General features: G+C 41.8%; 3 protein-coding genes across 6 annotated transcripts; 1 reads left to right on the top strand and 2 right to left on the bottom strand.

Annotated features, from left to right (window-relative positions):
- Positions 1–37,049: 37,049 nt before the first annotated feature.
- Positions 37,050–53,330, bottom strand: dhx38 (DEAH (Asp-Glu-Ala-His) box polypeptide 38). Of its 3 annotated transcripts, none has more exons than XM_053422537.1 (27): positions 53,049–53,330; positions 52,110–52,435; positions 51,686–51,879; positions 51,275–51,418; positions 51,001–51,163; positions 50,719–50,837; positions 50,547–50,623; positions 50,281–50,436; positions 49,966–50,127; positions 49,743–49,850; positions 48,722–48,840; positions 48,444–48,581; positions 48,169–48,355; positions 47,332–47,517; positions 47,057–47,197; positions 46,820–46,930; positions 46,393–46,509; positions 46,114–46,221; positions 45,864–45,976; positions 45,040–45,248; positions 43,619–43,773; positions 42,591–42,746; positions 42,168–42,302; positions 41,571–41,696; positions 41,383–41,478; positions 40,376–40,497; positions 37,050–38,084 (listed from the first exon to the last, which is right to left on the bottom strand). In XM_053422537.1, the coding sequence occupies exons 2-27, from the start codon at positions 52,430–52,432 to the stop codon at positions 38,003–38,005; spliced, it is 3,747 nt and encodes a 1,248-aa protein (XP_053278512.1). In that variant the 5' UTR covers positions 52,433–52,435; positions 53,049–53,330; the 3' UTR covers positions 37,050–38,002. The 3 variants fall into 3 exon arrangements, with proteins under 3 accessions (XP_053278512.1, XP_053278503.1, XP_053278521.1); XM_053422528.1 differs by having other exon boundaries at positions 51,686–51,882; positions 53,049–53,329; XM_053422546.1 differs by lacking the exons at positions 51,686–51,879; positions 52,110–52,435; positions 53,049–53,330 and having other exon boundaries at positions 50,547–50,621; positions 50,716–50,837; positions 51,275–51,416.
- A 2,635-nt stretch (positions 53,331–55,965) lies between these two features.
- LOC128438883 (cytochrome b5) lies at positions 55,966–61,606 on the top strand. 2 transcript variants are annotated; one of them, XM_053421636.1, is made up of 5 exons: positions 55,966–56,469; positions 57,735–57,863; positions 59,240–59,266; positions 59,409–59,440; positions 59,837–61,606. In XM_053421636.1, exons 1-5 carry the CDS (start codon positions 56,269–56,271, stop codon positions 59,928–59,930), a joined length of 483 nt encoding a protein of 160 aa, XP_053277611.1. In that variant the 5' UTR covers positions 55,966–56,268; the 3' UTR covers positions 59,931–61,606. The 2 variants fall into 2 exon arrangements, with proteins under 2 accessions (XP_053277611.1, XP_053277621.1); XM_053421646.1 differs by having other exon boundaries at positions 55,967–56,469; positions 59,840–61,606.
- A 5,742-nt stretch (positions 61,607–67,348) lies between these two features.
- Positions 67,349–71,490, bottom strand: zgc:162592 (uncharacterized protein LOC561993 homolog). Its single transcript, XM_053428505.1, has 2 exons — positions 70,689–71,490; positions 67,349–67,644 (listed from the first exon to the last, which is right to left on the bottom strand). Exons 1-2 carry the CDS (start codon positions 71,488–71,490, stop codon positions 67,349–67,351), a joined length of 1,098 nt encoding a protein of 365 aa, XP_053284480.1.
- Between the last annotated feature and the right edge of the window lie 394 nt (positions 71,491–71,884).

Genomic DNA, 71,884 nt, shown 5'->3' with positions numbered 1-71,884 from the left:
TGAGCACCTTTCAATGTCTTAGGAAACCAAACCTCCTCTTAACACAGCTGCTGTTGTGTCATTAACATCTGGATCAACACACTGCTTTCAGAGGCTTCTTTAAACAAAAGTGCTTTGTCCACACTTGTTGGATTTAATATGGAAAGAGAAGATTTCTAAGCTTCGTTCAGGAGGGCCACAGTGTCCCCTGCAGGGTAAACCAGCCAGTGATGACTTGTGCTCCACCTGGCAATCCCGCGTATCCAACTCTTACCATTACAACAAGATAGAGTGTTACATAAAAAGGGAGGTTCTGTTTTAATTAACATCAATATTCATGTAATGGCCATAAAACCAGCCCACATTCCATTTCAAGCTCTTAATGTTAATGCATATTTTAATACATTATCATTGCCGCCATCATAATTCTCATTATGATAACTGTAATTATTTGATTTATGACAGAATTATGGTTTAGTTCCCTGAAGGCACATATTTTGCTGTGAACCTAATTTTTCCCGGGTGTATAACGCTTCCAGTCTTTCCCTTCCAAAATACTGAGCAGACACTGATAAAGATAAACACACAAACACCCCAGTGTGTCTGCTGCTGTGCCTGTAAAACACTCAATCTGAATTGCATATCCGCCTTGCCACCGAGCTTGTCATAAGCTGTATTAAGAAAAATGGTCACACAGTTTGACATAAATTGGAAAATGACATTTGGAAAATGGGCGCTGCTGTGGAAATTAAAGATATTAAAATTATAAATCAGTGTCTGGAAGTGCAGGGGGTGTGGTGGCTTGCCTTTTCTCTTCTTCCGTCTCCCCCCCCTCTCTCTCTCTCTCTCTCTCTCTCTCTCTCTCTCTCTCTCTCTCTCTACGCTCATCTCTCGCTCTATTTCTCTCTTTTTCTTTCTCTCGCACACTTTGTCTTTTGCAGTCCCTCTGGAGGCGCCGTACAGTCGAAGCACAGAAGTCAGTGCAGTAAAAGTGGTTTTCAATGCATCCCTATGCGAGTCTGCCCCACAGGGACAATCCCACTCTCTCATCTGGCAGTAAAGGTGCAGGATATTGTGTGCATTTTGTATTCGTGCACGACATGTTGGTCTCTGTGTGCCCGCTGCAGCGAGATCTCCTCAGCTTACCGAGCGTTTCAGTTGCCGTAACCTGCTAATGGATCATCTCTGAGGTGTGATATGTATTATGCAAAAGTGAGGTGTGCTCACACCTTTAAAAACAGACAGTTTCCATCCCCTGTACGCCTCACCTCTGCGCCCTCTCTCCTGTGTGTGTGTTGAGCAGGGTAAGGCAGAACGAAGAACAGACTTCTGAGCTACAGGTGGAGATAGACAGGCCATTGACGCTGCTGAAGGATAAGAAGCGTGAGCTGCAAAGAAAGGTCAGTGGCCTCTCTATTGACCGAAGGCACACATACTCACTTACATACACATACTGTATATCGATGTGAATCTATTCCACTGTACAGAGTGAAGGGTTTTCCGCCACATATAAGTGCTTATGTGTACCTTTGGCTACAGTTGATCCTTTCTTTTCACTGATCTGAAAGAAGAAAGCCACTGAAGGTTGAGAATGATGTCGATTTGCAGGCCTACACCCGCTGACCACCTCCTTTTGAGAGGAAGAAAAAAACATCTCCTGCCTCAAGAAGCGGTTATGCCACATATGCCACGTCAAAGATGGAGGTCAGAGGATATTTCCATTGGTGTTGCAAGGAGAAAACATTCAATCTCCGTGTCCTTGAGTGATGGTTGTCATTTTCACATACACTTTCTTAGTGTTTAGACAGAGGTCCAAAGTGGGTTGTGAAAGAGAGGAGGTCACCACTGCAAGAGCAATCAATTCCTCACACCTGGCTTCCTCTGCCGTCACATGTATGTTCACTCTCAATGGCAGGTCAATGTCATATATTTGATTTGAAAGCTTGTTTATGCAGCTTCATTTCCTTAACACAGCCGCTCCTTAAATGTCAGGAGAGACCTGCTGTAGCTAATGCTCATTAGGCTCTTGGATGCTATCGATAATGAAATGAGACTAATCTGCATGAGCCTAATCTCAGCAGACAGTCCCGCTCAGAGCAACTCTGCCACTGCGCCGCCGCCCAAACAACAGCTATCCTGCACTTAAATATTTCAGCACTTTATTTACTTCCATTTAAAAATTTCACTTGCACTCTCTGTCCTCATATTGAAATATTAAAGGAGGTATTTTTGAGGAGGTCAGGTAACAAGAGGAGGCACTTTGTTCTGTTAAAGTTTGAGATGCCTCTCGCTGTAGTCAAGAGGAGGAAGAACGTGGAAGGGGTCAGTGTCCCTGGCCCTGCCACTCAAGAAGACAAGAGAAAACCTTGTCAAACCTTGTAAGACGGTTACAAATGAATTGCTGAAAAGCCACTTCATTTGTGTCGCAGTAATGAACCACGTTTTTCCCAATGATGTGCCTCTGCTCAGTGGTAATAAAACTTTCAATCTGTCTCTTTGTGTGTTTCGCTCAGCTTTGCAATGTACAAATAGTAATGAGGAGATTTTAGGGAGCGGCAGCTGAAGGACAAGATGCAGCCCTCAGGATTTGTCTACAAGGACAGCCGACACAGTGACACGTTCAGAAGCGTGCATGTACCGCTGTTGCTCTGATTCTCTCTGAGAGGTTGAGTCAAAAAGAAATCAGTTCAATGAAGGCCTCACCTTCTTGGAGTGGGATGGGCGATAAGACCAGACTGACCTTTCAGTAGCACGGCCTCTCTGAGCAACCGTCTTAAATCCACCTTGGTCGCTGATCTTTAAACCTCCATTCAGGGAGTTTTCAGGAATTTCTAACTTGTGATGTTGACCTACTACGCTGCAGTTTGTAACTTTTCGTTTGTGTGAGGAAGGAATGAGGTAAATAAGCATGTTACCTTATTTGTGCCTATTCATGAAACGTGAACTTATTCCCTTGTTGTGACCAGTCGTGACCGAGCATTGCCTGAGAAGAAGGACTTGCACATATGAATAGACGAAGCCAAGGAGAGGACTCGAACAGTGGGTTTAACTGTGACGGCTAAGCTTTGACCAGGAGTGGGTGAAGAGGTCTCGATAGCCGTGTGTGAGGTGTGTTACTGGAGGCAAGTGTTGAGCACTGAGATGATGTGTTTTTACAGCGCAGTCTTGCTGTGCTTTGGGATGGCAATAAACCACGGCCTTCAAAGCACAGCCAAGCGCCACTTACTGCTGAGTGCTTCTCTGGTGGTTTGACGAGAATACTCTCAAAACAAAGTGCGGACAGGTTGATTAATAGGAGGGTCTGCAGAGGTGCGTGCCGCAGTATATTTTCACACCCAGCGAAGACTTGTTCATTTCATTCGCATGGACTTTTATGGGCTGATCCTGTCACTGAGCGGGTTTGTCACTTCATAAAAATGGTCGCCCCATTTGAGTGTCATTTAGTAAAAACTTATCAGAGCTGTTGCAGGCGTGTTGTTTTAAGGTCGAGGGGGCACGCTGTGACTCGGGAGGCCAAGTTCACGCACCATATGTCCTTATACCTGGATATGGGGCGAGGAGACCTGGTTGTGACTCTATAAATCTGAAACCACATACTCCAAACATGTTTGTACAAACTGATATGAATGCAAGTGAGCTTCATAAATATTATCCTCTGACTGAACAAAGGCTACACTCTTACTCATTGCAATTGATGATTACTGCGCTATAAGGACTCCCACACTGACTCTGCTCTTCTGTGTACTGTTTTTTTTGCCCAACTTCAGAGATTGGCTGACAAAGATGAACACAACCTGAGGATGGATCTGAGATGTCTTCGGGAGCTGCAGGAGTAAAAAGCACTCTTCCACACTACCTCTGAGGCAAAGAGGCTTAGGTTGGTTGAATTAGAGAGCAGTCTGGCCTTCTGTGTCTTGTGTGTGCAGGAAGAGACAACCCTTAGCAAAGGACATGGTAAGAGCCAGGGGAAGACCTTCGCAGTTGGTGAGAGGTGGGGGGGGGGGGGGGATCGGTCAGCCCCTCATCATCCTGCGGTCACCCCCTCGTCGCCCTCTGATCACAGGGTTCTAATTAACTTCGGTAGCACATCAGACTGCAATCAGCGGAACCACAGAGGAAATGAGATTTTTTTTTTCTGGTGGCATTCAAAAGTGTGGTGTTAAAATGCATATTAGCCTTGTGTTTTTAATTAACATTTTGTGCTTGGGAAGCATGTTAACAGTATCCCTTAATGAGCTTTGTGGAAAAAGAGCCACACATGAGGACAAAGGGCAACTTCCCCCTGTGTTTGCTGATGTGCTGTTCTTTATTCTAATACATTGAGATTTGTAATCATTGTTTAATTTCTCACTCAGTATCACCGCCACACAGACGCGGCTTCTACTATTTCGGTTTGTATAGAACGGGACATCAGCAGTGATAGAATGAGACTTTTATTTGTTAGGATGTCGGGCCGTGGAATGGAGATCTGTCTGGATTCGGGTTAATGTACCTGTTTGTTGTAATTAAACTCCTCGTCCATTTGAATAACAATATTATTCTCATCCTTTCTTTTACCTTTGTTTTACAAAACATTGAATATTTCTAACTTTATTAAAGCTAATACAGATTTATAAGAAGCTGTTGACATGCTCTTATAGAAGCCCTCATCACCTCACTTGTTTTTTCTTGTGCTTTAAGTCCGAGGGATAAGAGTTCTTCTGTCAAACTGATGTTTCCAAGGTTACTAATGAACCTACAAGCTTGAGGTCCAACAACTCAGCATCAGCTCACTATAATAAGAGCTCCCATCATGGCATTCAAACAAGTGACTTCAAATGACCGTGACCTGGGTCACACTGCTGCCCCTGAGTGTCTCAATTAAATTACTATTTCTGTGTCGTGTCCAATTGTTGCACTGCAGTTAGAATTCTACTTTTCATCAGATCACCTTTTCTGCAGAACTTAGACAATTGTGTTTCTTTTCAAGCTCTTGAAAGTTTATTTTCCCTCCTAACGACTTTCCGAAATTTTTGAGCTCCTCTCAATGGCTGCCGGCGCCTTGCTGGTTTATTTATTCCCTCCTGCAGCCGACTGGTCAGTTATTTGTTTTCCACAGTGTCCTTGTGTGTTATAAATGGGACAGGCCTGTCACTTCAATGCTGAGAGGATGTTTTGAGTTCCTTGAGAGATTTTTATTTATTTAATTTTGGTTAGACTAGAGTGGTGAATAATGCATCTCAACCCCGCTACATGTACTGTTTTTATCATTAGCATGCAACCCAAGTTATCTGCAGAATACTTATGAGTACGGGCGAAATGTTTGTGATGTTATTTATTTATGTTGCTCCTTTCAATTATTCATTTGTTTATTTATTCATGGAAGAACTAACTGAAATTGGAAAATTCATTTTTGCTGAAGGGCACTTGGCCCCACTCTATCCCCTCCCTACACAAAATGGAAAGGAGGGGGTGGCACATCAGGCTTGTTAGTGATTGCTGTATGTGGTGTTTCCTTAGATTTACCAGCGACGGGTCAGCAGACAGAAGAAGAGCGACAGGAAGAGAGACAAGTGAGTGGAAGCTGAGAGGTGTAACAAGCATCATAAACACAAGGAGGTGACACTAATTCTGTATTTTTCTTCCCTAAGTTCCGATTGAGTTGTTCTGAGGGCTGAGTTAAGGTAACTTGCAGCGATATGTGGGGAAATCAAATTTCCTGAACACCCAGAAAAGAACTCCACAAGTTGGACAGGAAGCAGAGCCTCAGACAGAAAAAGAACATAATAGGCTGTGGTTGCCTTCGGTTGTATCCATGCCTTCACGCTCTCCTGGCCACTTCCCCTTATTGTGTGCTCACTGTGTTTTCTTTAATTATATGGAGTGGGATTTTGTTCAATTTCACACTTGCACAAACCTGCAGCAATTATTCCTGATAAGTGATAACGATTCACTGAACATTAAATAAGTGTGTTTGTGTGTGTGTGGACGAGCGTACACGCGTGTTTGTCTCTCTGTGGCACGGACTTGAGACCTGTGTCACAACCTACTCATAGTCATAGAATTCCAATTAGAATTCAATCTAAAAAGAAGAACGGATTTGCTTGTCTGTCTGCATCTGTAATCATTTCACTGATAACTCATCCATCCTTTTGCTTACTTCTGTTTGTGTGTCTCTCTTTTTCTTGGTTGATCTAACAGTGGGTGACAGTGCAGTAACCTCCCCTGAAGCGGGACGTGGGGACGGGGGGGGGATAATTTCCAGACTGGTCAAAAACTAGTGAAGCTGAGAACAGCTCGTGCAGGGAAGGTGTGTTGATCTCCTACAGGTCTCACTGACACACACGACCATCTTAGCACAGATGTACGTGTACCTGCTCTGTGTTCACCCAATGACGACTGAGTGAGCAAAACACAGCATTAGAGAACTTTTATTTTATCATGAGAAGTGTAAAAAGTGTGTCTATGTAAACAATAATAAAAAAACCCTAGGAGGCCACAACATAATGCCAAAGATCTGTCTTCTCAGTCACTGGGTTCCCAGCACGACGTTTCCCTGAAATAAATTCTCGGCCTTATTAGAGTGTGTAGGTTTTTGCTATTTGCACTGCTTTTATTTTATGCCCCAGACATGAGTAAGATATTTCCTACACCAGGATCTTAAATGTTGGTCAAATTTTTTCAATTCTTTACTGTAATCCAAAGTTGTTTCCTCTTTTACTGTGGATACTAAAGAAAATGAAGCCAATCTGTGTCACAGAAAGTCCAATTACCGACATCCAAGTGTGACATCCAGTATTCTGGAAGAAAAATAGAGCGGTTTGAGATAAACTGGACAAAAGATTTTGAGATTAAATGTAGTATTTAAGATAATGTTTCCTCTTTTTGATCTGTATTACTTTGTGGTCCTGTGCTGTAAATTCAGAGAACACTGAAACATCACACTGTGTAACATTCAGTGACAGCTGGAAGAATAGAGGTGTTCACATGACGTAGTTATTGTCAAGCTCGACTCTGGAGTTCTCTTGTTTACAAACTAAAGTTTACATTCAGAGTTTTCCATCATAACACATTGTGTGTATTCTTGAGTCGTGACAGACATGTTGAAGGTGAACAACACTAACACATTATCATTTGTTATGTCGATATTGTGACTCCGATAGCAAACAATTCAGTTTTCACTCATCCGGCAGACATAGAGCAACATTATTATTCAAGTTTTTTCTGGCCCCCGGTTGAATATGGGTCTGATATTCACCCTTATACATCTGTTTGTGGTCCTCACTTACTGCTGCAGGAAATGTTTGGCTCTGTAGCTGCTCAATGCCACACTGTGTTCACCAGCTAATGATTATAAGTCTGCAGTCCGGCCAGGACGAAACCTACCATCTGCCCTCTCAGTCTAATGAATCCTGTTAAAGATGCAGTAGGAGTGGGCCTCATGAGGGTGGTCAGGCGTGTCACGCTCTCTTCTTCAAGGTGTCAACAAACAGTGCACAGCCATGGAATGACAATTTGTATCATTTAATTAGAGCATGCCTCTCTTGGCACAGTTCATTTATTTTAATCTTGTTTATGCACCTTGATTGTTTCACAATATAGCTTTTTTTTAATTAGCTTGGATTGATTAAATTGCATTGATTCTCTATCCTTATTAAAATAAACCCCCCAGTGCTCTCCATCCTTATTTTTCACAATTAATGGTACAGTGTAGCGCTTGGGGGGAGGCACCAGTGACAGTGTTGCATGTTTTGTAATTAAAGCAGTGGTCAGAATTATTTATTGTGGTGGCTGCCAAAGAGTCGGTCATTGTGAGTCTGACAGTTTGTGGAGTTGTTTTGCTTTGTCCAGTGTTGAATGCAAATACATGACAGCGGTGCTACTGACTCCAAGCACCAGAGGATGAGAGATTAACCAGAGCCCGTGTGTTGTGTTTAGATCAGACCTACTGATGCACACCCACCATTCATCCAGCACTGACCTTGGCCACTGGGCCCACTGCTGCATGTGAACATGTATGCAGACATCCACGCATGCGTGCCTACGAGTGCCTGCTATCACAGAATCTCATTCCAAACCCGGTGCTTTTTTAATTTTGATTGATGACTCCATTTATCCTCAGAATAACAATCCCGCAATATCCCCCCCACCCATGGTTGACAGCCATATTGTAGCCCCTGATTCCTCTCCCCATCACACCCCCACTATGAAAATGATATTACAAACAAAATAAGATTTGAAATTTTGTGTTTGACAAGTAACTTGATGAAAGGGTTTCGTAGCTGGACTTGATCCATGGAAATTTTATGCTAATAGTGTTGCTGGCCAAGCAATCTAGTTGGAAATTAATCAGTGGGCTGGATGGATAGAAGGAGAGGAGAGGAAGGCAGGTTGTACCATAAGCACCCTTCCCCCTCCTCACCTTCATTCCCTCTCTCCAGCTCTGAATCTCATCAGAAATAGCCATGGGGTGTTGTCTGTGTGATGGGGTAGGGAGAGAAATAGGGAGTTAGAAAATTACACTGCAGCTTAGCGCTGATTGATGCAGTAATGTATGCAGCCATGCAGCGAGCTGCCATATTATGGATTAGACTTCTCCCCTTCTCAAGCAGTCCCCTTCTGCATTAGAGAGGACATACACATATTTAGTAACCGACACACACACTCACCTCTTTAGCCCTGTCTGTTCTCCTGTTATTATTATATTTATCCTGCTCAGCCTTTGGTGGTGTTTTATCTGCATGTATAGTTTTCTTCCATTTTTGTGTGCGTTTCGGTGTCTTTCTAGACAGAGATTCACTCTCTGCCGTTTGTTCTTTTCCTTTGTCTCGTCACACCTTGTCTCCTACACAAATACACTCTGCCTCTCTGTATTTATTCCTCTTACCCTCTAAACCCTGGGTGTCATCATTGCACCAAGTCACTAATGAAGTCATTATCAGATCACAGTCGTTTAAAACAACACAATTAGAAACAAGGCCTTAATGATGTTTGCAAGTTAAATGCACACTAATCGCCTTTTCCCCGTTTCTCGGTCTCATTTCCTCTGCTTGCTTGCCGCTCAGTTGGTGTAAGGAGACAAAATGAATCACTGAATGTTTTGTGGACGTGGGTGTGTTTGTGGGCGCGTATTTTTCAACCATGTTACAAGTCTGTGTGATTTATTATTTCTACCCCGAGAGACATCTGTTACACTATTCCTTATTTATGTAATGTATCATCAGCCAGAGGGAAAAAAAAAACAATATTATCCAGTCTGGGATATTTTACTCTGGAGTCTAGTAATCTAATGTACACTAGAGCTGGTGCCATTAAGGTGCCAGTGGAGCTGTAAGGAGATAGTAGTTACACATCTGTCTCTTAATCCTCACCGGTACTCACACACCATCCCACCACTTGCCCCAATTCAAACCAGAACACAACACAACACAAACACTCCCATAGTGTAATTGCCGTGGCAGTGGTCTGACCAGCAGGAGGCGCAAAGGAGGATTTGACAACACATTGAGCTCCCGGCGATCTAGGACAGTTTGCAGGACTTTCTCCAAAGTTGCCTTTTACATATGAGCAACGAGGCAGGTGATTCTCCAGCACTCCGCTGCAGAGATCACGTGTTTTTGTTTACAGCTCATCAATACAGGCGTCTGCCCTTTTTACCAATAGCTCACTTGACATCTTTGGCCGACGTGTATGGCACCCCTCTTTCATCAAAAGATATATTCGGTTTGTTTTTTGTTTTCAATGTTGTGTCTGTCGTGAGATAGAAACATAATCACCACACACCCCTCGTCTCCTGTGTTCTCACATGAGTTTATTCAGATATTCTCCGGAGTTCTCACTAGGGAAATGGCAGGAGAGACTCAGAGAGAAAGTCAGGAGCCTCTCACCCGGACATTTGCACTCTTATATACAGCCCCAGAGTATAGTGCTTCTTTGAAAGCACCTTAAGAGGCAAACATCCATCGCTCAGCTGTTTCTATCATAGACTACACAGCGCTATGTTGCCAAAGTATGCGTCCTGTAAGGATATAGCCTTGCAGCACATTAGAAGCTTGGCTGCCGAATGAACAGGTGGCTTTGAGGATGTAGGATTTGAATATAGCTAAATAAAATAAGATAGGCAGGGAGTGTCCGATGTCGTAAGCTTCAATGTAGGGGAATTCACAAAGAGCTGAGTAGCAGCTGTGTGTAAAAACAGCAGCTTGAGGTGGTCCCTGGCATCTTGAAGGAGACCAACGGGTTATTGCGATATTCACCGCGGTTGTCAACACTCTTACATTCTCCATTATTAATTATTGTATCACCTTGCCGTCTTATTCAGTCAGATAACAAACAGATACTCTGACAGACAACCTGACTAAGTGCTTCTGCTGATTCTCATTGATCGCAGTCATAGCTGCCATACAGGCGGGAACATAGCAAGAAAATTCTTGACAGTAAAAAGAGCAGAGGCCATCATGCCTGGAAATAGAGAATCCTTTAGAGGCACGGCTATAAATGCAGGAAGGATGTTTGGTGTTAGAGAAATGATTTGGACACAGGGTTCAGTCAGGGAAAGGGAGGACTTGATGTTTTGGTGAGAATCTGTGTTTATCTGTGCTTGTGTAGTTTCTTTCACAGGCTACTTTTGGGGGAAATTTGAGTCCAAAAACAGTCAATTGGGGACGGCTTGTCCAGTTGGAGCTGGTTGAGGTTAGGGTAATGCAAGAAGTGGTTATGAATTAAGTCTTCACATGTTAAAAACAATATGATCTTAGTGACTTTGATTGTTGGTGCATGAAGGGCTGGTTCACATTGTTCTGAAACGGTTGGTTTTCTGGGATTTTGATGCACAAGCCTTTTTTACGCAAGAGTACTACTCAGAATGGTGCCAAAAACAAAGAACGTACAGTCAGGGGCCTTTCTGAAGATATAAACGCCTTTTTGATTTGGCAGGCCAGAGGACAATGACCAGACTGGCACACTGACAAAAAAGTTATAGTAACTTATGACCACTATTTTTAACTATGGTGAGCAGAAAAGGCATCTCAGAATGCACAACATGTTGAACGCTGAGGCGGATGAGCTAAAGCGGAGGAAGGCCGTGTCAGGTTCCGAAGCCAAATCAGAAATCTGAGGCTGCAGTTGGCACAGGCTCACCCTCGTAGGACAGTTGAAGACTGGTCTGATGAATCTGGATTCCTACTGAGGTTGCAGAGGTTAGGGTCAGACTTTGGCAACGACAGCAGGAATCCAGCCTGCCTTGTGCGCAGGGTAAGGCTGGTGGTGGTGGGTTTTCTTGGTACACCTTCTCAGACACCTCAATACCAATCAAACAGCAGTCGAATGCCACAGTCTGAGTATTGTTGCTTAGCTGGATTTCTCAACCCACTATACACATGCCTGTATTGGGAGAGACAAAGGAGAGATCATCTCAGAGTACTGATGGACTAAAGTGTGTGTGTGTGTGTGTGTGTGTGTGTGTGTGTGTGTGTGTGTGTGTGTGTGTGTGTGTGTGTGTGTGTGTGTGTGTGTGTGTGTGTGTGTGTGTGTGTGTGTGTGTGTGTGTGATAGAGTGTGCGAGTGTGAGAGAGAGAGAGAGAGAGAGAGAGAGAGAGAGAGAGAGAAATAATGGGTGTTGGTACCCAGTGGAGACCAGAAGTAGAGTGGAGGTGGCTAAAGGTCTGATGGGGAGCTCACCTCCATCAGTGATTGAAGTGTAAAGGTGCTGCTCCGTACACACACTTACTTTCACACTCATTTTCTATTCGACCACAAGTCCAGTCAAGAGACACAACAAATCCCCCAAGTCCTCAGTCTTGCTCCCCCAACCCCTGCCCATGGGAATCTCTGAATGTCACCCTCTTATGCCAGTCCTCGATTAACAACACAAAACCTCTTAATCGCAAACACGTATACATGTCTCTCACATGCACACACCACTCCTCCAGTGGTTTACACATAGCACAGACAGTTAATCATCTGTGTCTTGTGTTGGATTTACATACCTGTTGTGTGCTTTTTGCTGTGGTTATGATCATCAAAAGTGCAGAAGGTCTAGTGTTTGTCCTCTTGATATCTGAAAGTAGGTCTACTCAATATGAAAGTACCTGTGTGTAGAGAGTCTGTGGTTAAGTGGATTGACAGCCTGCTGGAAAATCTGTGACATCAAAAGGATCATATTTCTCATAGACAACCTGCAATTTAATGCAAGTTCTGCCCCCTACGTGTTTACTATAATATAATAGAAAAACACCTTTTGCATTTTTTTGGTAACAAACAAAGTTTTTTTACTATACAACATAAAACCAGCCTCCACACTTAATACTGTAGGTGTATTATCTGAGCTAAGGTTGACCACTTATAAAGATTTGTTTCGGGTGATTTGGGTTGAGCTCCCTCATAAGACAGTCAAGTGTTACAACTGCTGCAGTGCACCGATTTTTATGAGGGATATACTCACATAGTATTTCATTCACAAATACAAAGAACAAGAAAAAAGGATCTTGGGTAGACTGGTATAGTTTGCAAGTTTTGGAACTTTCTGTGGATCTGTTACAACATCTTCCTAGTGTCATTGAATCAAGTGGAGATGTTAACTTAGTGACAACTGTGATAATTTCTTGTTAGTAAAGATGATGCCAAATATAGGCCCCAGGTTTCTGTCACCAAGTGTATCACCTTTTAACAGATAGGACTAAAATCCACCTAGCTTTGAGAAGTCGTTTGCCTTTAATAACCAACGGTAGGAGGACATTTTTAATTATTATTATTAATTAGACCTCACGTAAGATTATGTGCACCAGTAACTCCACCAGGTTTGTAGTCGTATAAGGAAAACATTCAACACAGACTCACAAAGAGAAGGAAAGAACTATTAGGTCTCATATCAGAGATGATCAAGCAAAATGGGAGTGGCCTGACTTAAAGGTTTAGTTTCAATGTGATGGTTAAATGTTCTTTTTCAGTTAATACGCACATTTTTCTATTGCATATTTACTGTAGATTGGTGGGGGAGGATTGTTTTTTTTTATCTTAGAGGGTTGTGGGAGAGCTGGAGCTAATACCAGTTGACGTTAGGCAAGAGTTAACCTAGGACAGGTCACCAGTGTATCACAGGGCCAATATAAAGAGACAAACAATCCTTCACACTCACATTCAGTTCATCAAGAAGCTGAAGGTCCTGACCATCAAAGTCTTTTTGCTATGAGGAAACGGTGCTCACCACTGCACCACTGTATCGCCCGCAGCAAAACATAATACTCACCTGAATACTGTCCTGTTGAGTTGGTCAGTGATGTTATACTGGTGATCCGCACAAAACACCAAAGCCACTCTCTGCTCATAGGATTGTTCATCGTAGTGCTGCTCCAAGACTCTATTTGGCAAAAAATAAACAATACTTGGTGCTTTGTAATGATCATAAATGATATAGCACAGTTCTGATATAACAAAGGAACCTGGGACATAATGTTCCTCTGTACTCGAGGAAGGGGGTGAGTGCCCATCACCAGCCAGGCCCAAGGCATGTAAAGCCCATACCCACAGCAGTGACTAATTGTTTGTTATGTCAGTGCTTGTCGTGCCCGTTTGCCTTTAATGGAGTGTAGTGTGGTGATCCATCAGGCTGTCGAGCAAGCCCCATGTCAGTTGAAGTGGCTGTGTGTCAGTGGGGCCAGCGTGCCGTGCAGATGTGATTTACTGGCCTGCTTGTTGCGCCGTGTTGTGCCTCGCCTCTTAGCCATGCAATGCAGCCCACTCCTCTCCTCTGCTCTTCTCCCCTCTCCTCTCCTCTCCTCTCCTCTCACCCCAGATTGATTACCAGCACAACTGGCTCATGACACTCGCCATCTTCTGGCAACCTTTTAGTGCTGTTTTATAGATGGTTAGCACACCTCATTTGGCTATTTATACATCTGTAAGTGGCCATGAAATATAGATTTGTCTTGATGGGTGTCAGCATTGGAGCTTTGGAAGGAGAGCCCGGTGACACCTCGTTATTTTAATGGTGTGAGATGAAGAGGCCACTTGGCAGGAGTAATTTTCAAACACGTCTAAATGATACTGTTTTTATTTTCATTTAATGTTTGCCCTCATATTTTACTCAAAGCAAGACGCCTTATTTCTTCCAACGGTGGCTTGTGGTGAGAGAGAGGAGGAAGGAGAGAAGTGACTGAGGATGGAATGGAACTTCCTGCCCCTCTCTTTCACTCTCTCACACACAAACACATGCACACACATGCACACGCACACACCAAACCTCATATTCTATGTGAATGTCAAGGTGGTTCAGAGAGAGAAGAACCCTTAACAGTAACATGATGTGTGACCTGTCATCCACACACACGCATGCACATATTTCACTCCATTCACAGCCAGGGTCTCATAGGTAATTAGGTGGTGGCATCAACTCAGCGCGATGTGCTGGTTAATTGAATAGTTAACACATCAGAGGCAGGCCTGTGCAGATTGGAGGTGACACCTGTCAGGGAGCTGCTCTCTCTCGACCCAGGACATTTCCTGCTTTCCCTGATACATATGTCATCTATGTGGAAATACCAAATTAGGGGCAGGCAGCTGAGTGAGTGCAGTGCACTTCTCTGCTCTGTCCTTCTAGAGGATTTGTAAAGCTCGGGGCACCTATCCTTACTTCACCCCAGGCCATTTCCATGGGTTTGTGACAGGAAGGTGACAGCGGTAGGTGTGTGTGTGTGTGTGTGTGTGTGTGTGTGTGTGTGTGTGTGTGTGTGTGTATGTGTGTGTGTGCCCTCATGCTTCGGCAGGCTCTGCCCCAGGCCCCAGAGCAGTGTGCCCAAGGCGTCCAGGAGTAGAGTGTGCATCGTGCAGAGCTGTGTCAACTAAGTGTCCAGAGGTGCCCAGACTCAACCGCCTCAGAGTAGGATGGCATTTGCACAGAATTAACAGTTCATTTAATTATACAATTTGCCTTAACCTTTTCTGAAATTGTGTAAGTTTACATGTGTGGCTTGACTTTGTGGTTGTATTATTTTCTAGATAGAAGGTGAATTTCAGGAGGCAGGGGATCGGCTGTCAGGGCAACGTGCAGTCAGCAAGAGATAATGTCTATGGAGCGAGACGTGGAGACTGCTTCCATCCACAGCACTGAAATATAGCAGGTACCAGCTGAGGCGTGTACCCATGTTTCAGACCTCCCCTACATTTGAATTGAGCAATTAAACTTATACACTGAATTCCTATTCTCATGTCCTCTCACTACCTTCACAGCAGTATCATGGGCGGACTACCGTGCGAGATGGATCTGTTGAAGACACAGGAATCCTGCAGAAAACAGCTGGAGGCCCAGACAGAGTGACCCAGCATGGCCTCTTCTCAGCCCCGCTGCTGCAGCATGTACAGGAGCTCAAAGAAGACCAACACCGCTGCTGATGTGGGTAAACAGTGCGTTGGCCTCTGCCTCATAGAGAAACTATTGTTCTAAAGTTCTCAGTTGTTTGTGTTGCAACACTTGGAGACTGTGTATCTGTGGCTCCACCACTTTACCTCTGCTGTTATCGTTCAATGTCAGATGGGACAGAAACATCCTGGATCTCCTCAGTCTGTTTATTTTTTTAAGTTGTCAGACACATTTGTTGTTTTCGCTCTGGTGTTGTAGTCTTATCAGTCTGTTTCCTATATTTCTTTCAGGAGAGGCTTTTACAATAACAATATCCAGAAATGAAAAAGACGCTGAAACAAAGCACGAATGATTGACACAGCATAAGTTGTTGGAGAGATAAAGGCAGGGAGTGACAGGCTTTCATGTCGGGTCAGTTAGCATCCAAGTACTGGCTCCAATATATTTTGTCAGATAGTCACCTGTGTATGATGTGGCAGCTGCCTCAGTGTCTCACCTGCAAGGAAAATGCACCATCAGTTCACAGCTCTGGGCTCGGATTAACTATGAAATCTCACTATTGTACAAATCAAATGAATCCTAACATACAGACAGAGAAAAAACTGTGAGAAAAAAGCCCTGTCAAACAACAATACATACTTAGAATTATGGAAAAACTGTAACTGCAGCTGGCAGGGAACACTGTAATACTTTGTAAACACTTTCTTTAAAGTGTCCCGCAGGAAAGCTGCACTGCAGGGACATATGTGTAATTAGGGTGTGTTTGTTTGACACTATATAGACATATAAACAAAGGTTTTGTTTCACTTGTCTGTCTTTGTGCATATATCCACCCAGGAACTGGCTCAACAGGAGAGGAGGACTTTGTTGTCAGCAGGTGAACGTCTGTGTCTGAACAGCTACAGAGGTTTGGAAACCTGAGCAGTAACCATGAAGCTACAGGTAAACTGTGTTCCCTATAGAGCTTATACCTGAAATATAGGATCTGCTACAGCTGTTAAGATATCAAGACCAAACATTAGGGCCGTAATGAATTGAGATTTGAGTGTAATGTGGCAATTGTGAAGAAATTAATAGAATTACAAGTACAGTCATAATTTAATAAGGGGAAACATCATCATTTCTCCAGAAAAAGGAGAGGTTGGAGAACATGTGATCACCAGAGTTCCATTCCTGATGAAGTATTTGATTGTTTTTAAAAGCTTTACTAAACTATACCTTTAAAAGATGTTCCACATTCCTCATTTTAACGCAATCTTATGATATTCCCCATCTAAAATTGTAATTATATATGGCCCAAACACTGGAAATCCTTGTTCAGTGAATGCTTAAAAAAAAAACACTATGCCTCTGACTGACACATCCAGTGGCAGACAGTTGTTGTAGGACTCTTGGTGTCCTGCCTCCTCACCGCCAACCTCCACCCGTCCCGTTCCCATCCCATTCCACTCCATCCATCTGGGCTGTGTGCGGGCCAGCCGCTCAATAGGCGGGTCACTCCAGGTCGGGGCCCATGTGTGAAATCAGATGTTTAAGTGGCCGGCTGAAGTGGGACTGGAGCATCTTAACCAGCACCTTGCCAAAGGTCTCATGTTCACTCAGCCACTGGGGCTGCTGTGAGTATGCTCGCCAACTGCCAATAGGCATTAGGGAGGATTTAGTAATTAAGTGATAGGCTGAGGACTAAATTGGGTGTTTGTGGGCTGGCGAGCCACCCCGAGGTCCCCACAGCCATGCAGATAGGGGATTCTAATTGCCAGGAATATTGATCAACCTGGCGTCGGGGGTGGACAGGGAATTCACTAGCCATCGATTAGCTGTTACTGCACCTCACTTGTCAATGAAAGAGGGAGGTACACATCGGAAATGCTCTGGGCTTTTCCCACAGTCTCCTTCAGCAAAAGGCACACACACACAGTCAGAGTCAGTGACACAGCATGTTGTGATGAGAGCACCATCTAAACATTCTCATGCTTTCCTCTGTGTATCTGAGGTGAAACTGAGAACAGAGAAAGGTCTTGACTGAGTCTTCACTTCGCTGTGTTTCTATGTTCATATACGCAACGTAATACAACGTCCACTCAGCCCCATCTCTGTCTCCCTGTGCTGTTTTCTTCTCCTTAAAACGTCATGAGTTTGTAAGCGCACTGACCCGTGGCTGTGGTCCCAGTTAATGTTGGAGGTAAAGATGGAACTGAGCCCGCTGATATTTAATTAGTTGCTTCACCTGGCTTTAAATAGGCCCTGGTCAGCCTGGTCACACACACACAAACACACACAAACATACACACAAAGCAGAGAGTGGCAAAAGGACAACTCACACTTCATGAATGTTGAAGTCCGCATGGTCAGATTGAATCTGTCACATATGCACACATTTCTGATGTATTGATTTTGATCCATTCACTTACAATTTCTATGAATTTACTGCCGATAACAATGCAATAGTAAGTGTGGGAGATGTAAATGAGCTGGTCATGTAAATAGGAAATCCTCCATGTTTTAAACCATCTCATTTCATTGGAGCGGTCATTGAGACTGAGTCCTCCAAAGGATGCAGCCCCTGTTGTATAGTGTATTTAAGGATAAGGGCAATTTCCTTGCGTACTGTTGGCATTTAAAAGTTCGCAAGATAAATTACTTTACAATTTGTGATGCTGTAAGTCTGGACCCAGGTGGATTTCTGAGCAGTATGAGGAAACGGCATGGAGGTCACAGTCACAATCAACAAGAGCTACAGCTCGAGGCAACACTAAAGCTGAGAAGCAGCAAATTATGATATAAACACTGTCATCAGAGTGATAAGGACCCCTGATTTTTCTCTTTTTCTTTCTTCTTCTATTTTTCTTTATCGTCATTTTTATTTTTACTATATGTTATACTAACAGTAAATGTATTAGTATATTAGAGTGCATTGTCACCTCAACTACCTCAACATAACATGTTGTTTGTATCTGGAGCATCTTTCAATCAGTGACCAGGACTATGGTCCTGCTCAAGGACAGTTATAACAAGGACACAGCCACGAGGCTCTCATGAGAAACAAACCCACGAGATAAGATTTGCTGTGGGACAATCTTTGACAAGGTCACTCTGCACTGCATGTATGTCATTGTCATTCGTATCAACACATCTTTTTTTATTTAGCTATTTGACTTTTTTAGTTTTTCTTAGCTGTCCTCGCCTGTGTTGTATGTTGGGGCTGAATGAATTGCAGAAACAGACGTAGATGGCAGGCCTACTGCACAGCAGTCTCTAACCTGAGTCATTTAGAGCCTATTACAAAACATCAATATATTGATCGAAGTAAGTGTCTCAGTGTACTGCTCTGTAAACACACAGTAGTTTCAGTTGTGCATGTTTTATCTACTTGAATCTTATCGGGATTTGAATCTTTTCGTCTTCAATCCACATAATCATGGCAATAATAGCTTTTGAGACAAAGGTTTGAATCATTTCCCCTCAATTTGTTCAACCCTCCATAAGAACTAATGGTAATAATATATGTTGTTTTTGTATTTATACTTATTTCTGAACAATTCCATGTATTTTTTTTTACAGTGGCCAAAATTTTCCTGGTAATCTGATAAGATGGTTTCCTTATTGACACGATGCCTCCTGTGACCTGTGTGTCGGCTTCAAGACCAATTTGAAAAGCGTCACGTGATCCAGGCCAGGCAGCAGCAACAGGTCAGGAGGATCAGGAAACAGGGAGAGGGAGAAATTCAATTAGAGAACGACTCACAGCCAGATCAAAAGACATTTCCAGAAGTGCTAGAAAATATGAAACTTGAATCCTATAGTCCGTCTCGATCAAGTTTCCCAGGAATCCTCAATCTTGGATGAAAGCTTGTTAATGTTAAGGTGCAGAATGTGTAAGAAATGAAAACATATTTCATTTGCTACTTTGCTGTTTTTGTGTTAGATTTTCAGTTTTTTATTGATCTGTCTTTATGAAGTTTTAAAATTTTGCACAATATAACGACAAGAAATGCTGATAAATAAGTAGTCTGGTTTTAAACAACTGACACAAATACAGGATATAAGGAAACGGCAAAGAACTGGTCCCAAATCGAAACCTAATTTGAAGACACTTCTGTTCCACGAATGAATTAGATTGTGAAATAACTGTGGGCATGTGAGACAGTCATGTAGACACTGTGGCTAACACACTTTACACAAACGAGAATAAGGAGACATTAACCTTTTGATGGTTTTACACTTCCCTGACGAGGGAGCACTCATGTCAGTGTTTATCTGACAATATTTATGACATCCAGCAGCACTAGACTGTCAGACTCACTTCTGATTTGAATCTATGATCCACTCTGAGCGTCTGAACTGTGATTTCCAAGGTCATTTCGTCATCTCTGAAGGGGCATTGTTCTGCCATGCTTGTCCTCTGATTGAAGCCTAGTTACAACCGTTTATGCACCACTCAGAGTCCCCCTCCGGCCATGTTCACAAATTGAATTAGTTTCAGTCTGAATTTGTGTTTCGAAAACTAGTAATTATTTTTTAACCCCAGAGGAAGCCAAGAGAAATGAGTCAGATCTTCACAAGTCGTGAAATTTGATGATATATGATTCCACACCAGCCAAAGGGACACAAGCCTGAAGCACAGCAATTTACCAAGCATTCATCTGTTAGCAAATTAAATCACATTTGACATCCTTTAGAAAGTTAGATAAATCTGATGAAAAAGTTTCTCTCTCAATTACCATCTGAAATTAATCTCCTTAATCCCAATTTGATCTCTTTCATGCATATAAGGGGTATCTTTCATCTGCCCACCTATGTGCTTTAAATCTCCACCAGAGGATGGAACGTGACTGTCGAACTTAGTCCGACGTGAAACTCCAACAGCCATGCAGCTCCACGAGATGTGAGGGCAGATTAGGGGAGATGAGGACAAGGGGGCGTCACTGACAGCCATCCATTATCGCTCCTCTCTACCTGCTGCAGGAGTGTAAGCAGTGTGTGTGTGTTTGATAGAGTTCCAGAGCGCCATCCAGAGGCAGACGTGGTTCAGCTGGAGCTGAGCTGGAAAACTTTGAAAGGAAAAAAAGGGATATTTCGAGAATAAACTTGTAATACTAAGAGAATATAGATATAAACCATGAGAATAAAGTCGTAATTTTAGGCTGCATGTCATAGGGGGAATATCAGAAGATCAACATGTCGCCTGTGTTCAAATGAAGACTCTGGAGCATCTCTTTGCCTTCAACTTTGATATAGGTTTCACAAAAAAAGAAATAATTCAATTTGTGGCTCATCAGCACACCATTATCATTATCAAGTCTCATAATAGAGTTTCTTCTCAACTATCACTTCATTCTCACAACCTTATTCTCAAAATCCCTCATTCTATTATCCTTCAATATGGCCCTAATACTCTTGAACTGATTTTTTTTTTTATATATATCAAATTATGTTTTATAACCTTATCACCATTCTGCAATATGAATGCATGTGAGGATGTTCAAGAAGGTACATTACAGAAGGAGTCAAAAGTCAAAAATATCGAGAAGCACTATCATTCATAAAGTGGGTCGTCTACTTACCAGGTGTGCGGTTCGATCCCCATCTCCCCCATCCTGCACACTGAAGTGTCCTCAGGCATGATGCTGAACCACAAAGTGACCCTGACAGTGTATGAATGAGGCGTGATAGAGAAAGAGATGCACATAGATGTATGGATGAATGGGTGAATGTTAACACTGTATTGTAAAGGGCCTATGACTGATCATCAGGTCTATATAAGTGCTATATACATACAGATTTCAGCTCAATAAACTGATTCCGAACCAGATCTTCTTAAGTTAATGCTCTGCGTGGGTTGTTGATATGAAGGTGAATGGAGGATGTATAGTTTGAATGTGTTTCCTGTAGAGAGGCCATGCAGTTATCTCAAAGCTTGAGTTTGTCTCCTACTGGGAGATCAAACAGGTCTAATGTTGCTGGATGAGATCTTTTTGCTTCTTCATGTGGAAGTTGTCTTCAGATGCTACTCTGTCAGTGACATGACTCTTTATCTCCTCAACATTAACAAATCCAAAATCTGACCGGTGTTCTTGAGTGAGGCAGGTGCAGTACAGAACACTAGGCCCCAGAAGTCTTACTAGATGTTGAATAATGCAGACCATCGTGGAAAAGAAGACAAAGTGCCTGTTTTTCCTCCATGATTCTTTGCATTATTCAGTATCCAACAAGACTTCTGGCTTGTTGTTTTTTGTTAGCATGAATGATTGGACAGTAGCTTATTATTAGGCCTCCATCACACACACACACTGTAAACTGCAAATTCAAAGCATTCGCTGTGTGTCGCCCGAAACTGCTGCCAGCATCTGAGCAGCCAGGACCAACATTGATACCGATCAAGCCTATTTACACAGCAGCTCTCCATTCTTTAAGCGGCACTTTGACCAGCCGGTGCCCCACCAGCCCCAAGCACACTAACGATGGGAGTGCTCTACGATAGGAGGGAATAAAAGGGGGTCTCATCTCTTCTCTCAGCAGTGGTATTAGTTTTTAAGATAGCCCGAGCTGATAAGGGGGCACAACGTTATAGCCCCTTCACAGAGCGCTGTGGTCATTAGCGTGGACCGCGCAGCCTCTCTCAAGTAGAGTCGCAACCTCTGGAAGTTGCTCTGTTGGCTAATTGTACACTACAGGCTAGATCTGACTCTGTTGTTATGGAAAGGGGAGTCTGTTCCTAAAGCTGATTAGATAATGAGATCTTCTCGTGAACTGAAGATATGCAGCAGCTGGATTTCCCTGTTTTTATTTCAGCCACTCACAGACCTTAATCCTGCAGACCTCACGTGTTAGGGTTTTGTTGTTTGTTTTGGTTCTGAGCTCTTCTTGTCTTTCTTGCCCTCTTGTCTACAGTGGCATTGCTTTTATTGATGTGTGTGTCTGTATGCATGCATGATTGCATACGCGTGTAATTCCATGTGCGTGCGTGTGCGTGTGGACGCTGACTTCTGAGCCAAGAGCACATCTCTGGCTCGTCTCTGAGGCCTGGCGTCAGCCTCCTTAAGTGCTTTCAGTGTCACATGGTAACAGCAGCACTGCAGCCTCTTAATTGGTTTAAGGAAAGCATCCTTGTCATTTTGCGGTCAGTAAACTCCGCGGGAGAAAATGAAGTCCGAGACACCGCCACCTCCTCAACCCTCACACAGCCAGCCTAACAAAATCATAATGATTATGTGCCGTGTATATTTGTGCGTTCGATGCCTGTTTTCACTTTGCTTTGCTTTTAGAAATAATTGCTGTTGGTTGTGTGGCTGCACCAGAGGAAGGGCATTAATGATTCTCAGTGGCCGCGAGGAAACACGGCGCTGCAGAGGGCGGGAGGAGAGCAACTCATTTTCTAGAATTAAATGTGTGTGTATAAATGTGAGCCTGAATGTGTTTGTGTTTGGTAATTTATTTTCAGTAGTTCCCTCACTTTGTCGTGCAGTACGTGTTGTATGCAGCCTATAATAATTACTCTAGCAGCGTGTGCAGAGATGTGTGTACCTCTGAATGACATTTATATATGTGTGTGGGTGGGTGTGTGTGTGTGTGTGTGTAAAGTGCGTGTGCACGGCTGTCCTTTTGCACGGATTAGCTGGTGAATGCGGCGAGAGGATGATCAGACTGGGAGCACACCAGGGTTGCTCTGCGATCACACAGGGATTATGGGGGATATGGAGCTGTAGTGCATTCCAGGGCTGCCTCCAGTTAGGCTCATCTCCGCCACGCTCCCCTCACACACACCACTTTAATTGCCTTTGCTTCTTTCATTACTTTTATTGCCTCTCCTCTGCATTGCGTGCTCCCTGGGCTTGTGGAAAGGTCATTGTGATGGTGGTGCTGTGCTCACAGCCTCCCTCTCCCTCACCGGCAGTAAATGGCTGTGGAGCTCAAACTGGGAACGGAGTGACACAATAGAGTGGCCACTGAAAACCATGAGCACAGGTTTTCATGACAAACCCTGTGTAGTACATATACACCAGAATTATATTTTGAAATGCAACCCGGTGTTTGTCATTTAGAAAGGCCAGGGATTCATTAAGCGGCATCGTCCCCACTTCGACTCTCTGTGTGCAATATGGAGAAGAAGGCGAATACGTGGTCATTACTAAAAATGTCTCCATCGCCTGACAAATGGAGGAAGGAGCTGGGCAGGCAGTGTTAATGGTTATATCATAGGTCAAAAGCAGTGATGACATGACAGCCCATGGATGAGGGACATCTTTTGACCTTACCTCTCCCCCTGTCCACAATACTAATTAAAATAGAGGTCTTAGCAGTGGCTGGATCCTTAAGTGACTTATACTTTTAATTATGATACAGTTTAGTTCATCTTCCTTGGTCAAAAAACACCTTTCACCATGTGCACTCTCCTGTAGATAGACCCCACCATGTTTCAGTGTATATACTATATACAGATGTTCAGTTTTAGTTGTATCTATGATATTTCATCATATTCTCATTCTCATTCTGTGTGTCGCACTTAAAAGGGCTCAGATGTTGTTTTTGTCCGGAACTAAATATGTTTGCTCTTTCAAATTAACCATAGCTTAAACCATCTTTCATAATCTTTTGTCTCCCTGCAGGCTTGTATGAGCGAGTGCCGGCTTGTGGAGCTGAGTATCATAACTCGCAGGGGGTCGACAGTGGAGTGCTTCGTTTGAATAAAGGTAGTGATAGCATCGCTCTAACACCACAACTAGTCATCTAAGTGTCTCCTCACTTCTCAGTCCTCCAGTGTGTCTTATTTTTAGAGATGTGCACAACCTTTAGTCTTTAACTATAGATGTACAGTAGCAACAGCCGAGGTTTCAACACAAACATAGACTTTGCAGCAAATATGAGATGAGTTGTTGTTTGTTATATTTTATTATATATTTCCTCCCTCAGCCTCTGTCCTTTACTTCCCACCTTTTTCTTCCTCCTTCTCTTCCATAGTGTTTTGTTCACAGAAGAGCGTGTGCCTACATTTTCTCCTGGTTGGTGCTGGAACGGACGTACGGCCCTAATACACCAACACACTACGAATGAGATCTCGGTGCACTTGGCGCGGTAATTGGTTTCCATCCCAACAATAGCTAATGCACATTTTATCATATTCCATCATTGCTGCAGGCGAGCAAATGAAAAACTGGCAGTGAAAATAAAAGTGCAAAGCACGAAGATCATGCATCTCCGCCAAGAAAGAGAGTGGACAGATGAGAATTGTGCTTTACTATCGAATGCAACAGTGTGTGAAATACAGTGCACTTTATGTGTGTGTGTGTGTGCGTGTGTGTGTGTGTGTGTGTGTGTGTGTGTGTGTGTGTGTGTGTGTGTGTGTCTACATGAACAGATGACTCCACCTGCAGTAGGGTGTGGAAATTCAGCAAATTGAGGTCATGAGACTTAATGCTGAGCCAGACGAGAGCAGGATTTAAGAGAATCATATCCAGGTATGTACCAAGAAAATATTCTCTGACATTGACAAATTTTCATTTTGTAAATCTACGGATGAGTATTCTTCCCCCATACTCGTGAGGAAATAGGGCTAGGGCTCTAATTGACTTCTAATATAATAATAATATTAGGTACTAAACAAATAAACAAAATATTTCTCTCATCTTATATTCAACCGATATGTTTTGTTTTTCATGGAGTTTAAATACGGCCTAAGACCGTTTATGTCCCTGTGGGTGTATTCATACAGAGGGCTGAGTCTTTATCAGCTATAAATGCTTTGATTCATTGCCAACTAAATAAACAATGCATTACAACCTAAATAGACTGATTTAAAAAAAACTGTTAAACACCGGAGGAAAAAATTTGTTTTTGTTTATCTCTGGTCTTTGAAATCACTTTGCTGCAGTGTATCACTATCGACCTCAAACAACAGAAGCTTTGAACTACAAGGGGTCACCGAAAACTTTTCATCCTGGCGTTTAGCTCCTTTTGAATGGACGTGGAGTGTGTGATGTGTGAGTGCAGCAGCTTGATGTGAGCTGTCACTTTGCTTCATTAAGAAACAAAACATTCTCATCCGCGTTGATGAATCACTGCCGCTGAAGCCGTTAAGCGTAGAATAATGTTTCCTGTTCTTTGTTCGTTCTCTAAATCCAGTTATAAATCTCAGTGCAGCGCCTCAGACGGACGATCTGTCCACTTGGTCAAAATATACTTGTTGCCATAGACACAGTCTAACCATCCTGAGAATACCTGGAGTGTTTCCCTTCCTCTGACCAGGTTTACAAGTGACACATCGCAGACGTGTTGACCTGAGACTGTCCATGTTTTGCTCTGATCGTTCTCCTGTGTTAAACGGTGACAAAGACCCCAGTCCTCTTCTAAAAGAGGGGTGGCAAATCTATACAAGCCCCTCTCTGTGACTACATGTCGCCTGCTCTCTCTGTGCTCGGCTCCAGAGACAGTGTCGGTGACAAAGCGGCGAGCTTTCAGACGGAGCGTGAGTGTTCCTGGAGTGGCTCATCTGAAACACGGGTCAATACAAACACTCAGCAGCAGACACTCATCACAGACAGTATCACTGGAAAAAGCCCAGCTGCTGCATAACTCCCAAGATTTTATTGGCTGTCATGTTGATTTTTCTTGTTCTGGGATTAGCATAGGCCTCAGTGTGTTTGTGTGACTAATGGTCTTTGCTCTCCTGCTGTGAAATCAGCAGCATGAGAGCCCTGAGCAGCCTGCACATCAGTGTTTGAAGTCCGCCGCCCCCCCCCCCCGCGCCCCAGAGGTTATGCCTCTGGGTCCTGCTGCTAATGCAGCCCCAGCACATTTCTCTGTCCTCCATCCCTCAGAGCACACGCTCTCCTTTACATACCACCATGTTTAGCACTCCACTCCGCCTGCACCCACAATGACCCCCACTGTAACCAGCTCGACTGTGGCCTGCCTCGTGTCGTCCCCCACCTGAGTGTCTGATGGCTAAAGCTTGTTAACACTGAAGACACATTTGTGCAGCTAACGGGGGCGATGTCGATGAGTGGGCGTAGATGAAGGACGCGGTGCAGCAAAGGAAGAGGTCGCACCTCCCTGGCACCGCTTGGCAAACCTTTCACCCAAATGACCGGCTGACATTCGCTCCCCCGGCCAGACCAACAGGAAAGTGTTCACCACATTGGGTTCTTAAAGCTCAATGTCACTCAAGCCTCACCATGGAGACATCTAACTTTTTTCTAAATAAAATATGAATTGAATGTGTTGTTATTAAAAGGGTTATTTGTTGGCGGCGTGTTGTCCCACAGTTGAAGCCGTCTCATTTTGCTCAGCCAATACCGCCGGGCCTCCCACTAAGCCAGACGTGTGTAACCTGGAATTTGCCTGCATCACATTCCCATCTGGAAAACTCTCAAAGTGAAAGGAGGGAAATCTGTGCTGATTGAAGGGATAAGTTTCTGATGGTGGAGGAACGGTGGCTGAGCGAGAGCGAGGGGAGACAGACGTGAACCCAATCTGCCGTGTGTTGACTGTACTGAATAGGGGCTTGTGCTAAGAAGAGCCTCTCTATCCCCTCATTCCCTCAGTTTACTTTGCGCCTCGCCACCCTTCTGCAACTCCTGCACCCTCCCCATGCTTCTCTCTAACACATCACCTGCAGCACAGGAGACACCACTGCTCCTTTGTATGCCAAACTCGTCCAATCACGGAGATGACAGTGTTGTGTGACATGTCTGAACAGTTGCTGGACTTTCTTCTTCTTGTTTTTTTATTCGTGGAGAGCAGATGCAAACGCAGCCCATTAAGGGGCCACGGGGTTGCAGAGACCAACCAATGTCTTGGGGCATTCAGAAGCCCTGCAGGGGGCCGAGCATACAGCGGTGGGCTGAGAGCAAACCAGTGATCCAGGGAATAATAATAAATAGATTAATAAGTGGATGAAATGGCATGAGAGAAGCCGGTGAAATGCCACGTCTGTTCTCACGCAGCACGCTTGTTTATTTATGGTGTCTGAAGGCTTGGTCAGGATGCCGGGTGGGGGGCTAGGGGGAATACATGTACAGGCTTTCCCTCTCAGAGCCCCGGCTCCCCAGCTTTCATTAAGTGTCATTACCAGTACTTTCAGAAAGCTGGCCAGTCTGAGACCTGACATCCCCTCTACAGATAGTTGGCCATGCATATGGATGGATTCGTGATCCCTCTTATCCACCACTGAGGAGGGAGAATTAGGCCAGTGAAGAGGAGAGTAGGGGGCTTAAAGGGTGCATCCATATCTGACTTTAATGGCAGAGATAGAACTGCTAGGGGGGACAGTGTTCATGCTTGGTTTGTTGTTGTGTATATGTCACTCACGTTATCAACATTGTGAGTGTTTCACTAGATATTTCCCTTTTTTATGACCACACGGGTCATGCACACCCGTGTCTGCGCATCAAAGACATTTTAGGCTTTGGTGAAAAAACACATTTTCATTTCCACCAGTTGTTCCCCAAATGCCAAGTGCTTTTCTAGGAATTAACGATTTGCAATTTGGTCTTACAGTTCACTTATTTTGAGACTATCCCCTGATTGATGGGGGGGCTTGTTCTGTTTATTTGTATATCTGTGGGAATGAAATATTCATATATGCTTTCCCGAGCAGAAGTTATCTAGATTCGGTGTAAATGGTACTTAGGATTAGATTCTCACAGCAGATTGTTGTTATTAAGGGGAAAAAAGCCAACTCCTTTGAGCAGTCATCTTCCTGGGAGGCAATCTATTTCTCTTTCACGCAGCCAGAGTGCTGGACCAGGCTCTTAATGCACTGGAGCAAAAGTGCTTCGGTCCGCAACCTTTCACGCCTTCAGCTCTCCTTTATGTGATTGAATAGTTAATAACTATGAGTTGCCTTTGAAAGCTCTGTGCCGTTGCTCTTTCTGAGGCACTTCTCCTCTTTTTGTCTGTTCGGCTGCTCTACCTGCCCATTGCTCTGTCTGCCTGCTCGTCTACTCGCCCCAGATGCCAAGTCAACTGATAGCCCACCTCTTCCCCACCAGCCCCTCTGTACTTTTATCTTTGTCTCTTGCCTGACTTGCCACTTGTGTGTCTGGCTGTCTCAGTCTCTGCATCAGAATTTTGAAGGCGGCAGATCAGCTTTTTCATCTCCTACTTCCTCCTTCTCTCGCTGTGCACATTCACACATGCAAACAAACACACACACACGCACACACACACACACACACACACTCTCACACAGCTCATTAGCCCATCCCACGCTCATAGCTCTGGCAGAATGTGACCCTGCCTAATTGTGTACCATGCTCATTTGTTCTCGCTGCATGATGTGACGATTGCTTATTTATTCTCCTCAGGGCTCCCATCTCACATTAAAATGATTGACTCATTTCATTCACTGCACATTTTCAAGCTTTATTTGATAAGCTCATTTCCCTTGGCATTCAAATCTCTCTTTTCCCACGCTTAAAAGTTATAATGTTGGCACGACACATTATTATTCATACTCGGGATTGTTTCCTCGGCTAATTATCTGTGTTAGAAAATAATTTTGCACATGTGATTCTGTTTATTCCGGTGGAATTGAGCTGCACAAAAGGGCAGACATTACGATGCAGTTGGAATAGCTGAGAAGCCAATCGTGTACACAAAGCAGGCAGACGCGGTCAACAAGAAGCTTAAGAGGGATTGGGACGCTGTGGAAACTCGGCAAGAATAAGCAGAGCAAATTTGCATTCTGTTACAATTTACATCTGGTTAGAGACGCATTTCACAAATAAAAAAAGCCATCAACTTTTTTCGGTCCAATCATGTAATAAGGCAGTGTTTTGACACAACAGGAGATTCCAGATTGGGGATTTAGGCAGCATTGTTACAGGGGGATTTTAGCTCTTGTGATCTCGCCTGCTGAAAGTCGATGTTTTCTCCCTCCAGCTACTGTAAATATCGACCAGACTTCAGTGACACAGCAGCTGCTGGAGACGTGCTAAACAGTGAAAGTGACCAGAAAAGGTTTGATTGGCAGAGGTTAGTAACCAAACACACATGAGGCATCATTAAGGCTCAGGATTGGTTGGTTGAGTATTGATATATTCTTAAATAATCTTTTAATTAGTTTAAGACTTTCATTTACCCAAAGTTCTTATAAGGTTGCTGGTTAACAACATTTCATATTTGTTAACTTTGGCTTGTTTTTGATTAAAAGTTCTGTGTGTAGAGTTTAGTGACATCTTGTGGTGAAGTTGCATGTTGCAGCTGAATACCCCTCACTTCACCCTCCCCTTCCGAAGGTGAAAGAAAACCTGTGGGAACCTTCTGTTGTCATCAAATCTCAAAAGTTGTTTAGTTTGTCCAGTGTGGGCTACTGTAAAAAAACATGGCGGCCTCCGTAAAGAGGACAGTTACCAATGTTGATATAAAGTATTTAAATATAACGGGTCCAATCTGGGGTTAAGAAAACAACAATTCATACAATTTAAAAGAAAAACTAGTGAAATTCTAATTAGTATTTTATATTAAATTTCTGCCGACAGATCCTTTTCATCTAAATCTTAAACACTGGACGTTTAAGGTTGGATATTTCACAAGAAAATATATTGTTTTCAAATACTTCAAACCTAACGCATTAGAAGTCATGGCATCCTGACTTTTTACTCCAAAAACTGCATTTCCCATAATGCACCTCAGTTGTGTTTTCTAACAGTTCGGGCCAGTCACACACACACGTGGTGAACCTTCACCTCATGTTTACTCCTAATATGTGCGAGCGAGGGGGTAAATCAAACATTCACTTCCTGTGGCGCCTCAGATCTGCTGCGTGGCTCACCTGGAGTTCAACTTCGGTGAACTTTGACCCCAGATATGTGTGTGACAGAGCCTTTTTCTTAGTATGAGTAGAGCAACATTTAACTGAGCTTAAATGAGCGGTCGCCCTTGAAATCAAATGTAGAGGGTTTTTTTTAATAAAGGCTGAGAAAAATATTTTTTTATCTTCTTACCAAAACTGAGATTTCAGGATTGAATATATTGGCAGCAGTGTAAAAAAAATTGTAAGAAAACTCAGCAGCCCAGGACGTCATCTCGTTGCTCTGTAGTCTCGTCTAAGTCCATTGACACGTCCCTTGTCTCCAGCAGCATTAATGCTCTTTGATCAGCCGTTTATTGGAGTGAAGTCTCTCTTTTGCTTTCGCAGCACTCTGACATGTGAGGAGCTTTGATTCATCGAGCGGAGAGGATACAGAAGAGGAGAAGAGTCACGGCCGACCTCTCACCGCCTGAGTTCCTTCACAGCAGCCGAGACTGGAGCAAAGCTGGGACGCTTTCAACAGGAGAGACACACTGACCTGGATCCCACCTTTTCAAACACATGGACATTTTGTTATCAATGATAAGCACATAAAACACATGATCTGTTTTACCTCATGAAGGGTTTTAGAGTGTGGGGAAAAGCTATGAAGTTTTTTTTTTTATGTGATTCATTATTTTTGTTATATTTTGAGTTTAGAGTCTCCTTTGAGAACTGCACTCAGAAGAGCACATCCCTCCTCCATGGCCCTACAGTCTCCATTCCAATCTACACACTCGCAGATATCAGACAGATTTTTCGTCAATTATTCTTTGGGAAAATGGTGAAAAACAGCCTCACAATGTTAAATAGAGTGAGGGAAACGAAAGGTTGGCATGGATCTGGATCTGCCCGCGGATCCAGATCCATGCCAACCTTGATTGAGCTCTTCCCTCATCCATTCAGCATCATTCCACCAAGTTTCGTGGAAACCTGGTCAATAGTTTTTGTTTAATCTTCCTCACAACAAACACACAAACATATCCTTCTTGGATATAAGTAATAAATGATTTTGTTAGAAGCTTCTTCAGATGGACAGACATTACTGTTGTTGGATACGTGAAGCTTAAGAAAATAAAATATTTATTTAATTTAGTTTTATCTTTTAATTTATTAACAATCAGAAAATGCATCCAATTGGGTTGAATAATAATTGTGATCATTTTGAAATTCTGAATCACATGAGTTTTTATTTCATGAATTCTTTGTAAATGTATCTGAATATCTTTGTATTTTTTTCTGTAGTTTCTCGACAAGAAAAGGGAAGCTTGTGTTTTGTTTTGTGTCACAAACAGAAACTAGTGGCAGATCCGTGGACCCCCCCCCCACACACACACAAGCCAGTGTAGCCCAAGTCTTAATGAATATGGGCACACAGACAGAAAATCGCAGCCAAATAAGAAAATAATAAAGGCGTCTAAATCCTAACAAGCTCGTCTTTGTTCTTCCACTCCACCCACCACAAGTTGGCTGTGTGAACGCAGGCATTGTTGCAGCTTTGAGGGCAGCTCTGAGAGTTCCATGCCCACCGGCCTTCAATCACATGGGATGTCTGAGTTTGACAGTGAAAAGTCTTTCTTCTAGAACAAAATAAGACCCCTAAGCAGTAGTGGATGAGCTGTTAGTAACCACAAGGTCCACAGGGAGCTAGACCAAGCATGCTAGTACAGAATACACAAAGTGTTGGTTAGGGATAAGACAATGGAGCAGTGGAAAACATTACTGGATGCTGCACCGCTCGTACATTTCGTACATGTGCCCATAGAAGTAAAGGATATCGGTTGTTTTGAGTGTAAAAATTCAGTTTTACAGAACGAAAACCAGAAGAAAGGTTCACTACATATTGTAAAATATTAAGAAACCACAATGTTACGTTAAATGATTGTAAAATTCAGCGATATACGAAATATCCAAAGCATCTCTTTAACTTTAAGTATTGATCCAATACAAACATTCCTGTTACGTACCGTCGCTACACACGTGTTTGTGCCCATCTTTGACTTTTTTTACGTTCACCAGTGAGGACGCAGCGTCCACAGGAGCTGGAGTCCGCTCCTCCGCTGCTGCGTTGTAAGTTATTCACTCACTGGCAGCATGGAAGGATTAATTCCAGCCTTACAGGAAGAAGACACCACCGCTTTCTGCCTTAGCCAAATCAATAGGCAACATTCTTTCTAGCATAGCAGTCAATACACAACACTTAAGGTGTCTGAGGAAGCTAAAGAACACCAATAATTGTTATTAATGCCTCACATATCCCCAAGCATTGCATTTAGAGGCAATAAAGGTCTCGCCGGCTCCAGTAGAGTGTGTTTGAATAGTATCTGTAGGAACGTAACGTAAAAAATAATATATAATCAGTGTCTTTACAAATAACCTTTCTGACAGACTTGGGAAACGTAAGTCTCACTTAGGGTGTGATGCTATAGCACGGTTTGTGTGAATACCATGACATTTTCATGACATTCATGGTCCCCAGGGGTTGAATCCAAACTAGAATGAGCCTATACCTCCGCTTAGGCACAACAGTCCCCTTCTGAAACCACATTTAAAACCAAGAGTTCCAGATTATTATCTGGATCTGCATCAAATGGCTCATAATCATCAATCCTCTCAATAAACCTGATTTAATTTATCCATGAATTATTCTCTGAGGAATCAGTGAAAACAAGAAAAAACAGTCAATCTCATAATGTTAAAGATCCGTAGGTCATGTCGGTCCCTTCCATAGAATTTCTTAAACAAATGCAGATGAAACATAACCTCCTTGGTGAAGGTCATGAAAACCCTTATTCATCTTTAGCGCCACCATGAGGTCACATTTTTGAGGTTTTACTGGAGTTTCTCAGCCATTGAACTGATTAGATTCTAAAGAATAATTAACTGATACTGGTAAATAGAACATGCTCATGGACTAAAACACTAAACTAACATGGTGAACATAGTGAATATTAAACCTGTTCAAGAGCAGCATGTTAGCATTGTTATCATTAGAGTACGAGATGTGTGTCGATATTATTCAGCTTCTGACATTGAACATTAAACTATAGCAGCTCATGTCCTCGACAAAGTTTCACACTAAAACTAAATGTCGATTTTTGTATTTTCACCAGTTGATTTTTTCTCTTCTTGAGAAAGTAATTTTGAAAAAGCCGTTCAGTTACCCCAGCTTCCACGAAACAGAACAAAACACCACATCTCACAATATTAAGGAAAAAGTGAATGAAATCCTGAACCACATCCTCCCCCAAAGTCTCGTGATAATCCGTCCTGTAGTTTTTGTGTGAAGAAGCTAACAAGCGGACCTCCTCCGTGGCAGAGGGGATAATATTAAAACACAAAATCTGCACATTTCAGGATTTCAGATTGTATTCAGGCTAAACCGCACACACACACACACACACACACACACAGTTGTCTGGTTTTAAATATTTCCTCTGTGCGTGCTCTTCATGGAGCAGGGACACAAGCAGGCTCTAAGTGCACCAATCCACGGCAGCTATTACACATCGTACACAAAGCCACTTTATCAGTGTGCGCAGTTATCAAGTGAAGGACAGCGAACAACAAGCACACAGCGCTTCCTGCTCCATCGTAAACCACATGTGGGTTCAGAAGTGGTGAAGGTAACAGAAGACGAGGGCGTGTGTGTGTGTGTGTGTGTGTATGTGTGTTCTGGGGGGGGGGGGGGGTTATTCTAAATTCAATCAAGTGAAGGCCATCTCCAGCAGGGTAACAGGGAGGGGGGGGAGATGAGGGGAAACTCAGCTGAAGTTTCCACTGGGCCTGCTGTGCTCCTAATGCAGCCTTGGATGTAATTGGGTCCCAGAAGGCTGTTCATTATCGGGGGGGTGAGCGAGGCAACAAAACAGAGAGGGGCAGAAAGCGAATGAAAACGTCTCATTCTCTGCTCGGCGCCTCCGTCCCGGCACCATTATGGGACAAGAGTTAATTAAAAGAGCAGTTGATGCTCCTGTTTTTCTCATCAATCTCACTTCTGCTCTTATTAAGTTTGTAATGACAGCGGAGCTTGTGCCTGTCTGCCACCAGACACAAGAACAAGGGGGGGGGGGGTAATGTGAGGGACGGCTCATCTCCACAAATCTCACATGTGGTCAACAACTAGCGTTCACTATAATCCCAGAAGTCTCCGGGCGGCGATATGTGTTCGCCGCAGAGCCGCTCTCTTATGAAGAAAGGCTGCGTCTTTATTTTCGGGGGTGTGGCAGCAGAGCCCATTTAAGAGGCGTGGCTTTGCGCCCTAATCCCGCGGCTCCCGTCTCCGCCGCCTCGGAGGCCATTTTAATTCCCTCCATCATTACAGGGACCTTCCCTGGAAAGCTTTGGTAAAGGTGACTGCTGACACTGTCATTCACAAGGACTATTTCAAAATGTCAGCCCGTCGCCGAGATTTGTCTCATTAAAGTTGGTGGAGTCCATTATATCCGTCCCCTCCTCCGCCTGCCACACTCAATCAAGGCTTCTCGGGGAATGGAGGGGGTCAAGGGAGCGCTCATAATCACGCTTATTTGCATGAGGGCTACAGTGAGACGGAGGACAATGACCAACAAGGGGGGAGCAGCAGCACACAGGAAAACACGGGCAGTCGCTGCACAGTCAAATCACTTCAGTCCCCCCCCCCCAACTGACGGCAGCCAGTGAGACGGGGTTCAGTCGAGAGACGTGAAGAAATGTCAGCGTAACCAAGAAAGGACATGGCAACATCATCCAGGCTTTTGTTCAACAGTCTCGTGACCTGAAGATTTACATAGAGCTTCAATAAAGCCAGAGCCGGGGTCCACCCACCCACCCACACACACACACCCACACACACACACACACACCCACACCCACACCCACACACACACACACAGAGCCTCATCTAAAGCACATCAGCATCTTCACAGCTGAGGGCTTTCAAAGCCGCAGGATCACTCATGTAGATGTGTGACATCTGTGGGTGCGGGGGGGGGGGGGGGGGGGGGACGGACCCCGGCTCATGTTTCCCTCTGATCACTCTCACTCGCCTCAGCTCCCGATTGTGAGGTTGACAATGAAAACAACCATTCTGAGGATTCCAGGATGTCGCTCACAGGACGCCGCCGTGTTCACGATGTTTGGTGTAACTCGTGTTTGCACGTGTGGCCGAGGCCCGTGACCTTCGGTCGGTCGTTAGAACAAGGTCGTCACATGTCACAGTTTGGACAGGAGAGGAGGTGTGGAGGTTTTCCAGACCCGATACTCATGTCCTCGTCATGTTTGCTAAATTGAATGTGTAAGATTCTTCAAATTATTCAGCAACCATATTTTATAATCAAAGAACAGTTTCTGTCAAGTAAAAATGCCGAACGTCACCTGACTGCACCTCAACATGTGAAAATCTTCTTTTCGTTGTGTTTACTTAACTTTAGATTTTTGATCATTGGCAGAAGCAATTGTCATCTGTAGAGATGAAACAATTACTTTTCAATTATTTGACAGAACATTACTCAAATGTATTGTCAAACAAAAGAACCACATGGGATTTCAGCTTCTCTTTGTTATTTGCTTGTAAGAGGAATATTCTGAGGCTTTAACTGTCCATCGAACATCGAGGAATTTCATGTAGAGCAGAAGCAACCTGTCAATCAATTCATAATTAATCAGCAGGTGTTGTTTAACAGTTACAGCAACCAGTAGCTGTTCATCAAAGTAAAAGACATGTCACTTCCTGTAGCCAGCAGGAGGCGCTGTGATTTTAAGTCAGGATTTTTTTGTAGACGTCATCAGGCCGGGACTCTTGTCTTACATGTCTAGTTTGGAAAACTATACTATATTGGACCTTGTATGTCAGAGAAACAGAACCTCGTGTTTTGATGGCGTGTAAACTTTGAGGCAAAGCCACGGTCTCACCGTGTGAAGAATCGATCTTTGAGTTTTTATCTCCATCTTGTTGTGATGACACTCATCTCAATTTGAAGTTGATCTGATGAAAGCCCTGGAACAAGTACTTCAAACTAAATGTGTGGAATATGGCCAAAATGGCAACTAAAGATAAAATGGCGGGCTTCCTGTTTGGTCTAGCAGCATATCTATCCAAGAGACTTATTTGTTATGAAAAGACGCGTCCCTATCGATTTTTCTACATGTCTGCCAAATCATAGGCTGCACTTTAGGGGGCGCAAGTCAGTTATTTTGCTACGGCCATTCTTTAAAACCATATGAATATCTTCGGGGGGGGGGGGGGGGGGCTGTTGTTTCACACATGTAGTTTGAGTGAGATAGAACCATGAACAATGAAGTTACAGCAATTTCGTGTTTCACGGAGAATTGATGAACTTTAACGCCACGCAATCAATATGGCGTTTGACGAAAAGTCTCAGTAATCTTATGTCTTCATTATCAATGTCTTGAGACCCATTTCATACAGTTTGACAGTATTGCGGTTGGATAATGGATGAGGAGGAATACATCCAAGTGTAAGACATACAAAAAAACTGACATTTCCTTTTTCCACCAGGGGGCGCTGTGATTTTAAGTACTAATTTCTGTGTAGATGTCATCAGGCCGGGACTCTTGTCTTACATGTCTAGTTTGGAAAACTATACTATATTGGACCTTGTATGTCAGAGATACAGAACCTCGTGTTTTGATGGCGTGTAATCAAACTTCTGGTCACGATACACCGGGGCTACGATTTTTGTGAACATCGGTCAAAGGGAAACCTAGGAGCTGCATTCCAGGGGGCGCTGTTGAGCCATTTTGCCACACCCATTTCAAATTACTCCATAATACAAAAAATATCCCTAGGTCTTGAATTTCCTGCAAAGGTTCATTATTTTTTTTAGCATGTCTAGACCCTGAAACAGCCCCCCAAAGGGAAATAATAATAATAGTAAAAATCCTTACAATTTCAATAGGGCCTCTGACCATTCAGTGCTCGGGCCCTAATAAAATCACGTCGGCTTAAAAAAAACTAACATTTATTTTATTTTTTTTCATTTACAAACAATGTGAAAAGAAAAAACAAAAAAAAAAATCCATTGGATGTCCTGCAGCTGTCAGAGTCCCATGTAGAAGAGAAAACACACCTGGCCTCCACTAAACAGTTTCCAGTTTCTGATCAGCTGAGATGTCAGAGGAGGGCAAGCATCAACAGAAACACACACTTTACTCGTTTAAAAGATGTTGACAAACAGAGACGCACAAAGGAAACCGCTTTGAACACAAGGACCATGAAAGTAAAACAGCTGATGTGTTTAATCCGGCGTGCGGATGTTTTGTATGAAGCAAAACTGTGTCACGTTACGATGTCAGAGCTGGAAGTAGAAAAGGGTCAACTGCCTAAACATGCATGAGTGTGTTGTGTGCGTATTTGTATATAGATCCAGTGTGTGGAGACACTCGGGCGGTTTGAATAGTGCTTCAGTCTCGTGGAGCAGCACTTCAAGCCGCACACACTGTTCAAGCTGCAGCAGCAACACAAAAAAACGACAGGTAGCGTTGAAATTAGATGATCACTGTTTATCACTGATGATACAATCAGGATGGAAAACAAACCCAACATAGAAAATTAAATGTTTCCACTTCAGCTAAAATCATGAAAGAGATGTTCGTAAAAACTCTTCTGAGCCATGTTCACATATAAAAACAATACAGCCTTCCTAAGATTGTATCACGGTAACAGCTGAATGACGAAGGTGGAGGGAGACGCGTCTGTGGGTCTTGTGCCTTATACAAGTTCTCACTCTAGTGGTCAGTACATGAACTGCAGGTGGTTATGGCCATGCTGGGAGGGACGGACAGTTGCTAGAAGCAAAGTGTTTCTTCATGCCGGTGTCGTCCAAGTGTGGATGATGGCGAGTTCTCAGGAGCGGTGGTGGTTGGTGGTTGGTGGGATCTAACGTCCTGGAGGAATGTTACAGTCCGAAGCGTGCAGGGGTGCGTCTGGGAGTCATGGGGGTGGGCTCTTTTCTTCCTGGTGTGCAGATCTTCACCGCCCTGAATTAGAGAGGGACGGAAAGTTTTAGTTTTGCGTGACGATACACTTTTCAGACTCATTCTTTGCATTTAAATCACACGCTAAACACGGCTGTTGGATTTAGTGAGCAGGTAAGAACTGAACTGTGCAGCCGGACTGGAGAAGAGTGGAAAGAGGAGCTGGTGTCTCTGTGAAGAGAGTCGGGACATAGAGCCTGACGCCTCTGACAGCACAATCTATCATCTTTAATTACAGCAGCGTGACACCCTCACACTGCCCACACGTCCCCCGTCTCTCCATCTTCCTCGCTCACACACACACACACACACCTGCAGCAATTACAACCATCAGGCCATAACCCCCTTCTGTCACTGTGTCCCTCTCTCTGTTCACTTCAGGAGAAATGGTTGTTCCTGATACTCAGGAGTCGACTTGTTTTATGACAGAGATTCTCACATGGAGACAGGAGCCTGACTGATACGGAGATTTAGACAATGATGCCGATACCAATATTAGGAAATACAATTTAAGATACCAATATATCAAACCGATAAATATATTATATTACAAATTTGTCAATAATTCCTATGATTTATTATGGCAAAGAAACATAATTGGAGCTTGATCATTTAGAGTTTAGCCATCCTGACTATAACTATAAATTAAAAGATAAAGTCAAGAACCATAGAAAAATTATACAGAAAATATTTTTTATGTAAAATTCAAACACAAATGTTTTTTCTCAACAGCTAATATAAACGCCGTTATGTTCCTATTATCTGCCAGATGATTTATCAGTCAGGCTCTAACATAGGAATGAAGAGTTCATGTCTAGGATTTGAACGCAGATTTGGTTTCCATTTACTATTCTGCATGTAGACCAGTTTGTAAATTACAATTTAGAAAATAGTGCTACTGTGCTTTAAGCCATGTTTTTAACCTGCTCATATCGGGAAGGAATCCCTTGATTTCCATTCATTTCTGTACAATATGAACATACTTTTATTTATTAAATCAAAGTGCTCATTGGATTATCACAAAACAACCTTTAATCAATATTAAGTTATACGTGATGCACATTGACAGAGATGAACAGAAACTTTTGTCAACCTGAAGTTGTGGGAAAGTGTTACTGGTTAAAAATAGTAACATGTCTTATCCCCAGCAGTATGAGAAATACATCTAAATAATTCACAAATTATAAATTGGAATTATAATCTATATTAAGAAAACCTCCTTAACTCAAAACAAACAGAGTTGTGAAAATCTGACGATGGATTTGATGCCAGCGCTCAGCATCATGTGAAGACTCATTTATTTTACTGGTCTATAACATGTGAGTAAAAAGGTGAACAATGTCCGTACGTGCATTGAGATAAGGTTTGTTGTGATTTGGCTCTATGCAAATAACATTTAATTTAAAATGTTGAATTTGTCCCAACCCTCAAGATAATTCATTGAAAGTTATGTAAGACAAAGAAAAACCCATAAAAAGAAGTTTGACAGGTTCATGAGGTTTAATAGGCTCTGCTCTATCGCCCTATGTATATTAAATGAGTGAAAAGTTGTGCTTTAGACCTGTGGGTGCTTCACATCATCACACCACTGATCTGTGCTGGTGGGCAGGCAGACAGGTGATGAGCAGCTGCCACATGAAGGAAACGTTTCATCATGGTGCAACTGAACTCGTAGAGGAAACGCTTGTGAGGCCGCAGGACAAAGGAAGCCGAGAGCCCAGGAGAGCCGGCAGTGTTCATTATCACATGCTCAGCTTCCTCTGCCTAAATCTAATTCATAATCACACTCCAGGTATACGATCAGTTTCAAAAGAACTGTCACAGGCGTCGTCACACAAACTCAGGACAGATAAACCGGCTGATTAATTAACTATAAAGGTTCTTTTTAAAAATCTGTCTTTATAACATTACCTCTCTCTGTGTAAAGCTCGTGGGCGGGTGTGAAATTAATTTTTTGGTCTAATTTGAAAATGAAGGTTCTCCTCCGTTCCCTGCTCTGCTATGGCACAATTTAAATTGCTGCAGTAATGGGGGTCAGGCAGGAGTCAATATTATTTCTTTTTGTCTCGTCTGGAGGGACCAGAGGTGAGAAAAGCTCATCAGGAAGAGTGAGAGAGTTGGAGGAGAGAGAGTGGGAGGAGGGAGGGGAGAAGATATGGATTGGCAGCGGGCTAGGTAAATTAAACGTTTTCTATCTGGACTGTGTATGGAAAATGGAGGCCATGGGGGACTATTGTTGGATGAGTCTGTGTGTGGAGAGGAACCAAACTGAGGAGAGATGGTCGCAGACTTACTTAACGCTGCCGGTGTTGCTCTTCTTATCCTGCTCCTCTCGGCGCACTTTCAGCTGCTCCTCAGCCATGGACATCTCCTCCTCCATGCTGGTGATCTCCTCCTTGGCTCGACGACGGTTCTCCTGAGAAAAGGAAATAATAAGACAAACATTAAGTTTGTTTTCGATACAGAACTTATACATGCACGAGGTACATTCAAACCTCGACCATCAACATTAATATGCTGTGATAACAGCATTCACCAGATTTCAGGTCCTGGCTGCAGGGTTAAGTGTAAATGTCGGGCATTAAGGTCTGTGTCACAGTCTAGGCTTTTGCACAACAAGTCAGACATTTAAAAAAATTTATACGCGTTCTTTAATCAGTCATCAAATAAAAATCATCATACACAGAAAGTTTGCACATTGTGTCCGATGCATTTCACTTTTCTATTTGTCTTGATTCGCTGTAGGGGAGAAAATGAAGTTGAGCATTGAGGATGACTTTGAGGTCCCCTCACAAGAAATTGAAAACACTGGATCCATCCAATCTTGAGAAGTTGTGAGGAGAATTTCATCTTCATCATCATTTCAGCAAAGACCTTCAATGTCCCTGTTTATCCAAATAGTGCTGGCCAGTAAAGTTCTTCCACATCAAACTGGGGAAATCATTTCTTAACAGATGTGGCTTCCTGCACAGGGTCACTATCATGACGACACAGGAAAATATTTTCCTCAAACAGTTGGAAGCACATTATTGTTCAGAAGTCTAAAACGTCACAACCCCACCAAAGGCTGTAAGATAAACCTGAGGGGCTGCTAGGGGATTGAATTATGTTTATTGTTGTATTTAAAAAAGATATTGGAGATGTAACGGTGAGATCTCTCTGTATTAGAGCTAAGGGACAACTTCTTGAACTTCAGAAAATTGGATCCACACCAGAAGTACACAACACACGAGGTCTATTTATATACGTTGTAAATGGAACTAAAATGCATTGAGGCAGTTCTCGCCACGTCTCGTCTTACCGTTCTGCTTTTCCCTGCTTGTTTGACGCTGTAAAACATGGGCCCCATTTCTGCCAGCCACTCTCCATCCACTGAGGTGACGCACTGCATGTACTCCTATAACACACAGCACGAGTTTAACATCAACAGCGCGTGTATCATTAATTGTTTTCATGCTCTTGAAGTTACTTAATGAACCGATTCCGTACCTTGGTGGTCATGACAAGCTCGTGGTAGATGATGTAGTCAGGGGTGTAGCCCATTCCAAACAGAGAGCTGGTGGGATGGAGGTGGCAGGGCATGCCCGTCCTCACGTTCACATATTCACCAATGCCCTGGGAGCAAACACAGGCAGAAATAACACGTTAAATCTGTCACTCAGAATTTCTGGAGGAGGAAAAGGGAGCTTGTGTACTTGGTGTGCTGAAGTTTAACTGTGTGTATTGTTGTGTGTGTGTGTGTGTGTGTGTGTGTGTGTGCCTGTGACTATGGTTGCACTTTAAGGTCAAAGCAAAGCAGGTCATCTGGGCTAATTTGCTTCTTCACCTGGCTGAGGCAGCAGGAAAATAAATTACGTTATAAATATATCCAGCTCTGCAGCGATTGCACGGGTTGGTCGGCTACTCAGAAGTTAAACTGAAAACCTTGATTATATAGTCATGATTTCAAATTCCCTTTCAGATCTTTGCACTTTATTAATGTGAGGCCAGACAGGATATTTCACCACTCTGTAATTATGCTGCCACAACCAGTTGCCGGTAGCCGTAACATATTAACCAAGGAAAAACCCACAGAGCAGACAGTACCTTCAGCTTGGCAGCCTGGTGGAAGTAAGCTGCACATATGCACTTCCTGAGTATGTCCCAGTCTGAGCCACAGGAAACCAGGTTCATCCTCTGCTGCACCATGATGTCCTTCAACTGAGAGCGCACCTCACGCACCTGCACAGAACAGAAAATACTGGAGGTTTAACTAGAAATACAGAAACAAGCTCAAATCAAATGTTTAAGGGGAAAACGCATCACAAAGCATCAAAAAATGATTGAACAGAAGTTGCCATATTTGCATTTTTACTGATCAGGCCTCAAAGGACCTTGATTGTATGATACATGTATTCAAACATCAGACTAAAGGTAGGAAATCAACCCAAAGTGCAAACTGAGATGTGCATGTAGGAATTTAATGAGCAAACTGAATGACAGGTTTTCACTGAGCAGTGGGAGTCTGACCTTGCGCATGGCCTTGGTGTGGATGAAGTGGTCATTGCACCAGATGCCGGAGTAATTGTTGTTCTTCCACTGCATGTACACATTCAGGTAAGTGAGGTGGTCGCTCTCCGGGACTGAGAACTTCTCCCTCACCTGGTCACTCTCCTCCTCGCGACCCTGTAACGCAAAATTGAACAAACACTCGTTTTTGACAATGTGGTGGAAACAGGCTATGAACTAAACGTTTTTTTCAGCACATCAGAGAGGGAACAACGTTAGCATTCAAATGGAGGCCATCACTTGTAGACCTGGCAAATTTAAGTCCATTATTCATACTCTGTTCCACAAACTAGCTAATCTCTAACCGCACTAATTCTGCTAATTAGTGGCAGGCACGAGGTATAAAGTGGAATTTCTAACTGAAAACCGCCAAAAACAATGTTAGTGAAGTAGTGAAACCTGATCTGAACAAGACCAGTAAACTTTTGGGCAGGGAAACTGAAAAATCAGCTGGAAAATGTTATAAGATATAGAGTTGAGGAAAACTGTAGTCAGGTCATTATTTTCAATGGGTTTATAACTACAAGTGACCCCGCATTCATATGATCCCACTATAAATATAAAAGTATGGATCATAGCCACGTTAACATAACAATGTGTACTGGAACAAAGTGAATTTTTCACCTCAGCCGAGGAGGTTATGTTTTCATTGCTGTTTGTTTGTTTGTCTGTCAGCAGGATTACTCAAAAACCACTGAACCTATTTCCATGAAATTTTGCAAAGGGGTGGGACATGACCCATGGAAGAACCCATTAAATTTTGGAGAGGATCCAGATAAACAGACAGATCCAGGATTTATTTTCTCACAGATAGGGCGTTAGCCTTGGCGGAGGTATGCAGCCTCTGAGCACTCTATAGTTTTTTTTAACAATAAGGTTGGCAGCCTTCCATCTATTTTGTACTAGGACTTCACAAAAAGTTGAGAAACGTTATTTCAGTTGTGCATCAGTATTTCAGTCATAAAGTTACTATCTCAAATGAGATGTACTTTTGGTCTGTAGAAGATGGCCGGCACAGACAACATGGAGACGATGATGAGGATGTCAGCACTGCAGGCCATGTCGCAGGACACAATAAGCATCTTGGAGAGGGCAGGGTCGAGGGGAAACTCCACCATCAGACGCCCCGTCGGTGTCAAAGAGCCTGAAAGGGCGAAAGAGAACACAATTATAAGGTCACACAGGCACATGATACTTGAAAAATGTTGAGAGGACAAGCATAAGCCAAGTGATAAGCTTCTCCCATCGAAAGCCTGCTGGCGTGAGAGTAAAGCAAGTATAATGTGACACTTATTTGTCTATCGCCGTGAGAGAGCAGGATGAACTGCTGACAGTTGAGAATACTTGTACAGAAAAAAGAGAGTGAGATCAAAAACTTTGAAAGTTCTGATTTAAATGATTAGACGACAGAGTCTAAGAGGCTTATGAGGAGGAAAAGCAGAGAAGCAGAGCAGCCAGTTTGGGGCAGGTAAGCCTTAATCAGAGATAATCTGCTGTTAACACACCATACAGGGAATCATCAAAAGTCCCCCCTATCCCCAAATCCCTAAATCCCCTGGAATCTGACTAAGGATGAGACAGAAAGGAGACCCGACCAGTCAAATCAAACACAGGATCAGTAACTAGGCAATTACTCCACTGGCTAAACCTCAAAACTACTTCCTCCAGGCCTGTTTGCAGTGGCTGCATCACTGCAGCATCCACAACACAAGATGTGTTAGTGGTGCCAGCATCACAATGTAGCAGCTCAGAGCGGCACTGAGGGGAAAATACAAGCCTCCAATCCACAATATCCTCCATCACATCATCATCTCAAAGGGAAGATGACTTAAGCCGTTTGGCCAAAGTATGTACTGTATAAAATTGTTATCGGTAGGTAGTCTCTACTACTAACAGCAAAACAATTTTATATGAAAATTTGAGCACATTGTCAGTATCTATTTTAATTTATTATATTATTATTTGCTTTACTTAAATGTACACCGAACGTTGAAATGCCTACGGCACTGGAAATTTCGTGTTGTGCATCGGCAAGTATCTGAATGAATGAACCTATCCGATCAAATGCAGATAAAATGCTATTTTACTTCTTTATTTCTTTTTTTATATGCATTGGTATCAGATCCATACTCAGTGTCGGCAAATGGGCAAAGTCCAGATATCAGAATGGTCTAAATGGTATTGTAATATCTGTATTTACGATTCCTTTTCAAAAGCCATTAAAGTGATCTGATCTGAGCCCAAGTTATGTTAAATTTGGTAAAAGGTTATTCTATGGAAAAACATAATTTTGTCTTACACTTAACTCATTTGCATAATCATTTTCATTAGTAATTGATCAGAGTCCAAAATAAACAGTTACACACTATAGCTGTATCATGATGACATCATATGCCTGTTCACCACGCACCTGTGTTGTCCAGAGCCCCTAAGATCCAGAGCTGGTACATGGAGTTGAGCATGTTGTCCTCCGGTGGTGGATCCATGAAGTGGAAGAGAAGCAAATCCTGAACGCCCAGTGACTTCAACAGCAGGACAACGTTTGCCAGGTTGGTCCTCTGGATCTCTGGAATGGTGGCGACCAGCATCTCATTCTTATAAGCACTCTGAGTATATAGCCTGGACAGAGAAGAGGGCACAGAGAGAGAAAAAGAAAAAGAGAACGTAAGTGTGAAATTTAAACCACCAGGATGTTTGTATATCCTTCTTTGAACAAACATAGACAGGAAGTGCATCTGTTGGCCGTCTTGAGAAGGGCCACTAATGTAAATGATTTTCTTCTAGAATATGTGCAGACATGTTAGTTGGATTCCAAGGACCAGGTGAAGAGATGCAACTTCAGAATACAAGCTACAAATCATTTAGGGAAGTTAAAGTCAAGGACCTGACTTAAAACATTCTCAACAATTACAGCTGTCTGGTGTCAGAGTTAATATCTGCAGAGGAATGTGAATGTTTATGGACGTTATGCAACTTTGTGGGTGTGGAAATGTCTATGCGAGTGAAGCAAACCAGCATGACACCAACATATTTCTTCTTACTAAACCACCCTAACTGTAACTACTTGATGTAAAGCTGTGGAAACAATGTTAACTCATACAAACATAAAAGTATGAAAATTATGCATGTTCCTGCTGTCAGGAGTCCATAACAAGAATGGCAAAAAAAATAAAATTATATCTTTCTTTATTCTAATTAAAAAACCTAAGGTTGGGAAAAGCAACTGACTATTACCTGTAACACTGTCCTGGTCCTGTACGTCCTGCTCGGCCTGAACGCTGGTTGGCATTAGCCTGGCTGATGGGATAAACCTGCAGTGCATCCATTCCAATACGTGGATTAAAAACCTGTGGACAGAAGAAGTGTAAAATAACATAAAAGGTGTCAGTTTGCTTAAATATTGCACAGAGGGAAATATTTTGTGATAAACGGCAGCATGATAAGTTTATAGTTTGTTTGAAAAGTGACTGAGGCATCAAATTACCTTGAGTTTGCAGTAACCTGAATCCACCACAAACATAATTCCGTCCACAGTGAGGGAAGTCTCAGCGATGTTCGTTGCAACAATACATTTCCTCACACCATCAGGAGCCTAACACAAAACCAAATAAAGGAAATCAGCAGGAGGTCAACTATGTTCTCTCACTTATCTTCATTACAATTATTCAAAGATACAAAGAGCAGAATTTGGTTAGGAAATCTATTTGCATGTAAAAAAAAATAAAAATACAAAAAAACATTACTAGCAGTGACTGATAAAAACCTTCTGGAAGATCTTGGCCTGGAGGTCAGACGGCAGCTGAGAGTATATGGGAAGCACAGCAAGAGCTGGAGCCTTCTCCAAGTCTTCCAACCGCTCCACAATTTGATCTGATGTCACCTGCAGGGACAAGAAAATGCATTCATTCAGAACACAAAATGGACAATACCTCTTGTTCCCCGTCAAGACAGAAAGTTAAGAATAGATAAGGATTAGTTTACTTGATTAGAAATCTACAAACAAATGATTTCATACAAAGAGAAGAGATATTTTATTTACTGTAGGCATTTGAAATCTATATTTATAAGCCTGTGGTTGTAAAAAATATTTATTCAGCATCCTTTCTACATGATATTCAAGTCACAGTCATTTTTGCAATTAATTAATACACAACGACCACTTCGGTTAATACATCAGCCATTTCCCTCACCTCAATATCCTCCTGTCCAGGCATGAAAATGAGGATGTCTCCCACCAACCCGCTGAGGTGGATCTGCAGCGCCTGTTTCACTGATGCCTCCACATAGTCCTCCTGAGGAGTCTACACATCGCACAACACAAACAAATCAGTCCAACACGAAACAAAAAAGCCCATTACTTTGAATTAGATTACAAACGTAAGGCTGTAGTGCTAATATGTAAAAGCCAAATGGAAGCATAAAAATACCTTGCTAAACAAGACGTCTACTGGAAACGTTCTTCCTGGAATATGAAATATTGGTACGTTGCCAAAAAATGATGCAAACTTGTCGGAGTCCATAGTGGCCGAGGTAACTATGAGTTTCAAATCAGTACGTCGAGATACAACCTGGCAGGGAACAGTGGACAAGAGTGACAAAGTAAATACCATAGAATAAATCACACAGCCACACACAATTGCCCGTTTTGGAAATGACAAAAACAGATCGGTCTTGAATTGGTGTTAGGTAGTTGTATACTGACCTCACGTAACAAACCAAACAGCACATCAGTATTCAGGGAGCGTTCATGAGCCTCGTCCATGATAACAGCGCTGTAGTGGTCCAGGTCCGACTCCCTCAGTGACTCTCTGAGCAGGATACCGTCCGTCATGTACTTTATCAGAGTTTTCTCTGATGTACAGTCCTCAAAGCGGATTGCATAGCCCACCTGCAGGGAACAGTTACGATCAATAAATATCCAAAAATACCAAATAGGTTCAAAATAAAACATTTAATTGTCTTTACTAATTCAATTGAAAAACGATCAAATATTTAAGCAGGTGTTTCCCTTCACTGATGCTTCTCAGTTCAGACCCAACTAAACTCCAGGCCAGGCTTGAGTATTCATTTTGTCCACTAGATGGTGGTATTACATCACATATGACTTCATATGAAGTGAGTGCCAGGAGGAACCTCAGAAAGCAATTGCATCTAGACAAGCTGCTTAAATGTATGGAACTACTTCATAAAAATATCTAATGTTCTCTATATTTTAGATGATTGGACATTTGATATTGAAACTGTTTAGACACAACATGAAAGCTGTTGCAGTCAGTGTTAGTCTGGTCCCAGATCTCAACAATTAAATTCTGTTTAGGAAAGTTAAATGTTATCATCAACAAAGATGTCAAATCATAATCAATAAATCATACAGTTACACAAATTACTACAATGAGCTCCTGAATTGACTCTCAATGTTACTCTTAATATATTTACAACATTGTCTTTCTATCCAAAGCAAATTAATTTATATTAGACATTCATTTTGTTTGGACAATCAAAGATAATGCAGCTGGTTGTTTGCTCGAGCTGCTCTCACCTCTTCTCCAAGGTTGGTGCCGATCTCCTCGCTGACTCTCTTGGCCACACTCATTGCTGCCACTCTCCTGGGCTGAGTACATCCCACCATGCCGTAGCTGGTGTAACCATCCTCATGCAGGTACTGGGTCAACTGGGTGGTCTTCCCACTGCCTGTTTCCCCAACCACAATCACTATGCTGTTGTCCCTGCAGATGGACAGTGAAACACACCAATTTATAACTCAGTCAAATAAAAACAGATCAGTTTTGATGCAAACACTGTGGGTAACAATACCTAATGATGTTAAGAAGCTGCTGTCTGACAGCAAAGATAGGAAGGTATTGTCTCTGCTGCAGAAGAGACTTCTTCTTTGCAAAATCACTGTTGGCCTCTGTCTTATCTTTCATGTGGTCTGCAAATTTCTGCTCAGTTCTGTAAGACAGACAAAACAAATCACCAGAAGTTACTATAGGTGAGACAATCTCACTCTACACTACTGTGAATAAAGCCCATGAAGAAAAGTTGAAATGTCATTAATTTCAATGTTTAATGTTAAATGAGAGTCTTGTCACCTGTAGTCCACTTTTCCATCTTCACCTACTGCTTTGCTTCCATCGTCCTCCTCTTTCTTCTTGATCCCCATGATATCTCCCAACTTGGTGCCTGCCAGCTCCCAGTGTTTGTTCTGTGCCTGAAAAGAAAATTGTTCCAATTATATCATGCCTTTATGAAGATTCGAGCTTCAGGTTGCATTTCCATGCACAGCCAACAATGATTAGAGATGACAAAGCTTTTGGTGTCACATTTGTCAAGTTGTTTTACTTTGCTGATGATCGTTTGTAGCGAAAATGTCATCACTTGACCCGGTTTAGTAAAAATGCATAAACTAGGCACTGCTGTGAGGAAGTTAGACAGCATTGGCCTTATCAAATGAACAGGTGCTAACCAACAAACTCATTAAAATTTCTCAACAGCAGGGAGAAGATCATGTCTGTTATTTATTTATTTATTTATTTATTTATTTATATATATATATATATATATATATACATACATACATCAATGTAGGAAGATGGACATATTACATATAATAATTTGAAATACAGTCTGGTTTTAACTAAACACATCAAAAGCAGTGACATTAACTGTCTATCAACACTTGGCGGGTATACTATTACTTTCAGTACTAATCTTGAACAACCTGCATTTTAACAAACTAAACAACTACTGGTAACTTATCTAGGCCTTGAGTCATCTCCCTCACAGTGACAGTTCTGTGCTGCTTGCATACTGTTGTATGATTTAAAATGTGTTGGTATTCAGCCTGCGAGAATTAATTATTTGGGTCAATGTTATTTTCCAGTGCCTTAACCATTGAGAGCTGCAGAACATCTGACTAAGACGTCCGGGATGTTCATAGTAATTTTATAGTGATCTTTTACTGACCCCCCCCCCCCATCATTACTGAATATTACGTTAACCCTCTCAAACAATGTCAAGCGTAACACAGATATAAAATCTGCATCTCGGGAGCAGGATCACACAGACATTGTACTGTAAATCAGTAAAATAGTAATTATCAATCCAACCAACCTTCTTACGTTCCTTCTGCTCACGGTGCTTGCGGACAAGCATGCTGCCTTTTCGAGAGATAATGGCCATGTCAGAGGTAGGATCTTTCACAGGAATGACAGGCTCTGGCTGCAAAACCAAACACACACACAAACATTTAAATCAAAAACAAACAACTTGAGTTCTGACAAAAATGTAATATTTAAGACACTGAATAATTGTTAAATATTCTAGTCCTGGTCACCTGTTTGGTGAAGACTATTCTCCCATCCAGGAAAGGAGGGACCAGATTGTGAACCAGCAGGTGAACCTTAGCAGCATTGTCCTCCTCAAAGTCTTCATCCACCTCCAACCTCTGCACCACACCACTGGTCAGCATACGGTTGGTCTCCCACCGCTCATTATCCTGAGACAAGAAATACAGCTTGTTAAAAAGACTCCCAAACACAGACACAAGCACCAAAACAAAAAAGAAATGCAAATAAGTACACACACAATTTTGCATATGCCTGTGCATGCAGACACACAGTTCTGAATAGGTTGATATGAAGCACTGTACCTCATTGATCTGTCGCCTGTGGGCAGATATTCTTTTCTGTGTCTGCTTCTGAAGGATTTGTTCTCTTTTCTTCACATATTCTTCAGATGTGGAGGTGAAAGGGTTGTGGAACTCATCATATCCTTCATCCATCATGTACCAATCTCTGTCAGCTTGCTGCAAAACAGTGACATTTGATGAATTGGAGATGTAAAGAAAATATTTCCCCCCAAAAAATAGCAAATTGCTTTAATGAGGCCAAAATGAGGGACAATTATACCACTCACCTTCTGTTCGTCCTCCCACTGTTCTTTCTCACCCTCATTATCAAACATAAATCCTCCTTCACCATCTTCTTTTTTACCTGAGGAAGAAACATCACCACATTAAGTAATGGTATCAGAGAGAGTTTCTCAATCTTACATGCGAGTACAAAATGGCTTGTTTTAAGTATAGTACCTTTTCCTTGTGATAAACGAGGTGTAGTACCCAAATGTTTTCTGTCATTGGCCCACTCGTTGTACTTATAGGATGGGGTAGGCAGGGGTGTGTCATCAGGGTAACGTCCTCTGACAGACCTAAGCACATAGCAGACAGGTGTTATGTAGGCATCAAGGAGCATTATTTTCTCAGCAGCTAAGCACTTAAAGTGTGTGATTTTTTTTTTTTTTTTAAATAAAACTAAGGCTTTGAGGGCAAGGGAAAGAAAGTGTAAGACAAAATGAGTACTGGGTGTTTCACCTGTCCTTCCTCTCACTGTCTCGGCCGGAACGATGACTTCGCTCAGAGCGATCGGACTCTCTGTTAGACGGGGCCGGGGAAGGAGATTCCCACTGGGAATGCCTTGAAGTGGCATAACCACTGTCATCCTCCTCCCAGTTTGAGCGTGAGGGTGTGCCACCATCTGTTTTAAATTAAATTAAAACAAGTAAAGAATGGTGTTTTGTATAGAAACTTATGATTGTCCAATTATGATCAAAATAAATAAATAAAAATAAATATTGAGCTAAATTACCTCTCGGGCGATTCTGTGGTGTCAGAGGTTCGTCTCTTTTACTTCCCCGGCTGAGGCGATCGGACCAGCCCTCTCTCTGCGAGCGCTCACTCCTCTCTGAACGGCTACTGCTGCTCCCGCGGCTATGGCCACTATCTCGCTCATCTGACAGACACATGGTTATCGGTTATTCTCAAAAAAGTTGCCTGCTTAACAGGGCTGAAAATAACATGTGCTTTCAATGCTGACTGGCCTACCAATTATGTTTTCAAATACTCAACCCATTTTAAAACAAATAAAGAAATCAAATAATCATCAAAATGTGATTTTTCTTTTTATCGTATTGGTTTGTTAATCTTTCGTTTTTAATTGTATAGTCCAAAAAAATGTCACTAAAGCACTGTTACATGACTGCTTCATTATTAGCATCACCTCTTTCATTCCTTCGGTCTCTGCCCTTATCTCGGCTCCTTTCTCGGTCTCTTTCTTTGTTCTTGTCTTCTTTGGAGGAGGCGTAGACTCCATGCTCACGTTTGTCTTTCTCTCTCTGCTGGTGTCTGCGTTTGAATTCTTCACTGACCCCTCCAGGGCTTGAAGGTGTCTCTGAGCCAGTCGCACGATACTTCCTGCTGGAGAGCCGAAAATAACATTTTACACATTAGTCACTGTTTTTGTAGCTTACTACAGGCACTCAAACAATCAATGAGTAAAAAAGGAACAACGTCCTGGTTATATATTTGCTTTGGCAATGACATCTTTGAAAACTGCCAGGAGCAATAGATCGGAGGGCTGATTGTCTGAAAACAATTCATCCATCAGTTTCAACACACAGGATAGTATTTACTCTGACACTTACCTCTCCTTCTTAGCACCTGTGTCCTTGTCATCGTCTTCTTCATCAGACCCAGAGTCACTTCTACCTTCCTCCCAGTCCTGGTAGGAGGTAACCTTTGACTTCTTTCTATTACTGTCTTCACTTGCATCTGCCTGTTCCTTGCTTTCGCGCTCCTTCCGTTTCTGGGCTGCCAGCAGATCCAAGCCCAGCAAAGACGTGCGTGGGGTGGGTGCCCGGAAAACATGGGGCTCTTCTGCATTACTCTTCTGCTTTACTATAAGACCCCCAACTTCAGCCGTTGGATCAGTCCCTTCCAGCCTATGGACCGACACATCGTCATCCATAATCTGTGGAGAAATAATGATGTGTTGAGGAGATGAAAACATGTAATGCTGCCAACTGTTCAGGACAATCACTGAAATTGACATAGTCATTACTCAGTTATTGTCACCAATTCATGAATATACAATAAGTGTTCTTTCTCAATACCATTCATTTCCACACAATATTCTCCTAGTCCCAACCACAGTATGTAGGCTTTTGTCTTCATCTACCATCAGTACAATAATTTGACATCTATTGTTTACAGTCAGTTCAAAGGGGCGATGTATTATATTACAGATATATACATAGAAATAACATAACAAATCAAAATGGCCATAACTCTGCTAACAGGTCGTATCTCATTCAATCATATTTCACCTGCAGCCTCATTTTAAAGTCAATACGTAAAAGATCACAAATGGAGACTTGGCTTCATTGAAGCTTTCCTACTCGTTCAGTGTCAATAGGAACGATCTTACAGTTTATTGTAAAGACTTTTCCACGAGAGCTGATTTATTGCTGATGTTTTTCGAAAGAAGGAACAAAGAAAGTGGAAAGAAGAACGTGTCAGTAGATTCCATATATTTTCAACGGTTTAATACGAGTCTTGTTAAACGACATGAAACACTTACGTACCTCAGGGAGCAGCTAGCGTTAGCTGAGCCGAGGCCGGCTGCTAACCTGGGGGAACTGTCGCCTGGTTCTCTGGGTCGGAAATCCAGAAAATATCCGAACAAAACAAAGATTTCAGTTCAGGTAATGGAGGAAGAGTGGTCCAGGATATGCAGGACCTGCGTCTGTCAGGGATTAGTATTCAAAACGCGGCTTTCGAAAACACGACGTATGTGTTTACAACCAGCAAGACGCCCGCCATTGCTATCCCAGAATTCACCGCGTCAAAAAAAAAAAAATCGACTCAAAGCTTTATTTAAGCAGTTTGAGTTTGAAGGAGCGGAGAGAAAAAACTGTAAATAAACTAAATAAACCATAAATAATAATAGAATATTATTATTAATTTAATAATCAAACCACTTTGATTTTAATTGAACTATTACAACAGCAATCTTATAAAATAATAACAATAAACTTAAAAATAACTGAATAAAATATGCAACAGAAAAGAAAAAATTGTGTATTCAAATTTTATTATACGTGATTAGTGAGTCCTTCCGTGTAGAGGCTTCGAAGCGTGTGTCTAGTAATCAGTGTTGTGCATGAACGAACGCAAAAGAACGCGCTCATTGAACACGTTCACTTTTATGAGAACGTTGAACTGAACGCAACTCAATGACAAATAATGAATTTGAACGGTGAACACATTCATATTGTAGCGTCCTCGCGTATAGACGACAGGAATCTTCTCTCTTTATGTGTAACTTTATTAAAGTCCACCACTGTATTCTTCACTCCCCTTCCTCATTCACCCTTGATACGCCAACTCATCAGCCAATGAGAGCCTGTAATCCCACAAAACCCTACAGCCATTGGCCTAGACTGTCACATGCCCCACCCCTACCTGTTCACTGACCCTCGGGACATTTCAATACTTTCTCCTCAGGAGAGACGCTGTCTAAATCGAATGCTTTCATCATGTCGTTGCTCAGAGCCCGTAAAATGTCCGTGATTTAGCCTAACCGAAACCAACTAACTAGACTTCGCACTACGTTACCCATCACCCATGGCACACATATGCAGACCAAACAAGCAAAATATCTCACACTATGTTAATTTAAATTAATTAAATATAAAAACAGGGAAAAAAAAGCTGCGCGCGCAATTCCTGTGGCCTTCTGCGCAGGATGTGCCCAATGGGCTTCTGCGCAGAATGTGCGCAGTGGCCTTCTGCGCAGAATGTGCGCAATGTGCTTCTGCGCAGAATGTGCGCAGTAGGCTTCTGCGCAGGATGTGCGCGCTGTTTTTTTTGTTTCCCCCCCACACTTTTAGCGTATTTTCCCACAATACCCTGGTGCACTACGTCACACACTACAAACTTTCATTAAAGGGGCAGGCCATACCTGCAAAACAACAGCTCTCGGTATCATATACAGATGGCAAGAGAAAGCACAGACGCAGACTCAGCAATAACATCCGAGATCCGATGCACCTTATTATTATCTGAGGGATTTTTACACACTGATTGATTTGATTACACACATCAAAACTTTGCAGCACAGCAGGAAAGGGCATCACCTCAACCTGCTCCCGTGAGTAAAAGTGAAAAATCACTTTAAAGTATTGTTATCAACGTATATAGTATTTCTGTCAGTAAATCAATCAAGATTTTACATTGATGCATCACTGCAATTATATTTGTAATAATTGCCCTGGACTGTAAAGCTACAGCCAATGCAATCTCCTGTTGTAGAGGTACTGTTGGAATGTCTTAGAGTACTTGCTTACTTCACCTATGACTCTACTGATCCAGAATTTGCTATATAATTCAATACATTTACATATGCCTCTACATTTTTTAATTCAATCTTTAACATCAACCAACACTTGTTTTTATAAATGAAGAAATTCTACTCTCATGTTTATTGCATTTAGTTAAAATGTTTGCAATGGTTTAAAAATATATGTATTTCCAGAACAAATGTGTATGGGCCCATCAGGCCCTGATAATAGAGGCATTATGTAATTTAAATTAAAAATCTTGTATGCCAATTATACCAGCTGTGTGAAAGAGAATGGGGAAAATAATAGAATAATCTTCACAACTTCATCACTGATAAGAATGATCTGTTAATAAAAGGAAGAGGGAGAAGTACCTCAGTTGCTGCGACGACTGAGACCAGGACATGAAAATTAACTTTGTGAAACTTACAGTAAACCAAATAGTAGTGGCCAATGCAGCATTTTTTTTTAATTCATTCAGTTTATTTGTCTCCACTCTATCAATTTCCGCAAGAAATTTGGTACACAACAACAATGTAATATGGTAACAGAAAATGAATAGAGGAAAATAAATACATGTTTATTTATATAGCGTGTTTGTTTGTGTGTGTATGTTTGCGTGTTTCTGTTCTTATACCTTTGTGAGGATCATTTTAGCATGGACCCTACAGAGTGAGGACATTTTGGGAAAGTGAGGAGATGTTGGTTGTTTGAGGGTAAAGACTTGGTTTTAGGGTTGGATTTAGTTTTGGATAGACCTTGGCTTAGGGTTATCAGTTATTCAGTCAAAAACAGCAACACAAATAAATAAAAACAGATATAGATATTACATGAAGAGAGGAAGAAAATTATTTTACTACGATATCAAACCTGGGCATGAGAGCCTGTCTAATCCCAGTGAGAACGAGCCACTGATTAGGAGCAATCCTTTAATTCGCATGATTTTACACCAGTGGAAATATAACCACTCTGAATGCAGTCTATTGCCAACCTGTTGGCGGCAGCAACGAGCCACGGGGCATCCAGTCTGCCGGAAGCCGAGATGAAGAGCACTGACAGCTCACAGTTCACAAACGTCTCGTGATCATCAAGTGGCTGATTCTGATTGGCCACCGTCTTGAAGGTCTGATTCTCATTGGACAGTTGTCGTGTGTGTGCTTTATGGTTGCAAAACAAGTACGTCATTGGTCGGTTTCACGTGTCTGCCGATGTGCCGGGTTTTAGGCAAATGTTTCTTTCGTAACACCGCAGAGTGTGCAGCGTTTGGAGGCTGTTTATGTCACCTCTTATCTGCCGGCCGATCAATAGGGGTTTTGTAACCACGGACAGCTCTTACTCACGCACGGTGCAACTGGAAACGAAGCTAGCTAGCGCCGATCCATCCGATCCGTTCCCAGCTAACAGAAGCGCCAGGTAGCTAGCAGCTGCTCTGCGGTCCTAGGTTATTCGAATCCAAGTGAGAATGGGTGAAGAAATGGACGACAACTCCATCAACGAGACCAATGGGTCCGCAAGTAACAGCAATGCGGAAGTAAACGGCGAAATAGTGGAAAGCGATGTCAAATATTACACGTTAGAGGAAATAAGGGAGCACAACATGAGCAGTGACTCGTGGCTCATCATCCACGATAAAGTATACGACATCACTGGTTTCCTTGAAGAGGTAAGACCACCTCCCAGCAACTCAACCAGTAATGCTGTCAGCAGTTTACACTATTCTACCTCATTACTGATTCATTTGACTTTTGCCTGGAGATGAGACGTAATCGTTAGCGTCACACGTTTACAGACTGACACTGTCCAGCATTTAAAGTTTGTCTGTGAAAAACTCCTGTTCGCAACTTATCTCGGGGTGAATTGAGGTTACGTAAAGCGACACACGGCTGAAACGTATAGCGACCACACACTAGCTCTCGTGAAGTTAGTCAACGTTAGATAATAACTAGTTAGCAACATAGCTATTCATCATATTCATACGCAGGATTTAAGGAGAGAATAGCTTTTACCTGCAAATTAAACTAGCCGTGAACGTTGCATGTTGGTGATCCTGTTTCATGGATCAAACCCAGTTAAGCTAACCCTGCTAACACATTGATTTAATAAGTAAGAAGTCTGTTCTGTTTAACTTTTATTGAATGAAATGTTACCAAATCTATACTAATTAGAAGTTTTGCATTTGAAACTTTTAATAGTAAGTTTATAGACGTGTAATGCTCAACAATGTATTTCCCCTCAGAGTATCAACAGCATTACATATAATCGGATGGCACATGTTTAGTGTGATGTTGTAATGCAGCTGCTTGTCCAGCTGATGTTTTGACCAAAGAACACGTGCTGTATTTTAGATGCTCTGCATGTAGGATCACAATCTCCAAAGCAAACGTTAACTTTAGTTGTAAAATGCTGTGGATATAAAACAGTGCCATACAGGATAATATTAGTAGTTGTATAAACATTATCAATAGGAAAAATATAAATGTATATCAATATTATGCATTGTGCACAGTGAGGATGTATAATTCATAACTGATCTACCTCAGATTTATAAAACATTTAGCTGTATGACAAGTGTTTGTCCTTCTCTGTTCATAAAGAAGACTGAAAAACACAACCTTGACTCAGGAGCAAAAATCAGTCTTTAAACTTAAAATGAATGAGAGATGAGACACTGTGATAAGTACTGAAAACTTTAATCTTGATATGTTTGGCCATATTGCTCAGCTGTAGTACAATATTCTACAGTGTTTGATGCTCATTGACTGTACAATACCTAAAAGTTGTACAGAGACAGTACTTGAGTAAACCGAAGACAATTGTGAAGTGTTTTTTGCTTTTAAACTTAATCAAGCATAAACATGAACTTTATGACTGTGAGCGTGAGTCAAAAGGGGGAATAAATTAGCTCAACTGTAACCCACTCTATTTCAGCATCCAGGTGGTGAGGAGGTCTTACTGGAGCAGGCCGGCTCAGACGCCACAGAAAGCTTCGAGGATGTGGGTCATTCCACAGATGCACGAGAGATGCTTGAGCAGTACTTGGTCGGGGAGGTTCATTTGGTAAGAATAAATAACTTTGTTTCCTGTCTCAAGTATCTATTAAATGAAGGCAACATAACTGTAAAACCAATGAGTACAAGTCTTTGTCGTTGCTAAAATCTACGTTAATCAAGCAGATGCATCCGTTTCCCCAGACCTCTCAGAGAAAACGGTGACCATTCCTAACAGGGAAAAGTTGCTTGGGGTCACAAGATGGTTCCATTGAATAATTTGGTTTTTAAATGGTCATTAGCAAATTGTGGGGTTGACGTCAAACCAAACAGAAAACTGGTTTTTAACACTATTCAGAGAAAGTTGTCATGTGGCCATTAATTCTGGACCCACATTTTTGTTGCCTAACTGCTAAAAACTGTAGCCATTTTCAAATAATCTTTTAGGAACTGCCTCTAATAGTTCCTACTCAGTATTTCCCTCAAGTTTTTGTTTAGTTTTTTCCTTTCAGAGGACTCATAACCAGCATGTAAGAGAATGGGAGCCAATTCTGTTCAGTGATGAAACAAAAACTGAACTTTTGCACACTAAAGAAAAGCGTTGGGTATCATTAGCGACACGTTGCATATCACACAGACACGCCCCTAGCTAATATCTTTATGGTCAGACGAACCTACATGAACTCTCGCACACACTCACAATTACACACACATATAATACAGACAGACATCATCATAGCCTTAAAAGAAGATTATGTTTTCTGTAGTCAGTTTATTGTATAATACTTTCTCTTTGTGTCCCTATGTCTCGACTGCAGTTAAGCAAGGAAACACAAAGGGGAATTTAAGACAGACTTTAACACTGCCCACCAACACAAGTGATGTTATTACTGTGCAGAGCATTTGTAAAATCTTGAACCTTTTTGTTCGCTTCCAGTTAACATAAAGGGAACCATCCTACAGAAAGACAGATAAGAAAACAGAAAATTGTCATTCATGCAGTATCTTCTCATCTCACTTGGTTGTCTCTTTTTGAAACACCCTCAAAGTTTGATGCTGCTGTTTTCTTTTCTATTTATAAATGACAAAAATAAATGCCTTTTGTTAGGAATTGGCAACTAATAAAACCACAAAACATCCAAATCCTCATTATTCATTCATTGGATTTAACTTCCACAAAGGAATCATGGTTTGGTTTCCTGTTGCTTTTACCTGCCAACCTTTTTCAATTTAGATTGTCACACTTGGGATATTCATGTGACACTGATTATGATTACGTCACTATCAGCAAGAGGTGTGGTTGTTATAGCCTTGTTCACGTGGTAATTCACTTAAATTCAGTTTTGCTGTGGACTATCTGAGAAACGGACTTCATTTCTTTTCCTGTGTATGAGTGTTAGACATCACATGAAGAAAGTAATACTAATTTGATAAATGTATTTGTAGGACGACAGGAAAAAGGAGGCTGCTAAGGTAAGACCCATCGTCTTTTTAACTGTCTCTTTCTAAATGCAGAAAATCCCTGGAACAGAATTTGTAACAACGATATAAAGTTCATGGTTTTGTGTCTAAATGATTCAATATTTTTTTTTTCATTGATTCTTTTCCGCTTCAGGTGGACAATTTCAAAAATCCAGGAGAGTCCAGGTGAGACATCATGATGAACAACACGTCACACTCATTGTTTTCAGTTTTCATATTTGTGATCATACGCACCTATGGCTTTGGCTTATTGTGAACAAGGTTCTCTTGCAATGTTGACCGCTCAGATTTTTTTTTATATCTGGGTTAAAGTGCGAATTATTTTCTGTAAGTGTATGACACATGACAAAATCACACACTCAACTGAAATAGTGTTTTTTTTACGATTTCCACAGATTTCAATATTATTTACCTTTTTTCTTTTAAATTATTTAAACTTTGTACAAAGTATACATTGAAAAATAGACAAATTAAAAAAAGTGATGAACTGTTAATATATTTAATTAACAGTTCATCAACAACAAAAAAACAACGATATTTAATATCTAATTCTTTGCTCAGCAGCTCCTGGACCACGTGGTTGATACCTGCCATTGCTGCAACTGTTGTTGGTGTCATGTATCGCTTCTACATGGTTGAACACAAGTCGTCCTAAGTGCTGGCATTCTTCTTTTCATCTGGAGGCCTTGAAATGTTTGACCAAATCCTCCTCAAACTAAATGCAAACAATTAGGACTGTCTGCATCCTCTGCAACAAGAAAGGGAGGCGGGGGGGCAGTTTGATAAATTTCCTTTGTCCTTGTCCGTCGACATAGTGCACGAAGTAGACAGTTGGGCAGAGGCTTTATTGAATTGTCTGCCTTCAGTCTCTCTTTGTATTCCAGTGTCAATATGCCTGTTGTCATTCATGTTAAATGTTGTCTTTGAGTTTAACTTTCATATGCATCCCACTCAGTTTGGTTAGTGTACGGTCATCAGCCGTTTGACTCCTCAGAGAAAGGTTTCCCTCAACGTGCTCATCACTACAGAGACACGACCTGGAGTAACGTTTCAGGTAATGTTAGGTATGCAAAATGATGATGAAGTCAGGATAAAAGCTCACAGTGACCTTTCTACTTTTTTTTTGTTTTTTACACTGAATCGTAACTTCACATGCATTTTCTAAGTTTTAATAAAGTGAGAAATATGACAGCTACCTGACGCTCAAGAAGCTTAGTGAATTTATTCCATTCACTTCTTCCTTCATTCACAGCTCTGCTCGATTGCATTTCTGGTTGTAAATGCATTCTTTCCGACTATGTAAAGGCAATGTCAAATCTGTGTGTTTGTTTCTTTTTGAAAAACGCTATAAATTATAATGTATCAGTGATAATTTATGGTAAAATCTGTTCTGACCATTCTTTTCTACAGCTTTTACAAGGAATTTGTTTAAATCTGGAAAATACCTGATCTTTAAATTTCTGTAGTATGCACTAATAATAATAATATTTTACTATACAGATATAATAGCTGGCAGTGACTGACTTGAGTAAATAATGACAAAAGAAGTATGTTTGATTGTCCTGTTTTTAAATTAGATTTTTTTTTCTCACTATGCTATGTTATTTAAATGCTTTTTTTTCTCCAGAAGTTTGTTTCCTTTTAATGCATCTCAATTTACTGTCTTGGGGGAATGGACTTGACTCCTTGCCACTGGGGGGGTTGAATTATATTGAACGAGATCCCAGTGTGTTACTTGTTAGGCTGCCTGTTGGTTCAGTTGGGACTTGCTAGTTGTCATTAAAGCCATATACGTGTCTTTCAGGCCACAGTTGCAACACATGTTTAACTATTTTAGTTACTCTGCCTTTCTCCATTTTCCAGGTTACTGCTCAGATTGTGGCATTGTTATAGGTTTTGGTTTGGGTTAGCTTTGTATAGCATTTCTCAGTTTGTCGACATCATTTTTTCAGCTACAAAGACAATAACAATATGACATTACATGTCATTTAGCTGACGCTTTTGTCCAAAGCGACTTACAATTAGTACACTCAACATTTATGAAGGGCCATTTAGGGGTTCAGTATCTTGCCAAGGACACTTCGGCATGCAGATGGGAGAGAGTGGGGTTTGAACCGGCAACCTTCTTGTTGGAGAACCACCACTCTCACCACTAGGCCACACACCGACATCCATTCAGCTTACAATTTCTGAATATAACTTGCTGCTATTTCTACGTGTGACTTCATTACCTGCAGATGTCTACGTGTATTTGGTTGGTTTTTAAATATTTGCCATCTCTTTGTATTTCAACGATCATTTCATGTCATTAAAAGTCTCCTTTGAATAAAACCAGTAGTTCAGTAAGTACAAGTGACTAATATAATGAGAAAATATATATGAAGTGTTTGGTTGGTTCACTATCCTTATCCGTGTGTACGTTTGTCAAATACATCAAAACCGCTTGGAGACAGTAAAGATGAATGATAGTGGGTAGAGAGCAAGAAAACCTGTTTGTGTGAAGCTGACACTATTTATTCTATACAAACAGCCGTTATAGGCTCTAGGCAGAAAGATAAAGGTATGGCATCAACCTTTACAGTCAATGCTGAAAACCTTTGTAATTTCAGTGCCAGAATTAGAGGAATAAATATATCTGTTGAACATTTGATCAAAGACTTCCTGATGAATCAAAAATAGGGTTTAAAATTAATTTGTTTGTTAATAAATAAAATTATTTAAATATAAGAGACGGTGGTAGAACAAGGTGAGTAGCCTATGTCTGAAGGAATGGAGAGCATAATGACAACCTAATCTAGAAAAAATAGACTAGTCTGCACTTCATACAACTCTCTTCTGAGCAGAGCAGCAGGTTCTGTCAAGCATGAAAGTCAATCATTCACATCTTTAAAGTGACTTAACACAAGTGCATGCAGTAAGTTAAGTCAACAGCTCCAGGAGTCGAGTACTGACGCTTCAGATGTCAACAGCCCCGAAGACTACAGCGCTCACACTCTACTAGTGAACATAGCTGTTATTACGGTTACAGACTTGTATCCAGCATGTTCACCACTGTTGGGTTTGTAAATTATTCTTTCAAGATCTGGCTGAATCTGTCTCAGATAATAAGGACAAAAATGACGAGGCATTTGTTCTTGCAAATATCAACCAGTATGTACAGTAGCGTCCTCCGTTTCTGTTAAAAATTGAACTCAATAATGGCTGGAGTGGTTCTAATTTGAAAGGAATACAGATAAGAACAATGTAACAGCTGGGTTCAACTTCCCTCTGCAGTCCTGCTTTGTCACAGCAGCTGAGGTGAGGTGTTTATTCACATGTTAAGGACCAAACAACATGAGCTCATTTGAAATGACACTCAAACTCTAACTATCTAACACTGCAACACTGTAATGGTAGGCAACTAATGTAGAAGTGAGTCGTCCACTTTTCATGCTTTACAGGGAGGTGAGTGGCACAGGGCATCATGATGGAATAATCCCAATACTCTGGTATCCTTTTGTCGTAAATGTAATCATTGTGCCATTGTGATTCGATGGAAAAACTTGCACTGGAGTAGCCGATAATGCATTTATGTACTTGTACTGTGATTTGTTTTTCTTAGGTAACCGTAGCATAGTGCAATACTGGCAGAAACTGAATAATACTTGAGTCCTGCATGTGCCTGCTGTACTCAGCTTTTTTTCCTGTGGAGAGGAGCAGGAAGCGGTGATTGAAATTAAAGCCTTTCCATCTGCAACCTCCACAAGAGCCCTCACACTGCAAAGTGCCCGTGACAAGAGAACAGCAGAAAGCCCAAATCAACACCCATTGATTCATCCTTTTTGGTCAGGTGGGACATTTCAAGAACCAGATGCACTCTTGTTACATAAATGGATGAATTGTTATAAAGGAATAAAGACTCCCATGCTACTTGAATTGGTTTGGTAAATGTTCCAGAACCACAGTTTTAGCAACCGATAAACAACATGTAGCAACCTTGACCGGGAAAGCTGGAAGCAGTGAGAAAAGCAGTAAATAAAAATGACTGCACAATCAGACAGAAATGATTGTAAATGTATTGCTGTTGTCAAGGTCTGATCCTTCTTTGCTATATTAAGTTTAAACACAAGGTGGCACTACAACCTCAACAAGTTACCATGGCAGTTGTTGGCCGGTGAAAAGGGAGAATATAGGCTATATTTAAATGGCTAATCTGACTGCTGCACCCACTCTAATATAATCATCACAGCATTCAGCAGAGTTTATCTCCTGGTTTTCATGGGCTCAGAACAGCAGTCAACACAATAAACACAATGCTGCCACACATGCGGTGGAAAGACATTATGCAACCATGAAAAAAAAACAAAAACCTGCAACATTGTTATTGGGATGCTGATGAAGACAGTGTGCAATGAGATGGTCTAAAATAATATAAAGACAATTAACTGAACAAACTGTAAATTAGCAAACATTGTTTTCTTCTCCCACTCCCACTAGTTTCGGAAAGTATTGTACAAAAGTCAGGAATATTTTCTTTTCTGAGTTTTTGAACTAAGGAGCATTGTATTGCCACTGGCCATTTTACATCAATGTCAGCCTGTTGTGGCAGCAATTATGACCAGACAGAGTAATAAGCTCTTATGAGAGAGCATATTGTATCTGTGGGAGTATATGAAGCCATCAGATAGACACCGTTCACGATGACTGATTCACTTATTTCTAGCAGCAGTCATCCTCAAGGAGAGCTGGGACTGCTAATGCACAACACTCTTGTGTCCTGGGAGACCTGCTCGGCAAAAATCGCAAACATCTGGGGGGGAAAAAACGCTTGTGGATGCAACAGGAATAAACATGATCTCTGAGTAGTGGTTGGCGATATCGGAAAAGGTCCAGAGAACCAACTGCAGAAGGAATCCTAAGTGGATTTTTCAGCTTTGACAACAGCCTAAAGGTTCACTTTAGACCCCCCCCCCCCCCCCCAACTCTCACAACAAAACCTTCCCCAGCTTTACTTTATTCTGACAGAGAGAGACCCATGACAGCTTTAAATCCACTCAAGAAATGTTTTCACAATTTATTTTCTGTCAAGTCTTGTACACTATCATTGGTCTTTGCATCATACTACATCAATATGAATGAATAAAATATCCTAAGAATAACTGTTCTGTTAATGAATCGTCAAGCACAGACAGCATTCGAATATGGGCCACTTCAGGGAATGATGCGTCACTTCCGGCCTCCTTGTGGCCTGGAGAAAAAATGGATTTGAGCCTTCAGTGGCACACTAGCAAAATAAGCCTTTTTTGAAGTGTAATTGGGAATATGCCCCAAATGGCATAAATTCAGGCAATCTTTGGCACCTTTGAGAGGGCCAACATTCGATTTGAGGGCCAAATCTGGGCCAAAACAATTCTCAATGTGGGATGCGTTTAAATGTGCTTGTTATCAGAATCTTTTTTAGTTTGCAAACCGTGGCAGCATCACCTCACATGTATGAAGAAAGGGCGTCTGTTTTTGTTTCTGTCGGACCTCATTCTTCGCTAAACACAACACAAACAAACCTGTGCAGTAGGCTACATATGGACCCTCATGTCCTGCTGTTGTGAATCCCTCGGCAGCAAGAATACCAGGCACACAATCAATAAAATGTATACACATCCATTATTCAAAAGCTCTGATTATTTTCATTTAGGTTTTTTTGACTCCATATATCTGTTATCCAACATGGCACTGGTAGGTGTTGATTAGCATAATCTGATTCAAATTATTCATGATAAGATGTTTCATGAGATTTAAGATTCAAGAAACAGACTGTTGTGCAATGACTAATACATCTTTTCTTTTACTTGGTTACACTCCATATAAGACACAAGAAAACATTACTCCTGCAGATAAAACAACTGTGAACATACATCATTTTTTTTAAGAGTTTCACAACATCAAATTATTAACTGCACCAAGAAACTTCTGGCTAAGTTTGTTGGTCATATAATCTCTGAGCCATTTGAATAATACATGGGCAAAAAATTCACTTTAAATTCTTCTCTATACCCCACACAGACACATCGTCTACTTTTAATCAACATATGAAACAAACTGAGCTGCTATTTCTTCATTAGGCAATCATAAAACCTACAATCCCATTGTGTGTGCTGTCCACTTCCATTTCCAGCAATGGAAACAAAATAATTTATTAATAAGTGGGAAATAAAATCAGCACAAGCATCTACTGGTGCCAGAGGAAGTATCTGTGGTTCTACTTTACATCCAGCCCCCAGCTTTTTGTGATAAATGTGCAGCTTCCAGAGGCAGGCATGTTCATCAGAAGCAAACCCTATGATTTTGTCCAAAAGTCAGCTAGCATCTCAATGAGACTCGGGAAAGATTGGTCTGTTTTATTATAGATGAGGTTTGCAGCAGAGCATTGAAGGCCGGCAGAAAATAATGATTCTTTAATTGCTGTGCAATCACTAATTATACAAACTACACTAGAATAGCTCTCTGTAGAATCCACAAAGCCCACTTATGAATCCACATTTTAATTCACCAGATCAAGTTTCATCTGGATCTGTAGCAAATTGCATGCGCGCATAAAAAGCAGTCCACTAAGAATGGCAGATTTTCCATCAAGATCCACAAATGATTGAGAAATCAACAAGTGTTGAAAAAGACAATATGGTGTACAGCTAGTTTAAAATAATATATATTCCTGTATGTTTTTTTAATTCTTCCCTAACCGGCTGCACATTCTTCTACCAAGTTGGTGTTAACCCATCCAGTGATTTTACTTTTACTTCTTTAACTAACAAACATGACAACATAATTCAAAGGCACAATGCTTTATTTTATAAATCCGTAAACTGATACATTATACATAATTTTTTCATTCATTATATTAGGAATTTAGAAAATTAACAAAATATATACATACAAAGATCATAATTTTCCTCTTGTAATTCAGTAACAGATATTATCTGGTGCTCAACACATTTTCATTACTCATACAGAAGACATACTTTTCATGATCAGGACACCGAGCTGCAACCTAAAGGCTAAAATAACTTTTATAAAATGGTTTGGAATTTCTGTTCCTTGTGAAAATTCCTAGAAAATGACCAACTCTCTATCAACTTCACATCCATATTAACCTGCACCACTTCAGTAAACTCGGTCCAGACAAGAACGACATGGGCACTGCCAAGCTGAATCCATATTATGGTAGACGATGCCAGGAGGATGACAGGGATATTATCTCTAAATAAACAACCATAACCTCAGAACTTATCCAAGTCGTCTCTTGTCAGCACAACTATGGTGACCTTTCTACAGTGTAGCTGCTTAATTACTTTTCTCCTTGCATACACTGAAAGGACATGACTTAAAGGTTAACTTCTCCCAGCTTTAATATGCCAAGGTCTTCAGCACAGTTTGAATTAAAGGGGAGGTAGAAGGCCTCAATCCTTCAAAGTGCTGTAATCAGATGCTGATGTAAGTTCACAAATGTCTCGTATGAATGGAAGTCTAAATATCAGTTTATGGTAATGAGCTAATAGACCGACCTCAAATGTTTGAAGTGAAATATGTTGATCTCAGCAACAAGTCAAACTACGCGGACAACTATAAAATAATTAATATTTATCTGTACGCAGAACATGGGGAGGTATTTCTGGGGCAAAGACAAGGTTTGTGGCTAAAACAAGTAAAAGGTGGTTAAGAGGCCATCTCTGATAGTAAATCAAATATTGGCAACACTGTGGGCATGAGTAAAAGAAAAAAAATCCAAATAAGTTATAAACTTAGTAGTTTTTAAATTAAATGTTCCTGTCAAATGAGCACTGTTCTTAGACTGAAATTTCATAAAAAATAAAAAGAACAGTTATAACAGTTAACAATTATACAAATATATTTATCAAATGAGACTGTACAGTGATTATTTCAAATACTTCCAATCATAGCCATTGTAACAATCCATTGACATTGCAATTACCCATGATACCTTGTGTAAGACTATATCAATAACTTGGTGTACGTTGACCAGCCAGACATGATAAGACGATCATCGGCATCATTTACCATACCAGTGGTGCGGCCATCCTAGGCTAATGACAAGAGGGTGCAGGTGGAGGACACACTGGCAGAGCGTTCATGGACAGAGTTGTTATTATCCATAATCCCTGACACAAACTGTGTCTCAGCAGCGCTGCAGCATCCCAGAGCGTCAGCCAGTTTGGGGCATAGGGCCAGAGTCAGCCTCTGGAGGACGAGGTGGAATTTCCTGCGGAAGCTTCGGTTTATCCAGAAGTAGAAGATGCAGTTGAGGAAACCATTGGAGGTTGGCAGCCAGACAACCACAAACTCGACCCACTCCGGTACAGTGCTACCGGTGACTGCTGCGGGGTTAGAAAACATGAGGGGTGAAGTAAGGCGAGTATCAACAACATGGCAACACAACACAAAACAGCAGAACAATGATGTGGTTCACCTTTTGTTGACCTATTTATTTAACAAGTCTCAAGATAAACTAGGACGGCACTCAGAAGAGCGCCAATCACCGCATAGTCCCCTTAAATCCAATCAAGCTGCAGCAAATTACACACACTCAGATATCAGTTTACTAAATGTGCCTGATTTCTTCCCATCAAGATCCATTCCTTATTTTCTGAGAAGTCAGAGATGTTGCAATTTTCAATAACATGACAAAAAAAAAATCCTGAATCCGCACCAAAACTGTAGCAGATTTTGTGGTAATCCGTCCAGTGGTTGTTGGGTAATCTTACAAAGGAACCAACCAAGCAACATACAGACAGACAGGGATGTAAACACAACCTCCCTGGCCGAGGTAAACACAGAACAACCAAGGCTGCAGTATATGATCATACATATAGTTTAATACATCTATAAAACCAAAGATGAAAAGGTCGTCAGCACTCACGCAAACACATGAAAAAAAAAAAAAAAAAACTCACCCGGAGATGTGAGTCTTTCCCCTGAGGGCAATGACATGAAGAAACCATCAATTTAAAATTTATAGTCTTGATCTAAAAGCAGAAAATTATGGATTGGAAGCAGCCACTTCATCGTGTCGTTTGGGAGGCAGCACACTGTGACGTTATAATTAAGAACATCAGCTTCATTCAGGGATTTTCATCCATATCAGATGAATTACAGCTCTTCTCGGAAAAAAAAGGTCTCAACTCCTAAATGAGCTGGTGTAAATGAGAAAAAGTCCAAGGTCTGAGTCATAAACATGATCGTGAATCAGAATGGTAATGGCTGACAGTGCATAAATAACTTTAACAGCATTTTCTCTCAGAAATGACCAAGCTGAAATCCATAGACACTTTGTAAATGGAGTTATATATTAAATGTAAATAAAATAACCATTATTATTTTAAGTTCTCTTCCAACCCTTAAAACCACTAAAGCAAATATTTAAAAACATCTCTCAAAATAGATTAAAGCTAAATTGTACTGACATGTAATTCCCTATATGTACCCAAGTAGCCATTGCACAGTCGTTTTGTATTAAATTCATTCAGTGGGTCCAGATCAGGAGCTTTGATGCTAAAACCTTTAACTACCCTGTATAATTAAAAAGCATGGCCACATAAGAAGTGTTTTGCAGGAGCCGTTTTTATATCTTTTACAGCCGTCAGTGCCATTTAGTCTAAATATACATAAAAAGGAGGAATTAGCAACAATTTTATCTTCTGATTTACGGCAATAATATACGACTTTCTCCAGATGGGTCTGAGCTGGTTGATGTAGGAGATGCAACAGACACACATTACATCAACTTTCATCCTTTTAAATTAAAATATAATGAAATCTTTAGGTTCAATGTCTGGGTCGTAATATGCACTTAATGAAAGTTGAACTAGAGCTGGGCAATATGGCCAGAAATATCATCAAGATAAATGTCACATTATTATTTCAGCTTAGTTGACTTACTGCTCCAGAGTGATAGTCGTTTTAGAGTTTTAAAACTCTTCTTAATGAGCGGAGATTGACGATAGCTTGATTAACAGCAAATATGATGTATAAAGATTATGTGTTATACCTCCTGGATGTCCTGGGTACACTATACATAAACACATACTGGACTTTTATTGTATTACTATTGATGAAAATTATATTGTTTAATTATTACCTCTGCCATGAGGATTGGCCTCTGTTTGTTTGATGGTTGGTTGATTTGTCAGCTACTGCAAAGCTAACGCTACTTGATCACCACAAAACATGGCGGAAACTTCCAGTGGAAATCGGAAAGGAATTTGTTTATCATTTTCTTTAACATTTTCCACATTTACACTGATTTCCCAAGAAATAATGAATGTCAGTTATGTTAAGGGGACTGATCCCTCTAAATGTGTGCAATTTGGCGTAGATAGATGGGCCGTGTTGGGCCTTGGCGGAGGTATGTGCTCCTTTGAGTAACATTTATAGTTGATATTGTTTTACTGCCCAGTCCTAAGTTGAACCTTTGTCTTCTCAGTAGATTCGGCCATTTGGGTAAATATATAGAGATGAGCCAAAATGTGATATAGTGCAAAGTACAGATAAACAAAAAGGATCTAACTGAACTAAACAGGTCAATTAAAAACCTTTTACAAAATGATAAAAGCCATCTCTATGGATTAAACCTCAATGCATGCATCATCTATGTTTTCCAAGCAACACTGTCATCATGTTTAACACTTAACTGTTCCGTCAGTGCAGAACAAGGACTTATGAGTGATCCCTTTTCAATCTATATACTCTCACATTGTATATATTCGGTTTACACTGTATACATTATTTCTATCCATTTTTATGTTTCCATTTCCTTACGTTCATAATGCACGTTTACTTTTGCTGATATCGATTTTGACTGCCGCAGATTCTGCTGCAGATTTCCTCAGTGTGGGACTAATTAAGGATGGTCTTATGCGGTCTCATATTGTGCCATCTTATATTTCATATTGTCTTATCAGATCTCATCTTAAATTATCTTATTGACTTTTCCCATATTTTCTTATCTTGACTTGACTCATCTTGTCTAAACCTGTCTTGACTCATCTTATGTCTTGTCTTGTGTAAACTTAACTAGTCTTATCTTGATAAGCTTGACTAGAATCTCTTACATTGACTTGTTATATCTTGACTCGTCTTGACTAGAATATATTGTTTTATCTTGTCTTATCTAGTCCAATCTTGACGTGTCTTATCTAGACATATCTTGATCAGCTTGACTAGAATACATTGTTTTATCTTGTCCAATCTTGACGTGTCTTATCTAGACATATCTTGATCAGCTTGACTAGAATATCTGGTCTTATCCTGACTTGTATTACATTGCCTTATCTCATCAACAGAAAAAGTGATCTATCCATGTGTGTCCAGCTGTCACTCACATCACTGTGATCACAGGTACAGTCTCATTGCTGGTGCTCACCATTGTAGATCATAACCGCCATGCACGGTGTCCAACAGGCGTAGTAAGCTGCCATCACGGGCACGAGCACCCTGGAGGCCACGTTGTGTCTGCTGCGACGCGCACAGTCGTATTGGCGTAGCCGGAGTCGCTGCATCTTTGCGGCGCACCACACTCTCAGGTTGGCGTACGTCATGACGAGGGAGCAGGGGAAGAATATGAAGCAGGTCAAACTGAGGGAGTAGCCCATGTTGGTGGAGTAGGACGGGTTGCAGACGAGCGAGGCGGCGGAGAAGTGCACCTCGATGATGCTGTCGGGGAAGGTGATGGGGGACAGCAGGCAGGGAGGGAAGCCCCAGGCGAAGGCGATCAGGAGCAGCGTCCTCCTCCGGGTCAGCAGGGTCGAGTACTGCAGCGGGTACAGCACCGCCACGTAGCGCTCCAGGCTGATGGTGGCCAGGGTGTACATGCAGTTGGAGTACACGGTGGCGTTGCAGAAGGCCACGAGGTGACAGAGCACGTCGGGCCCCTCGGTGTAGTCCTTCAGCAGACTCACCCACAGGTTCAGGGGCATGACCAGCAGGGCGAACGCGGAGTCCGCCGCGGTGAGGGAGAGCAGCAGGTACCGGGAGTTCCTCGACCACCCGGCCACGGAGGAGGTGATGACCAGGAGAACCGCGACGTTCCCCAGCGTGATCATCACCCCCAGCGCCACGATGATGCTCACCTTGAGGGAGCGGTGGTCCAGCTCCTGCGGCCTCCGAGGGTCCGCGCCGGTCAGGTTGGAGTCATCAGCGGCGGAGAGGTTCAGCGCTGTCCACATGTTTCATGGGTGCGACCGGATCAGAGGTCCCTCGAGGAGAACATGGCTGAGGGCCGGCTGACGCGCAGCACATGAGTGGAGGTTCTACTGGAGAGCAAAGCTGCGGATACTTGTAACCTCTGAACGCACCACCTCACCTGCATTACACACCTGCTGCAATCACTGCGCGTTCACGTGCCCTCCCAACAATCGGATACATGAGTTGCTATGGAGCTAGACTCTTTGCAAAAGTCAACAAACTATGGTGGCCGAGAGAGAAACTTAAACTTAAGAAAACAACTCAAGAAAACATGCAAATAGAAAAAACACACGTGCAAATTAAGAAAACAACAAGATACCAACGACATGACTTTGACGACACATGCAGTGCAAAAAGACACAACACATCACTTTG

Source organism: Pleuronectes platessa, chromosome 1 (genome assembly GCF_947347685.1).
Source record: "Pleuronectes platessa chromosome 1, fPlePla1.1, whole genome shotgun sequence".
Classification (NCBI taxonomy): Eukaryota; Metazoa; Chordata; class Actinopteri; order Pleuronectiformes; family Pleuronectidae; genus Pleuronectes; species Pleuronectes platessa.
The sequence above is the reverse complement of the archived record's forward strand: the minus strand, read 5'-3'. Positions and strand labels throughout refer to the sequence as shown.

What these genes read in the sequence shown, in the direction of transcription:
- dhx38 (XM_053422528.1), bottom strand. Translation starts at nt 52,432, where the DNA reads ATGGATGACGATGTGTCGGTCCATAGGCTGGAAGGGACTGATCCAACG. An exon ending in ACCACAGAATCGCCCGAGAG is followed by an intron (nt 51,164 to 51,274) that starts GTAATTTAGCTC and finishes AATTTAAAACAG; the next exon opens with ATGGTGGCACACCCTCACGC. An exon ending in GACAGTGAGAGGAAGGACAG is followed by an intron (nt 50,838 to 51,000) that starts GTGAAACACCCA and finishes CTATGTGCTTAG; the next exon opens with GTCTGTCAGAGGACGTTACC.
- LOC128438883 (XM_053421636.1), top strand. Translation starts at nt 56,269, where the DNA reads ATGGGTGAAGAAATGGACGACAACTCCATCAACGAGACCAATGGGTCC. An exon ending in TCACTGGTTTCCTTGAAGAG is followed by an intron (nt 56,470 to 57,734) that starts GTAAGACCACCT and finishes ACTCTATTTCAG; the next exon opens with CATCCAGGTGGTGAGGAGGT. An exon ending in TGGTCGGGGAGGTTCATTTG is followed by an intron (nt 57,864 to 59,239) that starts GTAAGAATAAAT and finishes ATGTATTTGTAG; the next exon opens with GACGACAGGAAAAAGGAGGC.
- zgc:162592 (XM_053428505.1), bottom strand. Translation starts at nt 71,490, where the DNA reads ATGTGGACAGCGCTGAACCTCTCCGCCGCTGATGACTCCAACCTGACC. An exon ending in GGCGGTTATGATCTACAATG is followed by an intron (nt 67,645 to 70,688) that starts GTGAGCACCAGC and finishes CTAACCCCGCAG; the next exon opens with CAGTCACCGGTAGCACTGTA.